This window comes from Oryx dammah, unplaced genomic scaffold (assembly GCF_014754425.2).
Source record: "Oryx dammah isolate SB20612 unplaced genomic scaffold, SCBI_Odam_1.1 HiC_scaffold_13, whole genome shotgun sequence".
Lineage (NCBI taxonomy): Eukaryota > Metazoa > Chordata > Mammalia > Artiodactyla > Bovidae > Oryx > Oryx dammah.
The window spans coordinates 19,580,889-19,652,977 of NW_024070197.1; the positions used below are offsets into that span (position 1 = coordinate 19,580,889).

Sequence of the window (72,089 nt, forward strand, 5' to 3'; positions counted from 1 at the left end):
TCCTAAAATTTAATTGAAGATTTTATGCCTATGTTCCTGAGAAATACTAATTTTTACATTTCTGTATTATGTTTTTATTTTAGGGTAATGCTGTCTTCATTGAATAAGTTAGGAAAAATCTCTTCCATTTTCAGAGTTTGTGTAACATTGGAAAAATATCTTAACTTTGTAATAGAATTCATGGTAAAACCCTACAGAAGTGAAATTTTCTTCATGGAAAAATGTTCATAGTCACTTGTTATCCCTACAGTGACTGTCCAATCCATAGTAGTGATGCCTCCACTTATACCTGATAGTGATAATTTCAGTTTTCTCCTTTTATTTCCTGGTCAGTCTTTCTAGAAGTTTGTCAGTTTTGTTAATCTTTTAAAAGTCCATTTTTTTGTGTGTTAATTTTTCCCTATTGTATATTTCTATTATCATTTCTTTAGTTCTGTCTACTTCAGATTTATTTTTCTATTGCTATACTCTTAAAATGGAAAAATTAATTCACTGCTTTACAATGTTTTAAAAAATTTTGTAGCCCTATTTAGTGTGAAAAAAGCCCAACACTTCCTGACAGACAAAACTGGGCCTGTTCTACTTAGCTATTGATGAGGCACATTCTCTGCATTTGTTATTTGAGATTTATAATTGAAAGCAAAGAAACATACTCCTGCCAATTTAAGTAGAAAGATAATTTATTGGAAACCTATCAGAATCCCTGGAAAGCTAGAGGACTGAATTCAGCAAATAGGAATGAGGGAGGCCAAGCAGCCAAAGCATGCTAAAAAACTACTTATTGGGTCTCTACTGTCCTTGCTTCTCTGGGGTAAGGTCTGGGGCAAGTCTAGGGCAGAGGTATCTGGTCATCAAATATAGGTCAAGTGCCTACATCCACACCAAAGCAGAGCCTGGACATGATGAATGACTAACACTCACTTTTTAAAAGAAAAGGATAGTACTGTGATGGTATTTTATTTGGACTAAACTGTGAAATCACTGATTGTTGAAATGAAAGTTTTCTGGTGGTAAAACACATAGGTTGCTCAGTGCCAGGAAAGAGGACCTAGATTTTGGCATTGTGTTCTCTTCCTACCTCACACTACAACTTATTTTCAACTTCTGAGAATTGTTAGTCGCTCAGTTGTATCTGACTCTTTGCGACCCCATAGACTGTAGCCTGCCAGGTTTCTCTGCCCATGGGATTCACAGGCAAAAATACTGGAGTGAGTTGCCATTCCCTTCTCCAGGGGATCTTCCCAACCTAGGGGTCAAACCCAGGTCTCCTGCAATGCAGGTAGATTCTTTACCGTCTGAGCCACAGGGAAACCCAGAAGAGGAAGGAATTTGGCTTAAAGCTGAAGACTTTTTGCATCTGCTTGGCTAAGGCTGAGGCAAGTCCTGTGATCCTCTTTGTCACAGCAAATAGGAGACTGTGTGCCTGGGGCCACCTTCCTTGTTCTGGAGAAGATGTCATCTCTGATCCCTTGCTTGGCAGGATAGACTGAGATTGCCTGCCTCCTCCTTCTTGAAGGGTGTTAGGAGTACACTGTGAGAAGCTAAAGATGGGGAAAGCTCTGGGAACTTACCTTAAACCAGGAACCAGGCCAGCCAAAATGGTGGTTGGTGATGGGAGGGAGGGGAAGGGGAAGGCACTGGGCCTGAATACACTTGGGGAGGTGGTGCTAGGCTTCAACCAGACAGTAAAAGGAAGCAGAGTTATACCTTTTCTGCTAAAACTGGTTTTAATGAAAGATGGCATGCCAAGAGGAAGACTCAGGATAGGTGAGCATGGCCCCTCTCTGAGCCATTCCTGGAAGCTTTGCTCATCAGTTTTTCTTCTTCATGACCCTATATCTATACTGATGGATAGCGTGGACCAAATTCTGCACCTGACTTGACTCTAAATAATTGAGTATTTGACTATCCCATATGTACTCAGGGGAAAGGATCTTGGTGGGTTTGTGATAAAGCAGGTATTTGTTCAGGTGGCTCTCATCATTTCACGTGGCCTCGATGTGATTGGCCTGGTCAACAATCATCACCTCATGGCAGGCCTTGGCAAGTCTGTAAACCTCTGGCATGGACTCCCCAAATAAGGCCCATATGTAATAAAAGCCCTCCTTATCTTCAGGAATATGGGCCTGTGATGGAGGCCGGCGTTCATATTCAAAGTATTTCTGAGTCAATCCATAGAAGCCAGGATGGAGGGTGCCAAACAAGGAGGAGAGGATCTCCATGCCTACATCATCACTAAACTTTATATCCACATTTGCACACACAAGGTAATCCACCTCCTAGTGGAAGCGCTGCTCAATAAAATTGCTGATCACCTCCATGCGGTGTATGGAAATCTTCTGCCAGCGGGCATACCTCTGGACCTTGAAGATGACCATCTGCCGTCCTTTCTGAAGGCGAATAAGAGGAACGTAGGCTGGCCGATCAGTGAAGATATAGTAGTTCACCCTGTGTCTCACCATAAAGTACATCTCTGCCATCTCCAGGAACAGCTTCAGGTGGAAAATGTTTTTGTTTTTTTTTTTTAACAACAAACACAGTTAATCCAATGGTGATGTTCTGAAGCCAGAACTGCTCGTTCAGGATATCACAGTTGAAAGTCCCATTCCAGATGATGGGAGCCAGCCAGGGGGTCATAAGTAGGACATCTTTCCTAGGTGGTACAAGCATATCTGGTGGGGGATACACCATCCTTGGTAATTTTACACTTTGCGGTGTGTGGTGTTCTTTAATAGTTATGCTTGCCTCAGTTGGGATGTTTTCCAGTTTCTGGTTTCTGGGTTTCAAGTAACAATAGCCAAGAAAGTGTATGATGAAAACTGTTAGAAGAAAGTTCTCTCAATGAAACATTGGCTAGTGTCCTAGCCAATATTTGTAGTACCTGAGCCATGCCTGCTCGGCAGAAGAATGTCACCTCTTGTCTTCTCCACAATACTGGGGCACTCATCCCTCCTGACCTTCTACCCTCAGTGTTCTCCCCAGGGCAGAGTGAGGCGGAATGACCCCCACTCTCTGCTCACTACTCCAGCAGCGCAGTCTCCCCGAGGCCTGACACCAGTGCAAAGAGGCACCTTGACCCAAGGGCATTTTTTGTGGTGCCCTGTGGAGAAAGATGGGATCCTGGCAGGACCTTTATAAACTCGGTTTCTGTCTGAGGTGCTGTCAGAGTAACCAGGCGGCAGGAATTAGTCTACAGACTGCTGGAACTTAATGACCTGTGTGTAGGAGAGAAGTCTGGGCATGCAAAGCAGACTCAGGGCACTGGCTCAAGGCAGTGCATTGAGTAGGTCAGGGACAGAGATTGTGATGAATATGAAGCAGAACAGTAGCCACCAGAGTGCCTGGCCAGGGTGTCAGGGCTTGTGCACTGGCTTACCATTGACACTTACTGTCCATGAGCTAAGCACTGGGTTTCCTAAAGTCTACTAAGTCAAGATCAGACTGTCTTCATGAACACATCCACATAGGCTAATATGGGCCAGCCTTTGGGAAGCCTGACTTGGGACCCATGATTCAGGTGGAGAGGAAAGAAGACCTATAGATCAAGGATTGTTTTCCTTTATCCCCTTTATAATGACTTAAAATCCATTGAGTATTTACTTCTTTTTTGATACCTACCTTCCAATAGTGTTAGGACTACTAAGCTTGATGTACATTATCTTGTTTAATCCTTTCAAGTCTAGAGGATAGATGCTACATTATCCTCATTGTACCAATGGAGAAATAGGCTCAGGGAGGTGGGTCTTGGTCCACAAATACAAAGCAGCTGTACTCCAAAATATCCTGCATTTTTACCCTCTGACTCATTTGTGCCTTCTCTGAGGTTTCCTTTATTGAGGTGGTTTTTGTTTGTTTTGTTTCTGTCGGGTTCTTTTGGTTTTCTTCCTTAGGGTTTACATGCAGCTGTCCCTCAGGCTAAGGCCTGAAGACAGTGAAGAGAGGCTAAGATAGTGCTCCGTGCTAACTCAGGGCTCTGCACATTGCCATTTCATACACCTCCTCCCTCTGATATTCTAGGCAGCTCCAAATATATACCTCCCAGAAAATGAAGCTTCAGACACAGACCCCTCTTACCACACTGTGGAACCAACCACAGGTTAAAAAAAATGGTCTCATGGCCAATGAGGAGTACCTGCCACCTGACCATGGAATGGGCTGGCGCTCCTATATTGTTCTGTGATACCTTGCTCCCACCTTCCTTCAGAAGTGGGTGGCTGGGACTTCCCTGGTTGTCTGGTGGTTAAGAATCCATCTTCCAGTGCAGAGGATATTGGTTCAGTCCCTGGTCCAGGAAGACTCCTCATGCCACGTGGCAACTGAGCCTGAGCTCCTCAACTACTGAAGCTCATGTGCCTAGAGCCTGTCCTCCACAACAGGAGATGATACCACAACAAGAAGCTTGTGTGCCCCAACTAGAGAATAGCTCCCACTTGATGCAACTAGAGAAAGTCCAGACTAAGCAAATGAAGACTCAGTGCAGCCAAAAATAAATAATTTTAAAAAATTAAAAAAGAGAAGTAGCTGGTTGGAGATGGGAGTTGTACGGGTGTTATGAAGTCTTCTCAGTAGAGTTCTGAGCATATTGGGAGGAAGAGTGTTCTGATTAGTGTCTTTTAATGGAGTCATCTATTTATGATATAGATTGTGACTTTTGCTTTGCTGTGCATAAAGATATAGCAGATTCCTGATGAGCACTCCTGACTGGAGGGCCCTCCCTAGGAAGTTTCAAAGAGGGTGCAGTGTGGCTTGTTTCTTTTATCCCTTGAGGCTTTGAAAGGTTGTTGTTGAACCACAAAAAGACACTGGGATTCCTGGGCTCCAAAGGAGAAGAATTCAATCCAGGGCCAGAGACGAGGCTTGATCGCTCAGAGCTTTTGTGTAATAAAGTTTTATTAAAGTACAAATGAGATAGAGAAAGCTTCTGACATAGACATCAGAAGCGGGCAGAAAGAATACCCCTCCTGCTAGTCTTTAGCTGGAAGTTATATAGCTGCTAGCAGTCTGCTAATTAAAGGAAGGAAATGTCTCAAAACTCAGAGAATGGCACCAGGTCCTTCACCCACAAGATACATTTTGAGATTATCTTGGTACCAGGTGAGTCATCCTGGGCCATAAAACAATTGATATGAATCTTGAAAAGCAGATTCCCATACAAATATATAGTTTCATTAACATAGATTAAGAGAACAATGTATGAGTATAACATACTGGTTTGTCAGGTCAGTTCTGAGCCTTTAGGCGAATCGACTTGAAGACAGAGTCTGGGGTAAATGCATATACATTAACATAGCTTAAGACGAACATTTCCAAAAGAAAAATGCATTGGTTAGCTCAAAGTTTAAGAATAGTTAAGTTCAGGTGGAACCAGGTGTCATGGCAACACACAATTTTAAGAGAAACCTCTTTTAAAATTTGTATAGAGAAAGGAAATTTTATATATATACACAAATAGAAATATATAAAAAGATAGAAATATATATATATATATACTACTAGTTTGTTTCCTCCTGCCGCTTAAAGAGAGAGATAAAAAAATGTCTGACTATTTCCTATTTCCTCCATTTGGAGACCCCTGGCGCCTTCCTGCCTATTACCCTCTCAGCTTCACCAGGTTTACTAACTTCCTTTCTGAAGAATAAAAGGTACTCAAGTGCTTTTGTGTTAATGGAGCCACACTTGCAGGCATCCCAAGGAAACCACTTGACTGAAAAGAAGTAGTCTTAGCCATGTCCACATATCTGACTGGAGGATTCCAGCAATAAAGCCTTGCAGTTCACTAGGAGAGAGCTTATTCCTTGAACTGGAGTTGCAGCATTCTGGAGAGGTATGAGGTACACTGGGGGTACAGTCTCCACCTGTGATTTTTGACAGGGACTGAATGCCCTCAGGATGCTGTTTCACCTCTGAACTAGGTGGTGGTCTTATGGCATTGGGAGGAAGACAACACAGCAGATTGAGTGTCTGCGCATTTCTGTAGACCATGATCTACAGTCACAAGCATTATCTACCATATTTCAGCCTCCTTGCAACCTTGAGAGATGAGAGTAAAACCTAGCATTATAGATAAGGAAACTGAGGTTCAGTGTGTTACAGTGTATGCTAAAGTCATACAGATGCTGGTCAGCAGAATCTGCTCCCACTGCCCATTGCTGGGGAGACAGGCTTGGCTAATTCACCATGTGCCTGTGTACATATTACAGTCACTTTCCTCTGAATTCCTCTGAATCCTATCTAAGGAATGGGAACAATGCCCCACCCCCTTACCCATTAAATATAATTATTTTAAATGAAAATGCCACTATCTGAAGTATTTAGGGACCTGATATTTTCCCTTTTCTTCTGTTGATTCTTGTTCATGGTGCCTTATTTAATTCTGTGTTTTGTGTTTTAAGTTTTTCTGAGCTCCTGCCATTGCAGAATTCCTTGGTAATTCTTGGAGATTTCTCTTGAGGCTGGATTGAGAGAGATTTCTTCCAGATTTTATACATATGCTTCTGTCAGGTGCTTCCAAAACCAGTGTCACCTTAAACTGAATTCTTAGCTTGAGGTTTGATTTTTTTTTTTGGGGGGGGGGTGGTTCCTCTCAGTTGATTTGTATTCAGATTCCAAGTTCATCTGAAGTCCTACTGATTGAATTTCAAGGAAAATGTTTTCCACTACACTTAATATTACTTATGAAACAAAAGATTGGGCACTTTTTTGTCTCTTATTTTCTTCATTTTATTCTTAGATTAAGGGTATTGCATGCTGGGGTTAGAATTTTATTAGATTTTTATGTTTTTGGATTTTCTACCTTGATGAGGCCCTAAGATGTCTGGTGCTGCCCATTCTCCATTAGTTAATGCAAAGTAAAATCAGTTTCCCTGAAGCTTGACAAATTCCTCCTTGGAAGAAGTTATCCTACCTCTGTGGGTTCATGCTTTCTTTAGATTTTGGCTTCCTTCCTGTACGTCTTATCTTTTTGCAAACTCAGTGATGTACTCAAAACATGGAGAATCTAAATTATTAGCTAAACTAACAGTTAAACTAAATTAATAGGTTTCAATGGGAACGACATTCAAGGTAACCAGATAATCATAGTGCTGAAATCCAAATTCAGTACTGAATACTCTGATGCTTTCACTGTAGATAAGCATAACTTTGTGACTAACACTAGTTTTCTTCCAAGAGTAATTTTATTTTTTATCTTACTGAGCTATTATAATATTGACTATAAACAGTGATGCCAGGAACTTATGTTGTTTCTGATTTCAAAAGGACTGCTAACGTTTTACCATCAAGTATGATGTCTGATATAGCTTTTAAATTAATTTATATTTTGTGGTAAAAAACATGTAATGTAAAATTTCCCATATTAACTACTTGTAAGTGTACTGTTTGGTAATGCTAAGTCTATTCAAACTATTGTGAAACAGATCTCTATAACTTTTTCATCATATAAAACCAAAATTCTATCCATTGAACGACAAATCCTGATTTCTCTCTCCTTCTGGTCCCCAGATAGCACCATTCTATATTCTGTTTCTATGAGTTTGACTATTGGGTTCATAAAGACTGGGAGAGATGACTGTTTTTTCATTGCCCAAATTTCAACAGAAGGTCACAAAGCATATAAAGAAAATACAGATCCTTGAATTACCTGACAAGGAATTTAAAATAACCACCTTAAAGTTGCTCAATGAATGAAAAGAGAACACAGAAAATTAAACGACATCAGAAAAATCATGCATGAAAAAACAAGAATATCAACAAAGAGAAACTCTAAAAAAGAACTATCAGTAATTCTGGAGCTGAAAAATACAATAACTACAATGAAAAATTCACTAGGGAATTTCAACTGCAAACTTGATAAAGCAGAAAAAAGAATTTGTGAACTTGAAACAAGTCATTTGAAATTATCAAGTCAGGGGAACAAAAAGAAAAAACACTGAAGAAAAGAATTGCCTAAGGGATTTAAAAGATACCATCAAGTGGAACAATACATTCATTATGGGAGTCCTAGAAGAAGAAAAGAGAAATAAAGGCACAGAGAGACTATCTGAAGAAATTGGCTAAAAACTTTCCAAATCTAGGGAAGAAAATAGACATATAAATTCAAGGAGCTCAACAAATTCTAAGTGGAATTAATTCCAAAATATATGCACCAACATACATTATAACAAAACTGTCACGCGAGTGTATGTTCCTCGATTCTTTGTCTCGTCACAACAAAGATTTGGAGTGATGGACATTAAAGCCCCCTCAGCATGTCACAGCTCTCCGGTCTTGGATAGACCGTGTTATAGCTCTCAGGTCTCCAATGGACCGTGTTATAGCTCTTAGACAAATCAGTGTTACAGCTCAGTGTTACAGCTCTATTTTATTTAGAAGATAGCAGGAAAATCCATCTTTCAGGCGTGAGGGCACGTCGATCTAAAGAGATGAGGAGAAGAGTGCCCCAGCGTGCGGGAGAGAGAGAGAGAGAGAGAGCTGACTTTGGCTCCTCTGTTTATATGTTTATCTCTCCCTGGGCCTGTCCTATGTAAATTGGGCCAGCCAGGAGTGTTGTTTGTTTTACCTGAGGTCCTCACTCTGGTCCTCGGACCTTCTTTTGTTTCATTTTCACGGGCTTTTCCCTTCCTTATCTGTAGCCACCACCATTTTGGACTCCTTTTCCCTGTTCTACCTACCTAACAAAAACTGTCAAAAATCATAGACAAAGAGAGAATCTTCAAAGCAGTATGAAAAAAAGTGACTTGTCATGTACATAGGTGCTCCCATAAGATTATCAGTGGATGATGAAAGAAATCAAAGATGACACAAATAGATGGAAAAATATACCATGTTCGTGGATTGGAAGAATCAACATAGTGAAATTAAGTATACTACCCAAATCAATCTATAGATTCAATGCAATCCCTATCAAAGCTACCGATGGTATTTTTCAAAGAACTAGAATAAATAACTTCACAATTTGTATGGAAATACAAAAAACCTCGAATAGCCAAAGCAATCTTGAGAAAGAAGAATGGAACTGGAGGAATCAACCTGCCTGACTTTGGACTATACTATAAATATAAGAAAGCCTTCCTCAGTGATCAATGCAAAGAAATAGAGGAAGGCAACAGAATGGGAAAGACTAGAGTTCTCTTCTAGAAAATTAGAGACACCAAGGGAACATTTCATGCAAAGATGGGCTTGATAAAGGACAGAAATGGTATGGACCGAACAGAAGCAGAAGATATTAAGAAGAGTTGGCAAGAATACACAGAAGAACTGTACAAAAAAGATCTTCACGACCCAGATAATCATGATGGTGTGATCACTCATCTAGAGTCAGACATCCTGGAATGTGAAGTCAAGTGGGCCTTAGAAAGCATCACTACAAACAAAGCTAGTGGAGGTGATGGAAGTCCAGTTGAGCTATTTCAAATCCTGAAAGATGATGCTGTGAAAGTGCTGCACTCAATATGCCAGCAAATTTGGAAAACTCAGCAGTGGCCACAGGACTGGAAAAGGGCAGTTTTCATTCCAATCCTGAAGAAAGGCAATGCCAAAGAATGCTCAAACTACCGCACAATTGCACTCATCTCACATGCTAGTAAAGTAATGCTCAAAATTCTCCGAGCCAGGCTTCAGCAATACATGAATTGTGAACTTCCAGATGTTCAAGCTGGTTTTAGAAAAGGCAGAGGAACCAGAGATCAAATTGCCAACTTCTGCTGGATCATGGAAAAAGCAAGAGAGTTCCAGAAAAACATCTATTTCTGCTTTATTAACAGTGCCAAAGCCTTTGACTGTGTGGATCACAATAAACTGGAAAATTCTGAGAGAGATGGGAATACCAGACCACCTGACCTGCCTCTTGAGAAACCTATATGCAGGTCAGGAAGTAACAGTTAGAACTGGACATGGAACAACAGACTGGTTCCAAATAGGAAAAGGAGTACGTCAAGGCTGTATATTATCACCGTGCTTATTTAACTTCTATGCAGAGTACATCATGAGAAACGCTGGGCTGGAAGAAGCACAAGCTGGAATCAAGATTGCCAGGAGAAATATCAATAACCTTGGATATGCAGATGACACCACTCTTATGGCAGAAAGCAAAGAGGAATTAAAAAGCCTCTTGATGAAAGTGAAAGAGGAGAGTGAAAAAGTTGGCTTAAAGCTCAACATTCAGAAAACGAAGATCATGGCAACTGAGCCCATCACTTCATGGGAAATAGGTGGGGAAACAGTGGAAACAGTGTCAGACTTTATTTTTTCGGGCTCCAAAATCACTGCAGATTGTGATTGCAGCCATGAAATTGAAAGACGCTTACTCCTTGGAAGGAAAGTTATGACCAACCTAGATAGCATATTCAAAAGCAGAGACATTACTTTGCCAACAAAGGTCCATCTAGTCAAGGCTATGGTTTTTCCAGTGGTCATGTATGGATGTGAGAGTTGGACTGTGAGGAAAGCTGAGCACTGAAGAATTGATGCTTTTGAACTGTGGTGTTGAAGAAGAGTCTTGAGAGTCCCATGGACTGCAAGGAGATTCAGCTAGTCCATTCTAAAGGAGATCGGTCCTGGGTGTTCTTTGGAAGGAATGATGCTGAAGCTGAAACTCCAGTACTTCGGCCACCTCATGTAAAGAGCTGACTCATTGGAAAAGACTCTGATGCTGGGAGGGATTGGGGGCAGGAGGAGAAGGGGACGACAGAGGATGAGATGGCTGGATGACATCACTGACTCAATGGACGTTAGTTTGAGTGAACTCTGGGAGTTGGCGATGGACAGGGAGGCCTGGTGTGCTGCAATTCATGGGGTCGCAAAGAGTTGGACACAACTGAGCGACTGAACTGAACTGAACACTATGGTACTGGCACAAAGACAGAAATATAGATCAATGGAACAAAATAGAAAGCCCAGAGATAAATTCTTGCACCTATGGACACCTTATCTTTGACAAAGGAGGCAAAAAAATACAGTGGAGAAAAGACAATATCTGTAACAAGTGGTGCTGGGAAAACTGATCAATCACCTATAAAAGAATGAAACTAGAATGCTTTCTAACACCATACACAAAAATAAACTCAAAATGGATTAAAGATCTAAATGTAAGACCAGAAAATATAAAATCTTAGAGGAAAACATAGGCAGAACACTCTCTGACATAAATTACAGCAAGATCCTCTATGACCCACCTCTCAGAGTAATGGAAATAAAAACAAAAATAAACACATGGGACCTAATTAAACTTAAAAGCTTTCTCACAACGAAGGAAACTATAAACAAGGTGAAAAGGCTGGCTTCAGAATGGGAGAAAATAATAGCTAATGAAACAACTGACAAAGAATTAAGCTCCAAAATTACAAGCAGCTCATGCAGCTAAACAGCAGAAAAATAAATAACTCAATCAAAAAGTGGGCCAAAGAACTAAACAGACATTTTTCCAAAGAAGACATACAGATGGATAATAAACACATGAAAAGATGCTCAACATCACTCATTATCAGAGAAATACAAATCAAAACCACAATGAGGTACCATCTCACACTGCTCAGAATGGCTGCTATCAAAAAGTCAACAAACAATAAATGCTGGAGAGGGTGCGGAGAAAAGCGAACCCTCTTACACTGTTGGTAGGAATGCAAAATAGTACAGCCACTATGGAGAACAGTGTGGAGATTCCTTAAAAAACTGGAAATAGAGACTCCATACAACCCAGCAATCCCACTGTTGGGCACACACACCAAGGAAACCAGAATTGAAAGAGACACGTGTACCCCAGTGTTCATTGCAGCACTGTTTACAATAGCTAGAACATGGAAGCAACCTAGATGTCCATCGGCAGACAAATGGATAAGGAAGTTGTGGTATATATACACAATAGACCATTACTTGGCTATAAAAAAGAACGCATTTGAGTCATTTCTAATGAGGTGGATGAAACTGGAACCTATTATACAGAGTGAAGTAAGTCAGAATGAGAAACACCAATACAGTATATTAATGCATATATATGGAATTTAGAAAGATGGTAATGATGACCCTATATGCAGGACAGCAAAAGAGACACAGATGTAAAGAACAGACTTTTGGACTCTGTGGGAGAAGGTGAGGGTGGGATGATTTGAGAGAATAGCATTGAAATATGTATATTACCTTATGTAAAATAGATGACCAGTGCAAGTTCGATGCGTGAAGCAGGGCACTCAAAGCCAGTGCACTGGGACAACCCAGAGGGATGGAATGGGGAGGGAGGTGTGGGGGGAGCAGTTCAGGATTGGGGGGACACATGTACACCCATGGATAATTCATGTTGATGTATGGCAAAAACCACCACAATATTTTAAAGAAATTAGCCTCCAATTAAAATAAATTAATTAATTTTAAAAAAAGATTATCAGTGAAATTCTCAGCAAAAATCCTTCAGATGAGAAGGAAGTGGGATGATATATTCAAAGTGCTGAATGAGAAAAAAAAAAAACTGCCAAACACAAAAGTTATATCTAGAAAAACTGTCCTTCAAAACTGAAGGAGAAACTTAGGTGTCATTGATAAACAAAAGCTGAGGGAGTCAATCACCCTGGACTTGAACTAAAGAAAAGTAAAGGGAATGTCTTTATATTGAAAAGAAAGTTGATGACACAGCAATAGAAAACCATACGAAAACATAAAGCTTTCCGATAAAGAAAAACTCAGACAAATATAGTCTTTTAGTATTACAATGACGTGTAAATAACTTTTAATTTTGGTACAGAATTTAAGGGACAAAAGCATAAAAACTATAAACTTATATTAATAAATATACACTATAAAATATATATTTGTGACCGCAATAACATAAAATGGGGGTGGAGAAGCAAAGGAGTGAAGTTTTTGTGTTCAACTGAGATTGTTATCATTTCAAAATAGATTGTTATAACTTTAAAATGCTTCATCTTATCCCTATGGTAGTGAAAAAGAGAATATCTACAAAAGATACTTGAAAGGAAACAAGAAGGGAATGAAAGCATGTCACTACAAAAAATAATTGATGAAATGCAAAAGAAGATAGTAAGAGAACACAGGGAAAAAATGGATGGAGATTAACAAAATGGTAATTAAATTCTCTGTGAGTAACTATGTAAATTGATCTAACACTCAAATCAGAAGATACAGATTGGCTGAATGAGTTTAAAAATAAAACAAGCAAGCCAACTATATGCTGCCTACAAGACTCTCTTTAGATCTAAGGAAGCATGTAAACTGAAAGTGAAATAATGGAAAAATATAATCTATACATATAACCAATAGAGAGCAGGGTGGTCACACTATACAACACAAAATAGGTATTAAGTAATAACAACATGGAGAACAGTGGAGAAATAACTCCAGAAAAAAATGAAGAGACAGAGCCAAAGCAAAAACAACACCCAGTTGTGGATGTGATTGGTGATGGAAGTAAAGTCTGAAGCTGTGAAGAACAATATTGCATAGGAACCTGGAATGTTAGGTTCATGAATCAAGGTGAATTGGAAGTGGTCAAGCAGGGGATGGCAAGAGTAAACATTGACATTTTAGGAGTCCCTGAGCTAAGACTGGGATGGATGAATTTAACTCAGATGACCATTGTATCTACTACTGTGGGCAAGAATCCCTTAGAAGAAATAGAGTATCCCTCATAGCCAACAAAAGAGTCCAAAATGCAGTACTTGTGTGCAAGCTCAAAAACAAAATGATCTCTGTTCGTTTCCAAGGCAAACCATTCACTATTACAGTAATCCAAGTCTGTGGTACTGTGACATACTGTGATATCACAGTATACGGTATACTATATCACAGTATATTGTATATATACTGTGATACTGCCCTGACCAGTAATACTGAAGAAGCTGAACGGTTCTATGAAGACCTACAAGACCTTCTAGAATTAACAGCCAAAAAGATGTCCTTTTCATTATAGGGGACTGGAATGCAAAAGTAGGAAGTCAAGAAATACTTGGAGTAACAGACAAATTTGGCCTTGGAGTACAGAATGATGCAGGGCAAAGGCTAATAGAGTTTTGCCAAGAGAACGCATTGGTCATAGCAAACACCCTCTTCCAACAACACAAAAGAAGACTCTCCACATGGACATCACCAGATAGTCAATACCGAAATCAGATTGATTATATTCTTTGCAGCCAAAGATAGAGAAGCTCTATACAGTCAGCAAAAGCAAGACTGGGAGCTGACTGTGGCTCAGATCAACTCCTTATTGCCAAATTCAGACTTAAATTGAAGAAAGTAGGGAAAACCACTAGACCATTCAGGTATGACCTAAATCAAATCCCTTACGATTATACAGTGGAAGTGACAAATAGATTCAAGGGATTAGATCTGATAGACAGAGTGCCTGAAGAACTATGGACGGAGGTTTGTGACATTGTATAGGAAGCAGTGATCAAGACCATTCCCAAGAAAAAGAAATGCAAAAAGGCAAAATAGTTGTCTGAGGAGGCCTTACAAATAGCTGAGAAAAGAAGAGAAGTTAAAGGCAAAGGAGAAAAGGAAAAATATACCCATTTGGATGCAGAATTCCAAAGAATAGCAAGGAGAGATAAGAAAGCCTTCCTCAGGGATCAATGCAAAGAAATAGAGGAAAACAATAGAATGGGAAAGACTAGAGATTTCTTCAAGAAAATTAGAGATATCAAGGGAACATTTCATGCAACGATGGGCACAATAAAGGATAGAAATGGTATGGGCCTAACAGAAGCAGAAGATATAAAGAAGAGATGGCAAGAATACTCAGAAGAACTATACAAAAAAGATCTTCATGACCCAGATAACCATGATGGTGTGATCACACACCTAGAGCCAGACATCCTGGAATGTGAAGTCAAGTGGGCCTTAGGAAGCATCACTACGAACAAAGCTAGTGGAGGTGATGGAATTCCAGTTGAGCTACTTCAAATCCTAAAAGATGATCTTGTGAAAGTGCTGCACTCAATATGCCAGCAAATTTGGAAAACTCAGCAGTGGCCACAGGACTGGAAAAGGTCAGTTTTCATTCCAATCCTGAAGAAAGGAATGTCAAAGAATGTTCAAACTACCATACCATTGCACTCATCTCATACGCTAGCAAATTAATGCTCAAAATTCTCTAAGCCAGGCTTCAACTGTACATGAACTGTGAACTTGCAGATGTTCAAGGTGGATTTAGAAAAGGCAGAGGAACCAGAGATCAAATTGCCAACATCCTCTGGATCATAGAAAAAGCAAGTGAGTTCCAGAAAAATATCTATTTCTGCTTTATTGACTGCCAAAGCCTTTAACCATGTGGATCACAACAAACTGGAACATTCTTAAAGAGGTGGGAATATCAGACCACGTTAGCTGCCTCCTGAGAAATCTGCATGCAGGTCAGGAAGCAACAGCTAGAACTCGACATGGAACAACAGATTGATTCCAAATCGGGAAAGGAGTACATCAAGGTTGTATATTGTCACCCTGCTTATTTAACTTATATGCAGAGAATATCATACGAAATGCTGGACTGGATGAAGCACAAGATGGAATCAACCTTGCCAGGAGAAATATCAATAACCTCAGATATGCAGATGACACCACCCTTATGGCCAGAAAGTGAAGAAGAACTAAAGAGCCTCTTGAGGTTGAAAGAGGACAGTGAAAAAGTTGGCTTAAAACTCAACATTCAGAAAACTAAGATCATGGCATCCAATCCCATCACTACATGGAAAATAGATGGGGAAACAACAGAAACAGTAACAGATAGTGGAGACAAAAAATAACATAAGGATTAGAAAGTCAACTTACTAGGAAGATATAGCAAATATAAATATGTATGTATCTAATATAAGAGCTCTCTAACGTGAGACAACAGACAGAAATGAAGAGAGAAATAGTAATGTAGTCATAGTGAAAGGGTTAGTTGCTCAGCTGTGTCTGACTGTTTGCAATTCTATGGGTTGTAGCCCACCAGGCTCCTCTATCCATGGAAATCTCCAGGCAAGAATATTGGAGTGGGTTGCCATTTCTTCCTTCAGGATATCTTCCTAACCCAGGGGTTGAACCTGCATCTCCTGAATCTCCTGCTTTGGCAGGAGGATTCTTTACCACTGAGGCAGCCAGGAAGCCCAAGTCAACAGCTAGGGACTGGGTGAAATAACTTACTTGGACCTCTGGATATTAGTCAAAGATCTATAGCAACAAAGTGAATGCCCTATCAAGAAAAAGTCACTCTCTGGGAATTCCCATTGCAGGGAGCACAGAGTTCGATTCCTGGCCAGTGTAGGAAGTTTTGTGCCATCTGCTTCTGACTCTTATACCGTCTCCTCCCCAGCACATCGCGATGCACTTTGAGGAAGTGATGGTCAGTTCCCAGTTCCCTTGTGCGATGCACAGAGAATAGAGTGGATCAAATAAGCAACATTCAAACCTATCTGGGAATTGCCTGACAGACTGTTTTCTGGGTCACCTAACTGAGACCTCATACAGTCAAAAATGGCATAGCTAATACCTCAGGCTAGAGGAAGCATAGGGAATCAGTGGGCATGGCTTGTGAAAACCACAGGGACTGCAGACCTGCAAACACTTAGGGCAAGAGATTATTAATTGATGGATACAATAGAGTAGATAAGACTCCAAGAAGAAGCAGGAGTGAGAATCTCAGGGAAATTAAGACATTGAGATGCAGCTACGTATATGGAGCAATCAGACAAAAAGCATACAGCCGAGCCCAGAGAGGGTGCAGGCTTTGAAAAGGTCTGAGAAAACCTTAAATTTTTATACCAGGCTGATTGGAGGTCTTACCCAATACCTGACAAACTGCCAACACAAATGGAGGTGACTATTTTTACAAATTACCATTTTTCAACAAAAGATCACAAGGCATATATAAAAAATGAGGAAACACAGCTTATTCAAAGGAACAATTTAAATCTCCAGAAACAGTCCCTAAAGAAATACAGGCATCAGACTAACTATAAAAAAGACTATAACAATCATTAAAAAAAAAAATAAAAGAGCTAAAGAAAGACACAAAAACTAATGATATTTTAAAAATGATATATACACACAATTGGAATACCAAGAAAGTATAAAAAAAGACCTAAACAAAGTCTTGAGTTAAAAAATAAAGGCATTGAAAAAATGCACAAATGGTTTAATAGTAGACTCCTTTCTACGGCGGAGAAGGCAATGGCAGCCCACTCCAGCACTCTTGCCTAGAAAATCCCATGGACAGAGGAGCCTGGTAGGCTGCAGTCCATGGGGTCGCGAAGAGTCAGACACCACTGAGCGAGTTCACTTTCACTTTTCACTTTCATGGATTGGAGAAGGAAATGGCAACCCACTCCAGTGTTCTTGCCTGGAGACTCCCAGGGACGGCGGATCCTGGTGGGCTGCCGTCTGTCTATGGGGTCGCACAGAGTCAGACACGGCTGAAGCGATTTAGCAGCAGCAGCAGCCTTTCTAAGGAAATACAGAATCAGCAAACTTGAAGATAGATAATTTGGAATGAATAAGTCTGAGTTATAAAAAGAAATAAAAAAATTTAAGAAGAAATTAAAAAAGAAAATTTAAGTGAACAGAGCCTAAAGGTCTTATGGGACTCTGTCAAGTGGAATCATGTACATGTTATGGAAGTCCTAGAAGGAAACAAGAAAAGGACAGAGGGCTCATTTGAAGAAATAATGGCTAAAAACTTACCAAATGTGATGGAAGTCCTAATCTACAAATTCAAACAGCTCAACATATTCCAAATAGGATAAACCCCAAGAGAATCACACTGTCATTATAATCAATTGTCCATATTATAATCAATCACACATTATAATTAAGTTGGTAAAAGACAAAGAATTTTGAAAGCAGCAAGACAAAAGAAATTTTTCTTGTACAAGGGATCATTAATAAAATTACAAGAGAATTTCTCAGGAGAAACCTATCCAGCAAGACTGTCCTTCAAAAATGAGAAATAAACACATTCCAAAATAAAGAGAAACTGAGAAAGTTCATTACCACTAGATCTGCTGTATGAGTAATGCTAAAGGGGGTCCTTAAAGTTGACATATAAGAATGTAAGACTACCTAGAAGACATAAAAAATATAAGGTTCTTCTATAATGATGAACAGACAAATATAAAAGCCAGTATTATTAAAGTATTAGGTTATAATGCCAGCTTTATTTATTTATGTATTGAAGTGTAATTCATTTATAAAGTTATATTAATTGCAGGTATACAAAAGAGTGATTCAATATTTTTATAGATCATGCTTTGTTTAAAGTTATGAAATATTAGTTTTATTTCTTGTCCTGTAACATAACTTCATTTTATCCTATGTATTTTATACCTAGTAGTGTGTACCTCTTAATTCCCCTTCCCCTATGTTGCCCCGCCCCACAAACCTCTCTAGACCAGTAACTGCTGTTTTGTTCTCTGTATCTATAACAGTTGCTTCTGTTATATTAAATACTATATTTAGTATTATATTAAAGTTGCTTTTGTTATATTCATTTGTTTTATTTTTTATATTCCACATATTAGCAAAAACAGTGTTTGGATTTCTCTAACTTACGTCACTAAGTATAATACTCTTAAGGTATATCCATGATGTTCCAAATGACAAAACTTTATTCTTCCTTATAGCTAAGTAATATTCAATCATGTGTGATTGTTATATCTTTCTTATCTATTCATCTGCTGATGGGCCTGGTTGTCCATATCTTGGCTATTGTAAATAACGTTATGAATATTGGGGTGCATATATCTTTTTGAATAACTATTTTTATTTTCTTAGAATATACTCAGGAGTGGAATTGCTGGATCGTATGATAGTTCTGTTTTTATTTTTTAAGGAATGTCCATACTGTTTTCCATAGTGGCTGTACCAATTTACGTTCTCACCAATTTTGTTTCCTTCATTGTACAAAAGCTTTTAAGTTTAATTAGGTCCCCTTTGTTTATTTTTGCTTTTCTTTCCCTTGCCTGAGGAAACAGATCTGAAAAAAAAATGTTACTAAGATTTACGTCAAAGAGTATACTGCCTATGTTGGCAGGTAAGTATTGGAGTCACATTCATTAAAACAGCTCCAAATAGTAACAGATGCTTCTTGTAGTTTACCAGGTTATACCTCTTTAGTCTATCAATTCAAGGAAAATATCCCCGTTAACCTTGGGTGATGGGATGGTTGTAGGAGAGTTAGATGCCCAGTATCCCTAAAAGATGATGCTGTTATTGTGCTGCACTCAATATGGCAGCAAATTTGGAAAACCTAGAAGTGGCCACAGGATGGGAAAAGGTCAGTTTTCACTCCATCACAAGGAAAGGAAATACCAAAGAACGTACAAACTAACAAACAATTGCACTCATTTCACATGCTAGCAATATTATGCTCAAAATCCTTCAGGTTAGGCTTCAGCAGTATGTGAACCAAGAACTTCCATATGTACAAACTAGGTTTAGAAAAGGCAGAGGTACCAGAGATCAAATTGCCAATGTCTGCTGGATCATAGAAAAAGCAAGAGAGTTCCAGAAAAACATCTACTTCTGTATTACCGAGTAGGCTAAAGTCTTTGACTGCGTGGATCACAATGAACTCTGGAAAATTCTTAGAGGTGAGAATACATACCACCTCACCTATCTCCTGAGAAACCTGTATGCAGGTAAAGAAGCAACAGTTAGAACCAGATCTGGGACAACAGACTGGTTCAAAATTGGGGAAAGACTACGACAAGGCTGTTTATTGTCATCGGACTTAGCAACTGAACAACAAAAATCTCCCTCATGGCAGACATTGCACCCAACCACTAGGTGGTAGTATAGCCACACCTCTTCTCATTTCTCTTGACTAAGACAAAAGCTCAGTAAAGTGTTTACATCAATTTGTTCACTGCCTGTTTAACACAGTGACTTGACCAAGCCCTTCCTTTCAAACTCCACCCTTACCGAATGCCCCAGTCACATGAACCAAACTCTCAGTGACAAATTAACATACGACACATCTCTATTAATAGATCCCATCCTTGATGTGTCATCCTCTGTGCATTTCTCTTACTTTAGGACTCTTCCTTGGTATGCAGAGCTAATATAAATCCTGCTCTTCTGCAAGATTCAAGCCCTGACCCATCAACCTACTCCCATGTGCCATTACCAACTAGGCTACCAAGACAAAAAGCATTACGGTTGGCAATGCAGCCACAACACAATTATTGGACCAATAACACATGATAGAACTTTTAATGTATTAATCCTGTAAACGAAAAGTATGAATAAATAGTATGGGCTATTTGAACCCAGGAATGCTTTTTAAGCATAGATATTTTGGACCAAGGACCATTTGGTATACAACAGAGAGGCTCATGGACACTTTCAACAGGTCCCACTTCTGAGTATATAGTCAAAGGAAATAAAAATAGGATCTCAAAGAACAATCTCTATTCATGTTGCAGCATTATTCACAGTAGACTCAAATGAAACAGCCTAAACTGCTCATTACTGTATGAATGGATAAAGAAGATGTGATACACACACACACACACACACACATAATGGGATGTTATTCAGCCATGAAAAAGGGTAGTAGAATAAAGAAACAGGTGTTTGGACAATGACAGTGGCCAGTGGTAATGGCTTGAACAAGATCCAGGTACTTGTGTTGAACAGGCTGGAGTCAGGGAGGCTACAGCCCAGGGCCTGACACATGGGCCAGTGGTGCCATGGAGACAGGAAAGCCTGGAGGGTCTCAGGCTAGTGCCCTAGCAGATCTGTTAAGTAGTCAGGACTTACTTAAGCGGTCAAAAGCTACACTGAGTCTCTCCCTGGTTCTATACCATTGGTGACTGCTCCATCCTCTCTACCTCTTCATTCTGTAATGTTCTTTAACCTCCAGGGTTCCCAGAGAAGTGCTATGATGCACAAACTCAGGGATTCCCTCTTCCACTGCCCTGGGATAAGCATATTTCCCAGACAGTCACCAAAGCCACAGATACAGGGCTGGACCCACAAGCACTTGAAGCCCATGCTCCTTATGACTAGAGTGTCATAACTAGACAGACATAGAGACACTACAGAGTGTCATTTCTTCATCAAAGCAGTTGTTCAGGTTTCTGGCATTCACGACATCACAGTGTTGTCTACAGGTCTGCCACTACATCAGCATTAGGACTAGGCATGATAATCAAGATTGTGCTAACATTCTTATGCACAGCTGGGCAAATGTCACAATCTGGATCACAAAGACAACGTGTCAGTCCCTTAAATGACATTTATTAAAATTCACTCATCTTTTCCTCCTAAAATGCTAAGAACAACTCTGAGAAGGTTTCAGAAACCATGGCTCCAGCCACCTACTTCTATGGGAAGGCAGAAACAAGGTATCACAGAGTAGCACGAGAACACCAGGCAGCTTCAGGGTGCAGACGGCAGATGATCCCTACCCACCACGGGACTTTTATACCCACTGTTAGTCTCAAAGCAGGCCGGTAGGAGTGTGTTTTAGAGGAGGCATATGCTTGGAGCAGCCTAGGACTGCAGAGCAAAGTACATGTGTTGGCAACACGATAAGCCTAGAGTCAAAAATGGCACTGGATCAGGTTCCCATACCCATCTTAAGGACTCTGCCTCAACTGCTATTGGAAGCATATGGGAGAGACCCAAAGGCACTTGACTGAGAAAAGAGCCCAGAAAAAGGAAACTGCAAAGAATACACAAATGAAGCCAAGGATCAGAACACAGAGCAGCTAAGAACCCAATCCTGGAGTCTGGCTACTTAGCTGGCTTCAGCACTTAGCAGCCGGTCATGCGATCATGACCGCATGGGCTAGTCACCCACCTCTCTGAACTTGTCTTACCATCTGGACCATAAGGATAATGTAGCATCTACCTCTCAGGATCACTGTAAGGAGTCAGCAATATAATGTACACAAACTTCAGCAGCATAATCCTAACTGTAACGCAAGACCTAGGATCTCCATAGTAAATGTTCAGTGTAATTTTAAATGATTATTATAGTGATTATTAGAGTAAATCAAAGCTGTATATTGTCACCCTGCTTATTTAACTTATATGCAGAGTACATCAGGCAAAATGCCAGGCTGGATGAATCACAGTTTGGAATCAAGATTGCTGGGAGAAGTATCAACAACCTCAGATATGTAGATGATACCACTCTAATGGCAGAAAGGGAAGAGGAACTTAAAGAGCCTCTAGATGAGGGTGAAAGTGCAGAGTTAAAAAGCTGGCTTAAGACTAAACATTCAAAAAACTAAGATCATGTTATCTGGCCCCATCATTTCATGGCAAATAGAAGGGGAAAAAAGTGGCAATGGTGACAGATTTTATTTTCTTAGCCTCCAAAATCACTGTGGATAGTGACTGTAGCCATTAAATTTAAAAGACACTTGCTCCTTGGAAGAAAAGCCATGACAAACCTAGACAGCATATTAAAAAGCAAAGACATCACTTTGCTGACAAAGGTCTATATAGTCAAAGCTCTGGTTTTTCCAGTAGTCATGTATGGATGTGAGAATTGGACTATAAAGAAGGCTGAGTGCCAAAGAATTGATGCTTTCTAATTGTGGTGCTGAAGAAGACTCTTGAGAGTCCCTTGGACTGCAAGGAGATTAGACCATTCAATCCTAAAGGAAATCAACTCTGAATATTCATTGGAAGGACTGATGCTGAAGCTGAAGCTCCAATACTTTGGCCACCTGATGCGAAGAGTGGACTTATTGGAAAAGACCCTGATGCTGAGAAAGATTGAAGGCAGGAGGAGAAGGAGGTGACAGAGGATGAGATGGTTGGATGACCTCACCAGCTCAATGGACATGAGTTTGGGCAGACTCTGAGAGATAGTGAAGGGCAGGGAAGCCTGATGTGCTTCAGTCCATGGGGTTGCAAAGAGTCAGACACGACTTACTGACAGAACAACAAAGAGTAATACAGGAAAACAATCCTTGATCTAAAGATCTTTTATCTGTTCCACTACAATTACCAAATGAGGCCTCCTGAATGATCGCCCACAACAGCCTGTATGCATGTGACCTTGAAGACAGTCTGTTCTCAACTTTATTGACTTTTCAGGAAATTAGTGCTTATGTAAATTTCTCACAGTCAGTAGGTGTCAAGAGAAGGCCAGAGCACAAGCCCTCTGAGGTCCTGGTCAGGTCCTCTGGTGGCTGCTGCCCTGCCCTGCTTTCATCACAATCTCCTTGACCTGCTCAGTGGCTGCCCTTGGGCTAATCTCCTGAGCCTGTTGCAGGAGCCCTGCCTTCTCTCCTACAAGCTGGCCTGGAAGTTCTAGTAGACAGTCGACTGAATCCTACCACCTGGTTACTCTGACATGATCTTATATCAAACTTGAACTTATCAAGATTCTGCCAGTCTAGAAGTCTTATTCAGTTTGGTGGTCCTAAACACCCAACTCCCAGGAGCCCCGGCAGGTAGAATCTCAAGAGGATCAGGCAACATAAGCACCTTGTGGTCCATGCATTCTGCCTTCCTGTGCCCAGGAGAGACTGCTGTGAGTGGAAGCGTGAGACGGGGCAGCTTCTCAGCAGCATCTAGGTGATCCTGGCTTTAACAGTCTGAAGTGAAGGCATGGCCCGGCTGGTCAAGACATTGTCAAAGAACCCAATATGTTACTTACTTCATCGAATGAACTTTCTTCTTTTAATAGCTTCTTGCCTTGGCCTTCTTTGGCTATTGTTACCCGAATCCAAGAAGCCAGACATTGGAAAGCATCCTAACCTGGGCAAGCAAGGTTCTTAGAAAAACCCATGGTGAACAAGGTGTAAGATTATCAAGCATGTTGAATCTCCAGCCAGATGTACTAACACCCCCTAGGAAAGATGTTCTTCCTGTGACCCCCTGGCTGGCTCCCATCATCTGGGACAGGACTTTCAACACTGACATCCTGAATGAACAGTTCCAGCTTCAGAATATCACCATTGGATTAACTGTGTTTGTTGTAAAAAAAATACATTTCCACCTGAAGCTGTTCCTGAAGATGGCAGAGATGTACTTCATGGTGGGACACAGGGGGAACTACTATATCTTCACTGACTGGCCAGACTATATTCTTTGCATTCCCCTTCAGAAAGGATGGCAGACTGTCATTCTCAAGGTCCAGAGCTGTCCCAACTGGCAGGAGATCTCTATGCACTGTATGGAGGGTATCAGAAATTTTACTGAGCAGCGCTTCTATGAGGAGGTGAATTACCTTGTATGTGCAAATGTGGACATGAAGTTTAGTGATCACGTGGGCATGGAGATCCTCTCCTCCTTGTTTGGCACCCTTCATTCTGACTTCTCAGAGAAGGCAATGGCACCCCACTCCAGTACTCTTGCCTGGAAAATCCCATGCTGGACTGGATGAAGCCCAAGCTGGAATCAAGATTGCCAGGAGAAATATCAAAAACCTCAGATATGCAGATGACACCACCCTTATGGCAGAAAGTGAAGAGGAATTAAAAAGCCTCTTGATGAAAGTGAAAGAGGAGAGTGAAAAAGTTGGCTTAAAGCTCAACATTCAGAAAACTAAGATCATGGCATCCAGTCCCATCACTTCATGGCAAGTAGATGGGGAAGCAATGGAAACAGTGACAGACTTCATATTTTGGGATTCCAAAATCACTGGAGATGGTGACTGCAGCCATGAAATTAGAAGATGCTTGCTCCTTGGAAGAAAAGTTATGAGCAACCTAGACAGCATATTAAAAAGCAGAGACATTACTTTGCCAACAAAGGTCCACCTAGTCAAAGCTATGGTTTTTCCAGTAGTCATGTATGGATGTGAGAGTTGGACTATAAAGAAAGCTGAGCACTGAAGAATTGATGCTTTTGAACTGTGGTGTTGGAGAAGACTCTTGAGAGTCCCTTGGACTGCAAGGAGATCAAGCCATTCAATCCTAAAGTAAATCAATCCTGAATGTTCATTGGAAGGACTGATGCTGAAGCTGAAACTCCAATATTTTGGCCACCTGATGCAAAGAACTGACTCATTTAAAAAGACCCTGGTGCTTGGAAACATTGAAGGCAGGAGGGGAAGGGGATGACAGAGGATGAGGTATTTGGATGGCATCACCGACTTGATGGACAAGAGTTTGAGCAGGCTCTGGGAGTTGGTAATGGACAGGGAAGCCTGGTGTGCAGCAGTCCATGGGGCTTCAAACAGATGGACACGATTGAGCAACTGAACTGAACTGAGACTAAAGCTTAGAGTTCAATTTTGTGAGCCTCAATTTATTTGGTCAATGACAAGAGAAAAAGAGCTCCAGATAATGTCAGGAAAACATTTTTAATTTAAGCACACCAGATTAAAACTTGTGGGATGCAGCCCAAGCAGTACTTAAGGGAATGTTGCTGATTTAACTGCTCATATGAAAAAGGAAGTGAGCTTGAAAAACAAGGATTTAATTTTCAATTCTAAGATTAGAGACAAGGAGAACAAATTAAATCCAAAATAGAAATAAATAATAAAGGAGTAGAAATAGAAAGTATACCTTAGAGAAAATTAACAAAGTGGATTTAAAAAAATATTAATAAAATTGATAAAACTCCAGCAAGTTGGATCAAGAAATAAAAAGGGAAAAAATCAAATGGCCAGTATGAGGAATAAAGAAGGGAGGTTCACTACAGTTTTGACAGATAATTAAAAGGATAACAAGTGACCTTAAACTCCTTTTGTTGATGAAAATTGCAGATCCAGATGAATTTTATCAAGCACGTAAGGATGATACTTTCAGTTCAGTTCAGTTCAGTTGCTCAGTCGTGTCTGACTCTTTGCGACCCCATGAATTGCAGCACGCCAGGCCTCCCTGTCCATCACCATTTCCCAGAGTTCACTCAAACTCACGTCCACTGAGTCGGTGATGCCATCCAGCCATCCCATCCCCTGTCGCCCTCTTTTCCTTCTGCCCCCAATCTCTCCCAGCATCAGAGTCTTTTCCAATGAGTCAACTCTTTGCATCAGGTGGCTAAAGTACTGGAGTTTCAGCTTTAGCATCAGATACTTTACCAGTGTTATATAAACTCTTTCAGAGAGTATAGGAGTAAACATTTTCTAACTCATTCTACAAGATAAACATGACACTAAAACCAAAGCCCAACAGTAAAGAAATTCAGTTTAATATCCCTCATGAACACAGACATTAAAAATCTTTAACAAAATTTTAGGAAATCGAATCCAACCAGAGAGCAAAGGTTGATCTAGGGATACCAGTGGGATTTGTCCCAGGTATGCAAGGTTGTTTTAACACGCAAAAACCAATCAAAGCAATTCATCATATTAAGAAAATAAAGAAGGAAAGTCATGTGATTATCTTAAAACTGTGGGCAAGGTAATTGACAAAATGTAAGGGCCTCTTTGGAGAAGGCAATGGCACCCGACTCCAGCACTCTTGCCTGGAAAATCCCATGGACGGAGGAGCCTGGTGGGCCGCAGTCCATGGGGTCGCTAAGAGTCTGACACGACTCAGTGACTTTACTTTCATTTTTCACTTTCATGCATTGGAGAAGGAAATGGCAGCCCACTCCAGTGTTCTTGCCTGGAGAATCCCAGGGACGGGGGAGCCTGGTGGGCTGCCGTCTACGGGGTCGCACAGAGTCGGACACGACTAAAGCGACTCAGCAGCAGCAGCAGCAGCAGCAAGGGCCTCTTCAGAAAAATCTTTCGACAAAATAAGAATTGGAGGAAATTTCCTTTAAGTGATAAAAGGCCTCTATTAATATAACAAACTTCATTTAATAGCACACTTTAAGACCAAGAAAATGATGTCTCTTTTTTCAATATTTTAGGTTGTCGCAAATGAAGACAGTAAGCAAAATAAAGGCATACAAAGAGGAGGAAATAGAACTATCTTTATTCATTGACAACATGATTGTGCAAATACAAAATCCTAAGGACTCTGCAAAGAATCTCCTAGAAGTAAAGAATAAATTTAGTAAGGTTTCCACATACAAGGTAAATATACAAAAATCAATTGTATTTCTGCCAATGAATGACTGAAAATTAAAATTTAAAAGATAAAATTTATGATACCTTATAAAATACTTAGGAGTAAATTAGCCAATATTGTATAATACCTATACACTGAAACTACAAAACAGTTGTTGGCAAATTTTTCTGTAAAGGGCCAGATAGTAAATATTACAGGCTTTACAGGTTACATCTTGTTGTATCTTCTTCTGTTTTTATTTTTAAATTTAGTAACTGTTAATACTATTCTCAGCTCACTGACATTACATATCCACATTTTACATCCACAAAAACAGACTGTGGGCAAAACATGGCTCCTGGGCTATCATTTGTCAACTCCTACTACAAAACGTTCTGAAAGAAAATTTAAAAGTCCTAAATATAAAGAAAATATGTACCAATCTGGTAGAGTGGAAAAATTAGTATTGGTAAGTTATCAATTCTGAAAATGATCCTTAACGTGAATCTATAGGATTATTACAAGAGACACTGTGTCCTTGAGTTATAAGACTTTTCACCCAAGGTGAGTCCTGCAATAAATCTGTCCTGCACCCAGGAGAAGACAGCTCACAGCTGCTTAGTTTGCCGCATGGCTCACTTAGCAGAGAGATGCCTGAGGGGTAATTCTGAGAATTTCTGCTCTCTGTCCTCTCTGGTCTCCCAGAAGATTCTGAAGATACCAGAGCCCACTGTGGCCTGTGAGTACCTTGAGTTGAACCACTTCAGACCTCCTCCTATGCAATGCATGTGCTCATCAGACGTGTGCCATGGTGCTGAGTCCCCTAAGGACTATAAAAATGGTCACCCACAATGCCTACATGAAGAGGAGGCACCACAGTCAAGTGGATAACGCATGAGCTCTGGAATCAGACTGAGTTCAAATCCTGGCTTCTCCACTAACATGCATGTGAGCTGCGGAAGGTTCTAAGGGTTAAATGCTGTTTGCAATTTGTAAAGTATACAAAAAGAATTGAAGAGAATTTGCCTGCCTGGAAAGTTATGCTGCAGGGTGCAGCGTCTATCTGGTCAGGTCAGGTCTGGGTGCCCCATCTCAGAAAACTCCCCAGCTCGGGATGCTAGGGACTTGCTCCTTTCCAAGGTGGCCACAGAGAAGGCATGCCTGCTCCTGGACTTGGAACAGTGATAGAGAGGTCCCCCGAGGAGGCACATCTGGTAGCCCTGAGCTACTAGCATGAAAAGTGGAGAGTGTGGAGTAAACTGTGGTGGGTGGTGGCCACCTGAAAGGAAGAGGCTGGGGACAGAAGCTGCTCATCTTTTTCTCTGCACCTTTGCACCCATTCTCTTGCAGCTATCCCAGGCCTCCTGGGCAATGACTGGAACAGAGCTGAACCCTGGTCCCCCAACCCCCCTTTCTTTTACCCTGACTCCTTCCTGCAAGCCAGCCCTGACCCTGGCAGGATCCAGGTTGCTCTGGCACTTTGGCCTCTGGCTTTGGCAGGCTCTGCTCGGCAGTGACCACGGGGAAAGGGCTGGGAGACTCATAGGCACTGGGTGCTGAGCCTCGGTGTGGAGGAGCCTGCACACCTGGGGTGACAATTGTGCAGGCTCTGAGAGTTCACAGTCCTGAATAGTCCTCCAGACCACAGGGCGCATGCGGTGCCAAATACTTGCAAAGTGCTGCCTTGAAGAGTTAAAACACTCCTCTGGGACTGGACAGCTGGGCTTCACCCTTTGCCCTCTCGTGGTTTTCCATCACTCCCCTTTGCTGGAGGGCCCTTTCTCTGTCAATGCATTCCAACACTATGTCACAAGCATTAGGCTGATCTGTGCACACTGTACCTTGGAGGAGCTGGTAGTGAGGAGAGCTCAAGTTGCGTACTACACTCTCAGGTTCAAGTGCTCTCCATGGGCAACTTCCTCAGCAAGTTTCACTCCTTCCTGTGCCAGCCCAGCTCGCCCTCCCCGTTCCCCCTTTTGGCAGGGATCTCTCTGGAGCACCTGTGCCCTTCCTCCACCCTGTTCCCAGCAGGTTCTACCCAGATCTAGGGCTGTTACCTCCTCAAGTTTTCTATCACCCTTAAGAGGTGTTATCCAGTCCAGTAGGCTTGGGGCTCCTCTCCAAGATCTTTCCCTTGGGATCCTGGTGGCGGTGGTTTAGTTGCCAAGTCATGTCCAACTCTTGTGACCCCGTGGACTCGAGCCTGCCAAACTCCTCTGTCCATGGGATTCTCCAGGCAGGACTACTGGAGTGGGTTGCCATTTCCTTCTCCAGGGGATCTTCCTGATCCAGGAATTGAACCTGGGTCTCCTGCTTTGCAAATTCTTTTTTAAAAACTTTTATTTATTGGGCTGTGTGGGGAGTCTTCTGTCTTCCCTGTGGCATGCAGGATCTTCAGTTGCAGCATGTGGGATCTAGTTCCCTGACCAGGGATTGAATCCAGGCCCCTGCTCTGGGACTCAGAGTCTTAGCCTCTGGACCAACAGGGAAGTCTCTGCAGACAGCTTCTTTACTGACTGAGCTGTGTCCTGGTAAGACTCTCCAAGTGACACTATTGTGTGCTTACAGCTCAAAGATGTGTAGCCACTCAAGACTAGTAAAGAGCCCTCCTCCAGGGCCAGAGGGACTGCCCTTGCTTTGCTCCCTGAGCAGGCTTGCCTGTATGAGGCCTGGGCCATCCAATGCATCCCTAGATCGTTGCCTAAAGGAGATCAGGTTGATGGCACTAGGAGCTCACGGAAAAGGGACAGCATAGGAGGATGATCAAACAGTGATCAAAAGGCAGAACTGTCACGGAGGAGCCACCACAACAGGGGGAATATCCTATCAGCATCTAGACCCCTTTGGGTGGTGGCAGCTTTGGGGTCACTGTGTTCATCCCAAACGCCAGTACCATGGCGGGGGCAGGAACTAGGCTTGGGAGAACACCCAGCTCTACAGTTCACATGGTATAGGCTTAGACCTGCTACCTGTCAGCCTACAGCACCTGCCACTGAGTTTAGAGCAACCAGGTTGTATGGAGTGAAAACTGTCCTGGGAGACCTTTCCTTCCTGCCTACAGTCAGAGCACCTGAGGCCCACTTTGCCCAGTGCACCTGTTCCTACTGAAGGAGACAGCAGCCCTGAGAACAAACTCACTCCTGAGGCATGGCTGCTCCTGCTAAAGTCTGGGTCACCTGGGTGCTGGGCTGCTGGAACACAGCAGATACAGTAGGAGGGGCCGGCATCATAACAGTGCTTGGGAGATGTCTCTGTTCCCACCCACAGTCAGACCACCTGGGACACACCTGACCAGAGGACATCCATGGTGCTGAAAGGTCCAAAACCACACCTGCGTCAGAGGCCCTTTTGTTCCCACCTACAGTCAGAGCACCTGGCCACTACCTGTTCAGAACACACATGTCCCAACAGGCAGGGACAGCACAATACCTATGATGGAAGATGATCAAATAAATGACCGAAAGGCAGGACTATCAGACGGTGGGGCACACCATCAGCATCTAAGCCCCTTTAGGTAGTGGTAGTTTGGGGGTCACTGTACCTGTCCCCAGACCCACTTCCATCTTTGAGGCACCTGGTTCTCTTCCTACAAATGGACAGAGCACTTGGGGCCCATTGAGCCAGTAAACACTTCCAGCCTTCTGTGAGACACCTAGGGGAGCCTGGCTGTTACTATCAGAGGGGCTGACACTAAACCTGTGGCTGGAGATACTGCTGTTCATGAATCCAGTCAGAGCACGAGGGGCTTTCCAGTCCAGAGTATAGGTGCTGCAGTGGGAGGAGACAGCATCATACCCGTGTTTAGACACACTTCTGGTTCCACCAATATTCAGAGCACCTAAGGAACTGATGGGCAGAGCATGTCTGTTACAGCCAGAAGGGACAATACCATACATTTTTAGGAAGATTCTTCTATTCTCGCCTTCAGTCAGAACACCTGGGGCCTAGCCAGCCAGGGTACCCACTTTTGACTTTGTAGGAGCTGACACCACTGAAAAAATATCCATAATTCAGGCACGCTTGTTCCTACCTAAATGTGCCTCTGAGGTGGGCAGAATCAACAGCGGCCTGCCTTTGAGGCTTCCTCGTCACCTGCCCAGGTCTTCACTGGAGATGCAAAGTGTTGAATCACCAACCTATTCATTTTCTTCTAGTGAAACAGCCAGGAACTCAACAACCAAGAGGCCAAAGCTTCCTCTGGAAAAGGCAGGAGACGACCACTGTCCACCATGAGCAAACCTCCCTCTGCTGGGAAGAGGCTCAGCACAGACTGTGCCAGTGATGACGGCAAACACATGAACAGCCGGCTCTTTTTCCTCCTACAGAAAGCTGGAGGCTCATTGCCTCCAGGTGCTTTTGTACAGGCCATAAGGTATGGATTCAGATGAGCCAGGTCGGAGGTCAATTCTGGCTTGACAAGTTCACTGGGGAGAGGAGAGAGAGATCTGTAAGTTTCAACTATGCTGCATTCCACTGTTAGCCTGGAAGATCCAAGCCCTGGGCCAGTTTTCGTCTAGTCTTGATACTGGTGAGACAACCCCTTCCCCTGCTGCCTACAGCTGTCCCCTTTTCCTTTGCCCATTTTGCTTCATGGTTCTTCCACTTTTCTTTCCAGATTAAATATGTAAAGCCTTCTTTTAAAACTTATTTTTTTAATAGGAGTATAATTGCTTTATAATGTTGTGTTAGTTTCCGTTGTGCAACTATGTGAATCAATTATAAGTGTATTCTTATCCTCTTCCTCTTGTGCCTCCCTCCCACCCATCCCCATCCCACCACTCTAGGTTATCACAGAGCACCGAGCTGAGTAAAGCCTTCTTCATATTAATTTATCCCATGTCTATGAGTCTTTGTTCTTTGACTAGTTCTGTGACTTGTATGAGTGGCAACAGGTGGAGCCTGAATTAACTTTTTCAAGTTTTCTGGGTCTCAGCAAATATAGTTACATTTATGACTTAATGTGTTGACTTCTGAAGTCCCAAGGGGAAGACAGGGTGACTCACCCTTGCTTCTTTCCTCTATGCTTTTCCCTAACATCTGGCCTGTTTGCCAGATCATCCCCACTGTGCAAAGCACATTTTACAATTCTAGTCTTTTTAAAACGTTTGAATATCTCGTTAGTATCTTTTTCTTTAAATTAGACTTAGGCCAGGCATTCTACCACATTCAGACTGCTCAGAGAGAATGGGCTTGGCATCTACCTTCTTGGGGCTGGAATGGAAGAAGGAATTCACGCCACTCTGTAATTACTGCACGAATTTGTCCCAAAGGTGCATGCATGAAGTTGTTTTTAGTCTCATACTGTTCTCTTTGTATTTTGTTGCTTGAAGAGAGCTGTGTCTAAGTTCGAGCATTTCAGCAAAGAGTCCCAGGTCCTAGCCTGTCTCAAGATCAGTCCTCTAAAGGAGAGGGCAAGCCTCCAGCAGGGCTATAAGAGCTAGGGATGGCATGACCTTTGGTGATGGGCTCAGAGAAGATATTTTCACTCTCTTATTCAGTGTCTTCTGGGCGCTGGGAATGGAGGCTTCTCTTAGGAGGTGCAGGACTCTACCAGAGAGAAATGGTCTCCAGTCTCCAAGGCCTTAGATGCTGATGGTACTATTCCTGCTTTGGGGCGGGGACGCTTCTCTCACCAAGCTTCTCTGTCATTTTTCATTCTCCTCCTTATACACCCCTTTCCCCCACCCATCCCTGGGCTCTCAGGTCAGTCTCATCTGGACAAGGTCTGGAAGGGTAACTGGATTGCAAAGACTTCACCTGCTCAGGTGGCAAAAAGGAGAGGATTTGCGCCTTTCTGGAAGGATCTTTATCCCTCCCATGTGACTGAACATGTGGATGGTGCAAGTAGACAGCGGCTGCTTCTTCTGAGCGTCTGGACCCGGAGGAAAGGGCCCCAGGGAGGAGCACTGAGGCTGTGGAATCGGACACGGCCTCCTAGGGGCGATGAAGCACCAAGAGGTGAAGCCCTGAAATTGCCATAGATGAATCTGCAAGCAGAGCCGAGGTGAGAGACAGGGACGCGGTGGGGGGTAGGAGGGTTGATCCAGGCCAGATGCGAAACGCCGGTGAGCAGTGAGGGGAGGCGGGGAGCGAGTCTGGCTAAAGAAGTTGCCCTGAAGAGCACTGTGGCTGCCGGCAAATCCTTGGAGTGGAATAAAGAACTGCGAGAGGTTTCCTAGCTTCAGACCCCTCCGCGGCGAGGCACGCGCCCAGTGCTTATGAGACACCACAGGAAAGCGTGACAGCGGCGCGCGAGCCGAGCGCACACGAGCCATGGGCTCGCAGAAAAGATGACAGAGGGCAAACGGCGAGGCCCAACGGCCCCAGAGGGACTCTCCGTCGCGTCAGAGTTCCAGTACGTGCTTGCAGGTCTCTGGCACTAGACGTACCCCGGCGCTATATGGGGACTGTTCAGGACTGTGGATGCTCCGACGCCAGCAGAACTGGGTCCATCCACCTACCGGGCCCGGGGTTCGCAGCCTCAGCGACTGGCCAGGCGCATCACTGCCTCTGGACCTTGCAGCTCTTTCCCTCCGGGTAGCTGGAGGGCAGTGTCAGCTCCGAGCTAGAGTCCTGGAGCCGCCCAGACCCTCCTGGAGTCGGGGACCAGGCTAACGGGGAGGGCTGGGTATGGGTGCCCGGATGGGGAGGGGGAAAGGTCCGCGTTGTCTCCCTTTGACTGATGAAAGCAGGGGGCAGGGGAGGCTGCCTCAGAGCAAGTGCTCAGGCGTTGAGAGACGCTGGATAGAGTAGCACCGGGCGAGAGCCACCCCCCCACCCGCCCCCAACCTCCTCATTGCAGTCAACCGCCACAGAAAACTCCAGTTTATGTCAACATCCCACACACCGCCCCCAAGCTTGCCCCCCACCCACATGCAGGTAGCTTGCGGCTCAGGACACCAACCTCTAGGAACCTCTGTATGTATACATATGTTAGTCACTCGGTCATGTCTGACTCTTTGCCACGCTATGGACCAGTAGCCAGCCAGGCTCCTCTCTGTCCATGGAATTCTCCAGGCCAGAATACTGGAGTGGGTAGCCATTTCCTTCTCTGAGGATCTTCCCCACCCAGGGATCGAACCTGAGTCTCCTGCATTGCAGGCGGATTCTTTACAGTCTTTCCCCACCAGGGAAGCCCTAGGAACCTCTGCAGTGCCCCTCCAAACCCTGAAGGTGAGCACCTATGTGGCCACCCTGGAAAAGTGCCTGCCTAGAGTAGTATCAGCTGGGCTGGGATGGTTTCTGAGGTAGGAACCAGGTACTCTGACCTGCCGGGATGCCGCACTCCACACCAGCCCTTCCGGGAAGGCAGGGTCTCTTATTTTTACAAGTTGGATAAAACTATTTAAATCCTAGAACTTTCTTCAGCTCGCATAGATGGCAGTAACCCTGGTAGGACTTCACATAAGCTGACTAATTCTATAGATCATAATACCAACCATCAGACTAGGGTGTCTCCTTGTCATGTACATGTCATGTATTACTTTTCACTTTTTAAAATACTTTTCTGAGACATTTAGTTTTGGTTGGACTGTGAGGCATGTGGGATCTTAATTCGCTGACCAGGGATTGAACCCGTACACCCTGCACTGGAAGGCAGAGTCGTAACTACTGGACTGCTGGGGATATCCCATATATTATTTTTTAAGTAGTCCTTTGGATCCTTAGCACTATGATTCACCTGTAACAAGCTCACGCACTACCCACTAGGAGGTCAAATTTGGTTCAACTTGGGAGTGAACCATTGGCTACACTGGGCCTCAGTCTTCTCAGATGATGTAGTGAGGGACTACCAATTGTCAGCGCCTCTCCATGGCAAATTATTTCTTCTGATTGACTCTTGCAGGAAATCACACAGCTGTCTGGGAGTTATCTTCTTCCAAGAGATTCACATTGGGTAGGTACAGGATCTACTTGTCTTAAAAACCCTTATGTCCCAAGGGCACCAATATTTCTTGCAATAATTCCATAGACTAGATTTCAGAGTCTTTGTCAAAATTGGCAACTTATCAATATTAACTTTTCCAGGGCACAAGGATGGTATATGTCTCCATATATTTAGGCCTTTTATCTTTCCTCTCAGCAACATTTTGTACTAGGGGCTCACACCAAGGCCACTGGGCCAATTCAACACATAGCCTGTTTTGATAAGAGCTAAGGATCGTGTCAAAATTTGAAAGAGTTTTAATACACACAGAGAGGAGATTATGTGACAGAGAACATGTGACCCATGAAGCCTATAATGTTTACTATCTGGCCTTTTAAGAAAAAGTTTGCAACCACTGTTTCATAGTTTTCTGTCTATAGCTCTTCCGTGGTTGTTGTTTCGCCACTCAGTCGTGTCCGACTCTTTGCGACCCCATGGACTGTAGCCCACCAGGCTCCTCTGTCCATGGGCCTCCAGGCCAGAATACTGGAGTGGGTTGCCATGCCCTTCTCCAGGGGATCTTCCCAACCCAGGGATGGAACCCCAGTCTCCTGCGTTGCAGGTGGATTCTTTATTGTCTGAGCCAGACATGTGTATGATCTTGTATACTGAGACCTTGCTAAAATCACCTCACTTCTGTAGTTTCTTTGTGGATTTCTTAGGATTTTCTACAAACCCAACAATTTTTTTTCTATGAATGAAGCTAGTTTCACTCATGCTTTAATCTCCATGCCTTTTATTTCTCTTTTTTACCTTCACATTTGCAGAGGCCAACAGCTGTCAGCATAGTACCATCAGGCATTTTTTTTTTTCTAATTAAAGACATGCAGCCGACTCTGTGAGTGATCTTCTCCCAGGGACTTGGACAGGAGACACATATCAGGTAGGTATGGGGTCTAGCGCAGGATCATTGCAGGCAGATTCTTTACCATCTGAGCCACCAGGGAACCCCGGATATATATAAATACATATAACTGATTCACATGGTTGTACAGCAGAAACCAACACAACCTGTAAAGCAATTATACTCCAATTTTTAAAAAAGAGCAAGAACACCTGAGCTGAGAACCAATAAACAAGAATAATTTATGTATAACATTATATCTGGGAAAGAAAGATAACAACCCATTGAAGCCAATGGGTAAGAGGAGAGGGGGACAGTTGTAGGTAGCAATGACTGTCCTGTCAGTTCCAAGACTAGAGGAAAACTGACCTAGAGCTTAAGTCTTCCAGGCTAACAGTTGAAACCATTGTTGCATAGTTGATACATACAGATCTGTCTCTTCTTTCTAGAGTGGAACTTCTCAAGCCAGTGTGCTGACTTGTAACCCATACACCTGGATCCACAAACCTTTGATACAGACTGAGATGTCTGGCCTCTAGCTGGTTCTTGGAGAACACAGAACAGGTTAAATTTGTTTGACATAACTAGAAGGACTGAACCCACTCCAGTGTTATTGCCTGGAGAATCCCAGGGATGGGGGAGCCTGGTGGGCTGCCGTCTATGGGGTCGCACAGAGTCGGACACGACTGAAGCAACTTAGCAGCAGCAGCAGAAGGACTGAGACTGTTCCCGGCAAAGCAAGATCCATTTATGGGGCACAGAGTTCACCTGCCATTCTAGAGGAAACTTTCACTTCCTAGTTGCTGAGATCCTAGTTCTTGCACAAGAAGAAATGGCTTTGTCCACCACACTTCTGTTCCCAGAGATCCCTGGGTAGGTGATTAAGATGCCCCATAGGCAAAGCGACTGCTTGCTGGATCCACCAAAGAGGCACATTTGATCTGGTCAGAAGTAGGTGAAAAAAATGCCTGAAATTGGTATCTTCTCAGTGATTTCGGTTCCTACAAAGTCAAAGGGGGTACCCTGGCTGGATAGACCCCTGGTGTTCTGACTGAGGGCAAGACTAGAGATGTCTTTCTGAAGGTGTATGATGTTGTCCCATCTGATTGCAACAGATATGCTCTGGTCAGGAGTATACCACCCTCTCCCCACCACATCCCCTACAGCTCTGAATGATGGTGGAACTGGAAGTATGTCCAAATGCAGGTATGGTGCTGTCTCCTTCCATTGCACCACCTATACCCTGGACTCATGCACCCCACATGCTCTGACTGTGTTCATGGACAGTGGTTTCTTCAGCTACAGATGTGGCGCCAGCCCCTCACATTGCAATGGATATTCCATGGCCATTGGCCCTGAGATATCTGACAGAAGGCATGAAGAGAAGTACCTCTGGGTATGTGTTTCTTCTCAGTGGTGCAGGCTTCTCCAGGAGGAACAGGTTTGCTCTGGCCCTATGGATCCCAAGCACTCTGACCAGACACAGCAAGAGAAGGCTGACTGCATCACAGTTACTGTCCTGGCCTCTTCCATTGCAACGCCTGTGTTCTGGACAAGTGGAACCCGGGTGTTCTCATTGTAGGGAAATGTAGGGCCTCCAAATACAGGCAAAGTGCTGACCCCACCCACTGCAACTGATGTACTTTGGCTGCATGGTTTCTGGGTGACTTGAACACAGGAAGGAAGCTGATACATGCTCCTTCTCAGTGATGCTATCTCCTCTAACAAGAACAGGTGTGCTTTGGCTGGGTGAGTCCCAGGGGGTCTGACTTTAGGCAAAAAGAAAAGTGTCTCCCAGGAAAGTTTTGCTTTCAGTAGTGCTGGCCTCTCTAATTGTAACAGAGGTGTTATAGGCTGGCAGAACCCTGGTGTTCAGGTCCTAAGCCTCCCCAAACAAGAGTGGTGGTGCTCAGCTCTGTCCTAAAGCTGACATGGAGCTTCAGACATGGAGCTGGGGCCTGGGGCAAACACACTGACCCCTGAGCTGTCATTATCCAAAAGAGCTGTATGTGCCATGAATAGATTTGAATCTGGAGTGGTGTTAACTAAAGGTGAGCTGTGCCTGGTGCTGGGCATCCTGCTGATGGCTTGGGGCAAGAAGTAGCAGGTGGGCAAATGGGGAAAAACACCAGATGTACCAGCAAAGGCTGGTTGGGTGTTGACAGTGATGCCACAGGTGGAACATAGGGATGCCATATATGCAAAAACTGAGTTAAGTCCCCATGGAGTACCTGGGCTGCAGTAGAGGTTAAGTTTTGAACTTGTACTGGGATTTCCATGTTTCCTAAAGGGGAAATGATATCAAAACTGTTCAGGGGGCAGTCTGTCAGGAGGAGCCTGGGAAGGGGGCATTGTAGCCATACCAATTTCATCAGAGTCAAAGGCGGGCTCGGATGCCCAGTTGGCTAACTCCTTGTCTGCTGGAAGAGCAACTGCAAAAGCAGTGATGGATAGGCTAGTAAAGCCAGAGCCAATGGGGAGAGGGACTCCCTGCTGTAGCCTGTCAGGGTCTTCAGATGTGAATGAGGTGACTCCTGAGCTAAAGGAAAGGTTCAAAGTTGGGGGCAGGGGTCCTGGCGGAAATGCAGGTGAACTGGTAGAGGCTAGAACCTGTTCCACACCGGGTTGGGCCTGGTCAAATGGGAGGGAGCTCGCACTGGATCCTGGGGGCAACCAGGAGATAAAAGCCTGGAAGAGGAGAGCGGTGCCCTTGTCGGTTACATCCAACCCAGAGCAGGCTGAGTCTGCAGAATGGCTGACTCCAGCGGAGGAAGTGAAGCAATGAGTGGCTGGCCAGTGGAAGTGAGGGAGGAACATGGTCAGCTGGGTGACAGCTAGTCTGGAACAGGAGTTGGCAAGGGGGAGGGCAGAACCATGCTAAGAACGTTACTCTTGGAAAGCACTGTTTGCTGTCTGATCCTGGGAGTGCAAGACTCAGTTTGGAGCTGCCTGCTAGATACTTTCCCTACCAAGGCAAACCATGCAACATTTGCCTTGATGCTGTGACACAGCATTGGAATGGGTAACTGAGTGGGGTCATGCCAGCAGAGGACGGGGAAAAGGTGCCAGAGGGCAAAGGGCAGGACCCAATGGCCCTTCCCTTGTCCCTTTGAGATTCCCATGCCTGGTTGCAGTTGTTTGGCACCAGATGCCCCCTGTGCTAAGTGGGAACTGCTCAGGACTGCTGATGCTTGATGCCAGTAGAACGGGGACCACCAGGGCACAGGGTCTTCAGCCTCCTCAGCACCTGACCTGGGACAGTAGTAGCTGCTGTAGTCACTGCCTCTAGGTCTGCTGGCCTTTTCTCTGTGAGTCACAGGAAGGCAGAGTCTGTGTAGAGCCAAGTGCTGGAGCAACCTGGATCTTGCCAAAGTGGGGCCTGGGTTACTCGAGGTCAGTGTAAGAGATACAGTGATGGACAAGATGGATGGGCTCTGTTTCCTGCGGATACTGCTGCACCCAGGTGGCCCAGGATGGCTGCAGCAGGACACGTGCTAAGATGGGGAAGGAGTGACCAAGCAGCATGGGGTGCAATTAATCCCAGTCTCTTCCTTTCAGGTGGCCACCACTAACCACACAGTTTACCTCCACACCCTCCCAGTCTCATGCTAGTAGCTCAGGGCTACCAAATACAACCCCTTCCTGGGACCTCTCTAGACCTCCATGGTCACCCTGGAAAGCCACAGATCCCTCGCATCCCCAGCCTGGGAGTTTTCTGAGCTGGGGCTATAGCATCCAGACCTGACCTGACCAGATGCCACACCCCACAATATCCTTTCCAGGTAGTCAGGTTCTCTTCAATTCTTTTTGTACAGTTTACAAATTAAAACAGCATTTAACCCTTAGACCTTTCCTCAGGTCACACGCATGGTAGCAGAGAAGCCAGGATTTGAACTCTGTCTGATTCCAGAGAGACGGTGGTGCCTCATCTTCATGTAGGCACTGTGAGTGACCATTTTTATAGTCTTTAGGGGACTCAGCACCATGGCACACCTCTAATGAGCACATGCAATGCACAGTAGGAGGTCTGAATTGGTTCAACTCATAAGACACCCACTGGCCACCTCTTCTCTGCTCTTCTCAGATGTAGGACAGAGATCAACAATTGTCAGCATAACCCCATCAGGCCTTATCTTCTGTTTGAGTCCTTTGGCCAACCACACAGCTATCTGTAAGTGATCTTCTCTCACATGCAAGGACAAGATGCACAGCAGTTTAAAAGTTTTATGTTTCAAGGCATACTGTCTTGAAATTTGTGATAATTCCACAGCCCTGCTTTGCTCTGGGACAAAGGACATCCTTCCAATTGCTACCTTCCTGAGAGATTTTTTTTTTTTTTTGCAAGGGATGTTAAACTTTGTCAGTCACTTTACACATATTTGAGATATTCACTTGGCTTTTCTCCTTTATTCTCTTAAGATGGTAAATTACACTGATTTTAAATATTAAACTAACCTTGCATTCTTGCTACAAATTTCATTTGGCCATAGTAGATCATCTTTTCATTTTTGGTTACATTTGATTTCCCAAAAATGTTAAAGATTTTTTATATCTATGTTCATAATGTACATTAATCTGTATTTTTTTTTACTATGTTGTAGTATTAGTCTAATGCTAACCTCATAGATTGAGTTAGGAAAAGCTGCCCCTTTCCCTATTTCCTGAGAGTTTATGTAACACTGGTAAAATATCTTCCTTATATATTTGATGAAATTCACCAGGAAAATTATCGGGACCTGTAAATTTCTTCCTGGAATAATCATTTGTTATGCTTTTAATCCTCTAGATCAGTAGCTATGCCCCCCCCTTTCTTCCTTGATGTTGGTAATTTGAATTTTCTTTTTATTTCTTGATCAATTTTAGTAAATTTTTATCAGTTTTATTAATCTTCAAAAAAATCCAGCTTTGCTTGTGAATTTTCTCTAGGTTTTCTTCTACTTTTATATTTGTTATTTCTTTATTTCTACTTTGGATTTAACTTGATTTTCTGTTTTTAAAATGGAAAACTAAATAATTGTTTTTAGATCTTATTTTTAATATAAATACTTAAAGCTTCAACATTCCCAGGACTTCTCTGGTGCTCCAATGGTTAAGACTCTGCATTTCCAACGCAGGGGGTGCAGGTTCCCTGTTTTGGGGAACTGAGATCCCACAGGCTGCGTGGGTGGCCAAAAAAAAAAAAAAAGCTGCAACATTCCTTTAAGCACTGCTTTAGCCACACTCCACAAATTTTGATATGCTGTTTTTAATTATCATTCATTTCTAATTTCCTAATTTTCCTTGTTATTTGTTTGATCCATTGGTTGTGTAAAAGCATGTTTTGCTTATAAAGGACTTTCTAGATATGTTAGCTTTTGGTTTCTACTTTCATTCCATTGTAGGTATTCTGTCTTTTGAAATTTGCTGACTTGTTTTTTCACCTCATGTGTGCCTACCTTTGTGAACATTCTATCTTTACTTGAAAAAGAATGTATGTTCAGGTAATGTTGATGAATTGTTTATATAAGTCATTAAGTCAAGATAAAATTTTTGTACTTTTTTTTGTCCACTTGATATAACTGTTCATGAGAAAGAAATGTTAGCATCTCCAATTATGGTTGTAATTTGTATATCATCTTTTGGTTTGGTCTGTTCTTGCCTTATTATATTTTGAAGTTCTGCTGCTGCTACTGCTGCTAAGTCACTTCAGTCGTGTCCGACTCTGTGCGACCCCATAGACGGCAGCCCACCAGGCTCCCCCATCCCTGGGATTCTCCAGGGAAGAGTACTGGAGTGGGGTGCCATTGTCTTCTCCAGAAGTTCTGCTATTAAGTTCATAAATATTTAAGATATTTATATCTTCCTTATAAAGATATAAACTTCTATAAAAATACATTTTGTAAACTGGAGAGTTTGTAAAATGCTATAAAAATACATTTTTATATGCATCAGAATTCATGGACAGAAACTTTCACAGCAGCATCATTATGGTTACTGGTAACTGAAAGCAATACAAAGGTGCATCAGCAGTAGAATGGATAGTTACTTGCTTGCTCAACAGCAGTGAAAATGGATGATACACAGATACACGGAATAACATGGACAAAGCTTACAAGCATTTATTTTGAAGAAGATATAGGGCCAAACAGAGCACATAATAAATGACTCCAGTCATACAATGATCAATAACAGCTACAACCAAATTCTATTTTGGGGACTCATAAACCATAGGAAAAACTATTCAAAAGTCAGATAATACTGACTTTTAAGATTAGGATATTGGATTCCTCTTGGTGTTGGGGGAGGACCCCTTGGTGACTTGGATGGACCCCTCAGGACAATGTGCATGCTCAGTTGCTTCGGTTGTGTCCAACTCTTTGTGACCCTGTGGACTGCAGCCCACCAGGCTCCTTTGTCTATGGGACTCTCCAGGCAAGAATATTGGAGTGGGTTGCCATGTCCTCCTCCAAGGGATCTTCCTGACCTGGGGATCAAACCCACAACTCCTGCTTCTTCTGCATTGCAGGCAGATTCTTTACCCACTGAATCACCTGGGAAGCCCACTCAGGACAATGGGTACTGCTGATGTTCTTTTGTATTGCCTTTAGTGCTAGTTAGTTACATAGGTATCAACTTCAGAAAGAGTCATTAAAATCTATTTTAAAATTTCCTATGTGCATGTCACATTTCCCTAGATTATGGGTGAAACTGTGTTTCTCCAAAATTCATATGTTGAAGCTCTAACCCTTAGTGTCTCAGAATGTGACTGTGTTTGGAGATAGGGCTTTTAAAGAGATAATTAAGGTAAAATGAGGTCAAATGGGTGGGCCCTAATCCAATATGACTGGTGTCCTTATAAGAAGAGGAGATTGGGACACAGACAGCATGGACTGAAGGACAACCATGTGAGAATACAGCAAGCCAAGGAGAGAGGCCAATCTGCCAATAGCTTACTATTGGACTTCCAGGCTCCAAAACTGTGAGAAAATAAATTTGTGTTGGTTAAACCACCCAATCTGTGGTACTTATCATAGCAGCTCTAGCAAACTAATGCACAGACAGTAAGTCCCCTACATATGAACCTTCAAGTTGCAAACTTTCAAAGATGCAAATGTGCATGCCAGCCCCTTATGCCAACTGTTGTACTGAACCTACTGTACTTCTCAAGGTACTGTAAGATTAAAAATGTTTCCTTTATTTTTTGTGCTTGTTTATTTTTTATGTACATATTTGTGTGAAAAGTATTATAAAACCTATTACAGTATAGTACTATCTAGCCGATTGTGTTAGTTAGGTACGTAGGCTAACTTTGTTGGATTTATGAACAAATTAGACATGAATGAGCTCTTGGAACAGAACTCATTCATATGTAGGAGACTTTCTTTAAGGGAAAAATTGGTATGAATATAAACGTGGTTCTCACCTTAAGTGCAACCACTCTATGAAAACAAAAGATGTAAATTTTAATGCAGCTTAAAAAATACCTGACTTAATGCAATGAAAACAGGAAGAAAAAGAATTGTGTAAATGAAATATTGATTAAAAAACAAAAGGTTGTATAAGGTCTGGTGAGAACAGTTGCTGGGGGCTGAGTGCTGAATGGAGGTTGTAGAGGCCTACAGTGTGCAATTCATTTGAATCCTGACCAGCCAGAGGGGAAAGACCTCCTCTCTGAACACCCTGAGCATTCCGTGGAGACCCCAGAGAGACCACCCTTTAGAAGTAACACTGTGCCTTAGCATGCATGCCCTTTCTCCAGAGGGCCAGCAGCTGACAGTTGCTGGTAGAAGGGTTCTGAGTGACTAGCCGCAGGCACATCGGACCCACAGAAGACTTTAAGGTTCTTTTCAACTTTCCCTATCAGTTCTTGTGGATAACCTGCTAGTAGGGGTACCGACAGGCCCCTGAGAGGGCGTTGAGCCCTCTCAAGGGTGCCGTCCCAGGATAGGGTGCCATCCTATGTCCCTGGCTCCTCTGGGCACCAGGCCTAACTCGCCCAGTGCTGGTCTCAATAGCTGAGCTCCCAGCACTACCTCAATAGCTGCGTCCTGAGACTAAATCTTGACCTTTGGCTCCAGAGGTTAAGGGTTAAGTCTCCACATCTCCGGTCACAGGCCAAATGCTCCAGGCTAGCTCCTAGACCGAATCCCAACCTTGACCAGCGGCTGCCAGGAGGCAACCGAGGAGCGGCCAGCCAGCCAGAGACAGCCATCCCACCTCGTGACTTTTCCAACAGGTTCTAGCAGTGAATTTCGCTCTAAGATTCCGGAGAAAAGCAGAAAAGTATTAGAAAGGGACTTCCGGCGCCCAGGCCCCAGCAGGGTCAGGTCAGAGCAGCGGAATGGGGACCCGTGACTGCCTGGCCAGTCCCTGCCAGTAGAGGGCGCCTCCGAACGCGTATCGAGCGGCCCCTTCGCCCTCACACCTGTCCGCCTAACCTCGGAAAACCTGGCCAGGACCGCAGGGCGCAGCCGCAGTGAGGTGATGAGACGTCACTGCCAGGCTCCTGGACGTGGATATGGGGACCACAATAGAACACGAAACCAGTAGGCCAGACCGGGATGCATCTGAGCACTGAGACCCGAAAGGCGTCCCCACTGGCCTCTCCCACTCTCTCAAACCGCGTTCTCCACCCCTTGGAGGTCGGAGAACACCCGCTATTCACAGGACATCTTGTTTCATGGCTTTGGCAGAGCGGTCCAGCGGATTTAAGCCACCGTCGCAAAACCCCAACCACGGCTGACCCCACCGCTTCTGGGCAGCCATGGTGCATACTGGCAATGACACGAAGCAGCTTTTAAAAGGAGGAGGCGGCTTGAGGCGCACAAGGTGTTCGTAAGGAGATTTGGGGAGTTAAATAGAGGTAGCTTTAGGTTGACCAAGATAAATGGAGAAACGCGAACTGCAAAACAGCATTCAAAGTATAACTTTATTTTTACTAAGAAAAACAATGTGTATAGAATATATCTGAACGTACATACACACGCATAGAGCAAGATTTACATGTGAAGACTCAGTTCTAAGAGGATAATAGAAGCTTGCAAACATTGCTCCAGAAGCTAAAATTATCAGACTTTTCACTTCGTGTTTTAGAAATGTGTATAGGGTTGACATTTTATATGTTAAAGTATTAGGAAAAATAACATTCACAAACGCATTTTACAATCTCAGTTCAAAAGTCCTGTGCCTTTAGAAGTGATTCCTGTTAGTAGCAAAAAACAAACAAAATCCGCATGATTCCCATTCATAGGAATCACAGCAGAAGGATACAATGTTGTTAAACTTGCATGAAATTACCTAAAGCCTCTTTAAGGCAGATTTTTGGACTTTAACCCTAGAATGTCTGATTCAGTAGGTCTAGGTTCAAACAACTGAGAGTTTGCACTTCCTTAAGTATTCTCATGTGGGACTTCCCTGGTGGCTCACTGGTAAAGAATCTGCCTGCCAGTGCAGGAGACACAAGTTTGATCCCTGGTCTGGGAAGATCCAACAAGTCTCAGAGCAAGTAAGCGCCTCTGCCACAACTACTGAGCTTGTGCTCTAGAGCCAGGGAATCACAACTACTGAAGCCTGAGTGTCCTAGTGCCTGTTTGAAGCAACAAAAGAAGCCACCTCAATGAGAAGCCTGTGTACTTCAATATGGAGTAGCCCCCACTCTCCACAACTAAAGGAAAAACTCAAGAAGCAGTGAAGATCCAGCACAGCCCCAAATTATTAAATAAATAAAATAATAATTTAAAAAATCCTTTAAAAAACGTGTTATCATGTGATGGTTTTGCTGCTGGTTCACAGATCAAACTCAGAGAAGTGGTGTTCTAGGAAAGGCAATGCTGTCTCATGCCCCAGACAACAGGGCTGGAGGTTTGCAGACTCCACAGGGCAGATCCCAGAGTTCTCACTGACATCCCTGGAGGTCTCAGCAGTGAGCAAAACAAAGAAATGTCCCTCTGGACGTCCTAGTCCCTCCACTGCTAAGGAATCCAGTGAGGAAGCCCCAGGATGCGGGTGACCACAAACCTCCACCAGGCTCCACCTACTGAAGTCCCCAAATCATTAGTTTCTTCTGCCTGGAACTGCCTGAAACAATAAACCCAACATGACTCATTCCTCACCTCCTTCAAGTGTTTACTCAGTTATCTTCTTACTAAGGAGATCTCCCTTACTGCACAAATCTGCATAAAAACAAAACCCTAAGTTGTTAAAAACCAAAAAAAAAAAAAAAAAAATCTGCGTTGGTGTCAAAGGTCCTATTCCTAAAAACCAGCAGGTGGAGCAGGTGGGAGAGGGGTGTGGCCAGGCTGGTGGCTTCAGTCCTGCTCCTCCTTGTGGGAATATTACAGACTTACCTCCCTACTTCTCAGCACATAAACACTTCTCTCCGTTCTGCCTACTACATTCTACTTATATAATTTAGTATTTCTTCTCTGTCTTTTTAAAAAAAAAATTATGTATTTGTTTAGCTGTGTCTTAGTTGCAGCATGTACAATCTTCTTAGCAGAGCTCAGGTTTCTCTAGTTGTGGCACATGGGTAGCAGAGTGTGTGGGCCTGAGGCATGTGGGATCTTAGTTCCCCAACCAGGAATCAAACCCATGTCCACCACGTTGGAAAGTGGATTCTTAACCTCACCCAGGGAAGTCCTCAAGTACTTCTTTCCTGTTGTCTGTCTGTCTTCCTTGAATATAATATAAGCTCCGTTGAAGGCAAGAGTTTTTGTCTCAATTGTTTCATGATGTCTCCCATGCACCTACAATACGTCTTCAGTGAACATTTGTTAGATCAGTGAATAAACATAACACTACAGATCTTTGTTCACTTTCACTATTCTTTTTACAATATTTTCAAGAATGAAAAAGAATCACTTTTGGAAATACCATCCTCAGTGGGGCTACTTCTTTGAAGGGCCTCCAAACATCCCTCTTGCATTTGACTTGATCTGGCTTTTTTTTCCCTTTAGTTCCTGACAGAACATACTGAAATGCACAAAACTGATTAACACTTTAGGCTACATGCATTTGAAGAGCAACAAGTTAAGTTTATTAGCTCCCAGCTACGTGTGGAAGCACTCTGAGTCTCAGTAACACCACGGAATGATCGTTTGGATTTGCCGTCTTTGGAGCATCGGAAAAAACGCTTAGCCTCTAAGAGCACGCTGACCTTGATGAACTGTGAAATAATCTTTATCAACACTTTCGTGATCGACTGCAGACAACACTGCTCACAAATCCATGTGCCTTTTTTTTGAGAGAAAGCAAAACGCCTTTCCCACGGCCTGGAATGGCTGGGACATGCGCTCTTTGCTGCGTGCGGAGAGGTGACTATATTACCCAGAGTGCTCTGCGCTGAAGAGCGGCAGTGCTGACCCAATGAAGGCGCGGGAGAGGGGTGAGCCATGTTTGGCAAAAGATAGGGGCGGGACTTCCGGTCTTTCTTTGTGGCGGTCGTTTGGCTGGCTTGGGGCAGGTTTATTAGCTCCGTAGCTCCTGATCGCTGAGTCGGGTCTGAGGCAACCAGAGACTGAAAGGTCGAGAGAAACTGTTGTCCTCGCTGCACAGAGGTGAATCTGAGGCTTGGAGTGGGGGCCACCTGAGAGGACCTCACATTAGGGCCGGGCTGGAAGGGGTGATGTTGGAGTTCCCACACTGGTCACCTGTCATAACCGTCCCTGTTCACCACAGGCTCAGAGCACAGAGGCCTCACTGATGGACCTGGCATGAGTTGGTGCTGAGGTCTTCAGGCCCTCACTTGAACCACTCACACTTTTGAATCCTAAAGCCCCACATATGGGGAGCACAGATTACCACAGCCTAGGTCAGAGGGTCCAGCACCTGCAGGGGTGTGAGAAGGGAGGGCCCATTTCCGAAAGTCAGTGTGATGAGATGTGGGAGTGTTACAAGCAGAGAGATCGCGTGTGCAAAAACCTGGAGGAGCTTCTGGTCCAGGACTTTTGGGGAAACTTGGGCTTCATGTCCTGTGGAGGAGGTGTACCTGGGTTCTTATGGTGCTTGGAACCATGGACGGTTGTGAACAGAGAAGGAACACAGTCTGAGTTAGAGTTTTTAAAGTTTTCCCCCAACTGGAAAAGGGGTGATGAGGACAGTGAGTCACCTGAAGGTTGAGCCCTTCTCCAAAGTCACACAGCTGGTAAGAGGTATTACTGAAGACTAGCATACAGAAGTTAACAATAAGGCTTCCCTGGTGGCTCAGTGGTAAACAATCCACCTGCCAATGCAGGAGACCACAGGTTCAGTCCCTGATCCAGGAAGTTACCACATGCCTCAGAGCAACTAAGCCCATTTGCTGCAACTTTTTGAGCCTGTGCTTTGGAGCCCCTGTTCTGCAACAAGAGAAGCCACCACAATGAGAAGCCCTTGCTCTGCCATGAAGGGTAGCCCCTGCTCTCTGCAACTAGAGAAAAGCCCACACAGCAGGAAGACCCAGCACAGCCAAAAATAAATAAAATTTTTAAAAAGAGAAGTTAACAGTAAGCCCAGGTCACTTGGCCCCAGAACTAGGCAAGGGTACAATGGTGGTTTGAGCCCATGGAGCCCTTCCATGGTGACTTGCTTCTCATAGCCTCCCTCTTCCCACAGGTTCCATGGACACAGAAGTGCTTAAGGACCCTAGCGAGGTGAGTGGGATCTCACTAGTCCCAACTTCCTCACACAAAACACACAGGTTCTCTGAGATTGTGTTGCTCTAGGATGCAGACTGTCACTCTGCTAGCCCTTTGGCCTGGGGACTCTTGAGAAACCCCAAGCCCTAGGTCATTGTTTATGTGAAATAGTTCCTATGTCTGGCAGCCAAGGGAATGAGGTAGGGCAGGTTATTCCAGGCACAAGTAGCAGTAGGTCCAAATGCTTGAAGGTAAAGTTGAACTGGGAGTGTTCAGAGAACCACATTTTTCTTTCCTCTGGTGATCAGGAAAGAAACATTCAGACCTGAAATGGCAGCCTGAGAAGTTGAATGTTTTCCTGGAGAGGATAGAAGCAGTGGTATAGGAACAAGGAGGTTATGTGACTCAGGTCTTAGAAGGCTCTGTCAGACTGCAGAGGAGTGAGGGAGGAGGCAGGAAGACCAGGGATGATGTTACTATAGTAGTCCAGATGAGTATTGGTGGTAACTGGACAGTCTGGTGGCCATGAAAGTAGGAGAAGTGGTTGGATTCTGGATCTGTGTTTTTTTTTTTTTTTTTTTTTTATATATGAGTGAGTGAGTAAGAGGGATGTGTTAGTCATTCATTTGTGTTTGACTCTTCGACCCCATGGACCATATAGGCACCCCACCCCACCCCCCAGGCTCCTCTGTCCATAGAATTCTTCAGGGAAGAATACTGAAGTCAGTAGCCATTCCCTTCTCCAGGGCATCTTCCTGACCCAGAGATTTAAGCCAGGTCTCCGGCATGGCAGGCAGATTCTTTACTCTCTGAGCCACCAGGGAAGCCCCTTTAATGTATGACTGACTGGATGTTCTAATGTCAAAGATGAGAGAGAAAAAGGTAGGAGTTGGGGATTACTCTGAGGTTTTGGAAGGAAGAAAAGAAAGCTGGAAGTAATTTTCAATGGGAATATCAGGAGTTTTTTTGTTTTATTTTTTGGTGGGAGGCAAGCCATGTTAAGAATCTGAGATGTTTCAGAAAATACTGCTTGAAGGCATTAAATTGGCAGTTGGACTTAAATATCTGAAACTCTGGTGAATGATTCAAGGTGGAGACATCAAAATGGTGGTGGTTACTCTGTGTATCCAAGATGAGGTGGAGATGTGGGTCACATTTAGGAGGAGGTTATGGTGGTAATGCTATTAGCAGGCCAGGAAAGGGAAGGTGGTGCCCCAAGACTGGGTCTCTTGTTTGAGTACCTGGTTAGGGGTAACATGCAATCACAAGCATTGTTGAGGGAGAGAACTGGCCATGAAAGGGGGCTTGGGAAGAGGATGGTCTGGCAGGTGGTCAAGGCTCCCAAGGGAAGAGTAGACACTGAAACGATGTAGAAGCCTAGATATAACTGAGGAAACATGACGCTAAGGCTGAGGCTGATTCATATGCTCAGGTCTATGGACTTACTAGGATTTGGGGTGACCCTGGAGTGTTTCAGTCAGGCTGGTGGATTTGGTCAGGGGAAAATGTGGTTGTTTCATCGAGTCACTAAGCTGTAGGAAGAGAGCCATGAGGTTGGGCTTTGAATGAGTGTTAGGTTGAGAGAAGAGGGTTGTGACTAACAAGGGGACAGTAAGGGCCCCACGGAAGTGGAAGAGGACCACTGGGATCTGAATGCATGTGGCTCTGAATGGCTGAGGGTGACACAAGCAATAAGCCAGAAGTGAGGATGGGATAGCAGGATTCAAGGCTGCCCCTGGCAGTGGGAGCCAGTGAGGGTCTGGAGTAGTGCTGAATCCTGTTTGCATTTGCATAATCTTGACACCATGAGGTAAGTAACATGGGGAAGCCAGGCAGAGGTTTACAGCATGTGACAGAGAGGTGGTGGTGGTGGCAGTAGGGTCTGGAGATAGAAGAGAGGTACAGTCTAAAGTATGATATGCACATGAAGAAGAAGTATGAAGTGATATCACCAGTGTCCTGGTAATAGGGACTGAAGGATGAAAGGTGGGCCCAAGTTTGGTTGTGGTTGGGAGGCACCATCCTGGAGACTTCCCAGGAATTGCCTGGCAGGACAGGTGGCGCCCTCCATGGCAGACCTGGATCTTAATGGCATCCTTGCGCCCACCTGCCTAATGTTGCTGAGGGCTAGACACAGTAACTAATGGGACCACTAGGAGGGAACAGACACAAATGGCACCAGGGTCTGATACCTCATCTGAGTTGTGGAGCTGGGGAGAAGTATGAGCGTGGAATACATATGGGGGGATATGGATTGGGGATCTTTGACGGAGAGGCTGTTCATGATTTCCTCTCTCCTCATCATGGCAGGGCAGCATAACCTTTGAGGATGTGGCAGTGTACTTTTCCTGGGAGGAATGGGCTCTCCTTGATAAGGCCCAGAAACTCCTATACTGCGATGCGATGCTGGAGAACTTGGCACTTATGGCCTCTCTAGGTAAGACCCTCATTCCTGCCCCACTATATTTTCCTTTTCCCCATGGACAGATCAAATCTTTCTCACATCAGGACCTCAGGCATTGCTTCCTTCCCCAGTTCCCTGGGTAGGTGCTCTGGTTGCTAGGGACTGAGCTGTCTGCAGTGTCCTGTCTTTTTCTCACTCAGTTCCAGTACCTGCTAGCCCAAAGCCTTTCAGGGAAGGAGTCAGAAGTCTGTCAGTTAGCCTTTGGATCCCACCTTGCTTTCCCTTTCTCTGGCCAGGTGTCACCTCTGCCCTAGGTTCTACTCCATTCCTCTAGCTTATGTATCCTCGTTTCTGCCTATGCTAGGAATTGTAGTCACTGATATACTGATATGGTCACTACTTACGTGGCCCATAGGCTATTCTTGCAAGATCCTCCCCTGAGGTTGATTTTGGTAATGTTGAATTTTCTTTCCTATGTCTGTCGCTCTGAGTTGCTCTAGGCCAGTGCTGGCCACTCAGCTGTCCAGTCTTTTCCTTAGAGCTTGTATCATCCAGGCACTATATTTACATGGGGGGGTCAGGGGAGACCTATGGATGCTTCTCAGGGTGGGCATGACTCCAGCTCCACAAAATGGGCTAAGAGGGCCCCTGGCACTATTGAGTGGCAAGTGAGGGGGTGTGATCTCAGGACTGTGTGTTCAGTTCATACCATGATTCTGTTCTGTTTCCTCTACATTTTGGTGCCAGTACCAGTGGCCACACTTTATTTCTACCTTTCCTCCTCCATTCTTGACACTTTGCTAACTTGTCGTTTCTACACTGACTCTCTGTCAGGATGAATCCTAACTCTCACAATGGATTCCACCCATTCTTTTCCACTCCTTTTTCTCACAGTGTTCTTCATCACTGCCCCACACATATTGTGTTGTTAGATGTGCACATATCTCTAAATAGTCTTTGAACAAGAACTACTCTGATGCTATTGGATTTTCTTGGGCCCAGACACATCCTTCTGCATAGCTCTCCTGTGTCATCAGCAGAGAAGTGCTAGAAACCATTCAGAGTAAGTTGTAGACCTGCATCTCCTCTTTATGCTGTACCCCACCCTTTCTCCTGCACTTGGTTCTTCACTGTGTCCTTTATGTCCCCCATGCTGTGACCTTTAGAGGACCATTGCTGCACAGCAGCTGCTTCCTCTGAATCTAACTCCCTCCTCCTGACAACAATCCTCTGGACTCATGTGCACTCATTCATTAGTGTGTCAGATGCACTTTTGTAATGGAGGTTGCTCCTTCCCACCAGAGTCAGTTGTCCTTCAGCTGTATTTCTTTGTTTCCAGGTTATTGGCATGCAGGGGAAGACGAGGAGGCACCTTCTGGGCAGAGTGTTTCTGTAGAAGTAATGTCACAGGTCAGGACTCCCAAAGCAGGTCCCTTTCCCTACGAAGCCCATTCCTGTGAGATATGTGTCTCTATCTTAAAAGACATTTTGCACTTGGCTGAGGAAAGGGGCATACATCCCAAGCAAAAGCCGTTTACTTATGGGGCATGTGGGAAACCATTCTTTTAATATAAACTTTCACCAGAAGCAGCACAGTAGAGAAAAATTTTCAGAAGCAATGTGGCAGGGCCTTATTTGTGAATAGCTACAAACTCCCTATACCAAAACATTCCTTTACCTGAAACAAAGTTGGGAAGTGCTTCCTGGTCAGTTCAAGCTTCCTGTGGCACCAGTCCACTTACAACAGAAGAAGCCATGCAGCAGCACTGAGTGTGGGGTGACCATTCATAGTAGGAAAATTCATTAAAAGTGTGACGGATGCAGGGAAGCCTTCAACCACAAATACCAGAGACTCCACAAAAAGGAAAAAGTACTTAAACTTTCCACAAATGTGGTAAAATCTTCAGCTGGAAATACAGACCTGTTCTCACCAGTGAATTTACACTGAAGAAAGACCTTATTAATGCAGTGAATATGGGAAATTCTTTATCTAGCTTTCTTGAACATCAGAGATTTCATCCTGGAGAAAGACCTTCTGAATGCAATGGGTATAGGAGAGCCTCTAGGAAAGCTTCAACCTCTTTAAATATTGGATAGTTGACATTAGAGGAAGGTCTTATGAGTGTAAAGAATGTGGGGAATTCTTTAGCTGAAGTACCCACCTTATTTAGCACTGGAGACTGCACACTAGAAAAAAGCCTCATGAAGTAGAGAAACTTTCAGTTCAAGGTCTGCTCTGATTTATCACTGAAAGCTTTCCTGAAGAGAAAACTTTAGGCCAAAAGGTCTATCCTTATTTAGCAAGAGAAAATCCACAGTGGGGAAAGGTGTTACAAGTGCCATGAATGTGGGAAAGTCTTCACTCAAAGGTCTTCTCTGATTCAGCACCAAATATTCAATCATATAGACCTTATGAGTACAGTGAATTAAGAAAGTCTTCATCCAAAGATCTAACCTCATTCAACACCAGGAAAGTCCACACTACAGAGAGACCTTATGAGTGTAGTGAACATCGGAAAGCCTTCAGGTGATAGTTTAACCTCATTGAAAAAGCAGGAAATTCACACAGAGAGTCACCATAGACATACAGGGATGCTGCAGTCTACTTGCTCAATATAACAACACTAGAGGAGAGCCTTCGTGATGAAGACATCTGCCTAATGTTGAACCTTTTATATACAAACGTCCACAGTGAGGAGATTCTCCATAAGTTACAAATTTGTGGCAAGCTTTCTTGTGCTTTCTGGCCTATCCAAGGCTCTTGCCAGATATATCATTGCATGTTTCTGTTGTAGAAGCCATCTTACCTTTACACCTGGCAGGTCCCCACAGTGGCTAGTTTCAAGATGCCAAAATGATGTCACTGAATGTGGAATAAGAAGAGATGCACAGTAGCTCATTATTGTATTTTTTTCACCATAACTGATAGAATTTTCATAAGTAAACCCAAGAACATACATAATAGTAAAATGACTAGGAAAGACAAGTTTTGAGTATTTAGTACCTTTGGTTTTTTAATAGCTTTATTGAGGTATGATTCACTTAAAATAAACTGCACTAAGAGTGTATAATTTGATGTTTTTGATATATGCTTACACTCCTGAAACCAAAATATTTCCTCCTACTCTTTTTAATCCATCTTATTAACATAAAATTATTATTGCAAGGACATAATTTTCCTTTTGTAATAGATATTTTTCATATATATATATATACACACACACACACATACACACATGTTCATATAACTGGAGAGAACTGTTATGAAGCTCCATGAACTATTCCTCAATCTTCCATTATTTATCATTTCATGGACATTCTTTTTTTAGATTAATTAATTTTAATTGGAGGCGAGTTACTTTATAATATTGTGGTGTTTTTTTGCCACATATTGACATGAACCAGCCACAGGTGTACCTGTGTACCTGCCCCGTCCTGAACCCACCCCACCCCCACCCCCGTGACCTCTCTCTCAATCCCATCCCTCTGGGTTGTTGCAGTGCACTGGCTTTGAGTGCCCTGTTTCATGCATCAAACTTGGACTGGTCATCTGTCTCGCATATGGTAATATACATATTTCAATGCTGTTCTCCCAAATCATCCCACCCTCACCATCTCCCACAGAGTCCAAAAGTCTGTTCTTGACATCTGTGTCTCTTTTGCTGTCTTGCATATAGGGTCATCATTACCATCTTTCTAAATTACATATATATGCATTAATATACTATATTGGTGTTTCTCTTTCTGACTTACTTCACTGTGTATAATAGGCTCTGGTTTCATCTACCTCATTAGAACTGACTCAAATGTGTTCTTTTTTATAGCTGAGTAATATTCCACTGTATATTTGTACCACAACTTTCTTATCCATTCATCTGCCAATGGACATCTAGGTTGCTTCCATGTACTAGCTATTGTAAACAGTGCTGCAATGGACATTGGGGTACACGGGTCTCTTTCAATTCTGGTTTCCTCAGTGTGTATGCCCACCAGTGGGATTGCTGGGTCATATGGCAGTTCTGTTTTCAGTTTTTTAAGGAATCTCCACACTGTTCTCCATGGTGGCTGTACTAGTTTGCATTCCCATCAACACTGTAAGAGGGTTCCCTTTTCTCCACACCCTTTCCAGTATTTATTGTTTGTAGACTTTTTGATGGCAGTCATTCTGACCAGCGTGAGATGGTACCTCACTGTGGTTTTGATATGCATTTCTCTGATAATGAGTGATATTGAGCATCTTTCATGTATTTGCTAGTTCATGGCCAATCTTGATTCATCTATACCCTCTATACCCATGCTTATTACTGAGTTATTGATAAGCATACACATAATGTCATTTAATCGTAATCTCTTCAAGATGCATTTCTAGAGACTTCCCTGGTGGTACAGTGATTAAGAATCCACATTCCAGTGCAGGGGACGCAGGTTTGATCCCTGGTTGGGGAGCTAATATTCCACATGCTTCAGGGAAACTAAGCCAGCACACCACAACTAGAGAGTTCATACACCACAACTAGAGAAGCTAGCATGCCACAACTACTGAGCCCTTTCACTCTAGACCTGTGCTCCACAATAAGAGAAGCCATGTACCACAAAAAGAGAAAGCCCACACACCAAAACAGCCTATGCGCCACAACAAAGACCTAACACAGTCAAAAAAAAAGAGATTTCTAAAATGTAAGGGTGATATAACACAAAATAAAATATTTTAAAATCTTATATGTTATCAGTTCTCAGTTTTCTCAGTTGTTTTCAAAATATGTTTGTTTTTAAGGTGATGAAGTGTAATCAATATCTAAAACATACCCATATTACTTTTAATAGGTATGTTTCATAAGTATCTTAACAAATAGGTACCACTTACCTCCTTTTATTCTGATTTATTTGTTGAATTTGCTGGGTCAATAGTCTATTAGAATTGATCTCATTCTAGATTTGGTTTTTTGCACCTTTTTGATTTAACATACTTAACCTTCTCCTACCTTTCCTATAAACTAAATATTGAAGAGATGGATAATTGGGGTCTGCTCCTGGCTGACAGATGTGTAATAGTAACAGTTGGAGATACAACCTAGACAGCATATTAAAAAGCAGAGACATTACTTTGCTAACAAAAGTCCATCTAGTCAAGGCTATGGTTTTTCCAGTAGTCATGTATGGATGTGAGAGTTGGACTATAAAGAAAGCTGAGTGCTGAAGAATTGATGCTTTTGAACTGTGGTGTTGGAGAAGACTCTTGAGAGTCCTTTGGACTGCAAGGAGATCCAACCAGTCCATCCTAAAGGAAATCAGTCCTGAATATTCATTGAAAGGACTGATGTTGAAGCTGAAACTCCAATCAACTTTGGCTACCTGATGTGAAGAGCTGACTCATTGGAAAAGACCCTGATGCTGCGAAAGATTAAAGGCGGGAGGATAAGGGGATGACAGAGAATGAGATGGTTGGATGGCATCACCGACTCAATGGACACGAGTTTGAGTAAACTCCAGGAGTTGGTGATGGACAGGGAGGCCTGGTGTGCTGCAGTCCATGGGGTCTCAAAGAGTCGGACACGACTGAGCGACTGAATTGAACTGAACTGAACTGGAGATACAAGAATAGGACAGGTGTGATGTTCACACACCTGGAAACGTGGTATGACAATGTCTTTTGCTAGCACACTGAAGCACAGTCTAGAAACACAAATATTTCAGGTACTAAATGTGCCAGATGCTTAGTGATACTGCAGCAAAGCCAAAAGTCATACACATATATTCGGGGGTCATGCGTGATGGGCTTGTGATATACCTGAGTATAAGCTTGGAATCCTTGGGACACTGTATGACAGGTGCTGGATGTTAACACTCTTCAAAACAGACAGGACCCAGACACAATTACCATACTGGTAGAGGAAAGATGTGTGACAGACATGAGACACATTCAACTGACATGTAAAATGTACCAGTGATCTATGAGACAGGATGGAAGTACTGACACATGACAGCAAGTATGATGACACAGATACTCCATGGAGACTGTAGAGACAGGCATATGATAGGAGTGCCACATGCTGTGATCACAGAGTTCCCATAGATTGATGAGACAGGAACCCCCTAGCTTGGAGAGAACAAAACTTCCTCCATCCCTGAAGATTTGATGATGCACTGATGGGAGTTATAACAGGGAACCAGGACTTCCCTGGTGGTACAGTGGATAAGAATCCAGCTGCCAATGCAGGGACATGGGTTTGATCCCTGGTCCAGGAAAATTCCACATGCCTCAGGGAAACTAAGCCCATGCACCACACCTACTGAGCCCAGGTGCTGCAACTACTGAAACCCTTACACCTAGAGGCTGTCCACCACAGCGAGAGAAGTCACTGCAATGAGGAGCCTGTGCACCACAACAAAGAGTAACCCCTACTCACTGCAACTAGAGAAAGCTTGCAAGCAGCAACGAAGACCTAGTCCAGCAAAAAATTTTAAAAAAGAAAGAAGGAACCATGGTACAAATCATGGCACAACCTAGAGACTCACCCATAGTTGATGACTGAATGTGAGCATAATAGGACACATGGTGGGAAAAGAAAAGCTTGAACCGGGTAGCAGAAGCCTTTACTTTGAAATGCCATCTGAGAAGGCCTGGAAGTAGCAATCTGATCAGGACAATAGAGCAGGGCTGTCACAGGTTTTCCTGGAGAGGTCAGTCTACATTCAGCCAGCTTGGGAATCACTGGTCAAAGGTGGTTCTAGGATAGAGGCAAGGAATGATTTTACAGATTAAAAGTCATTGTTGGGCGTTTTGCATCCTACCCAGAAGGATAAGTGTGAGCACTAAGGGGTAAAGTCACGTACAACACAGTACATGAAGGAACCAACACATGTCAGGGCCACATCAAAAATTCTCAGTCCTTCAGAGTCTCTCCCAACATCCACAGTGTTAACAGTGATAATGAGAAGTGACTGCTGGGTATTGAGACCTGTGGGGTAAGGTTCCCTGAACTAGCACTTGGGGGATGATCAATAGGACTTTAGAAATGAATCTGCATGTGGGAGTGAGAGCAAAGAATGCATTTGGGTGACATCAGTGGCCCTGTTCGGAATGCTCTGGAGGTGGTGACACCATTCATGGAAATAGTTTTCAAGTGAGGGTAGAAAGTTTTCAGAAAGACTAATAGAAGAGGGTCTAGAGAGCCTTAGCTGGAGATGTTGCAATATGACTAGTTAATGGTCTGAGGCTCAGCAGATAATCTGAATAGGAGAGGAATCTGGGAGTCCCCGTCTCGATGGGAAGCAAACAGGTCCTGGGGAAGAGAAGCAAATGTGTTTATAGCTCAAGGGCCCTCCTGGGACTCTGGGTTTCCCGCCTCCTCTCCATCATGCTCTTCCCTCCATTCTAACCCAGTTGGACCCAAGCCTGGTGGGCAGTGGGCATGCAATTGGCTGCATGGCCGGCTGACACCTGAGTGTCACCCTTGTATCCTAGGTAAGGGGCGGCCTCATCTAATCCCTGAGATTAGGTCCATTTTTGCACCATAGCTGCAACCACATTCTCTGTCCTCCATGCCCCTGGCCCCTTGTGTTCCCCATATTTCTCCCAGTCCCCTGTCCTCTGTGCTGCCTTAGCCCCCTCATTTTGCTGGACCCCCTCATTCCCACGGTACCAGAGAGAGAAATGGGCCTCCTCAGAATCCTCGGACTACACAGTCTTCCGGGGATGAGCTGCAGAGAAAGAGCACAAGCAGTAGTCTGGAAAACGCAGTGTAGATTCTGGCTATGCCCCATTCCTGGCCTGTGATCTTGCAAAGCTCCCCTCTTTGTACTTGGCCTCCATTTCCTCAGGTCTAAATGGGAATATTAACTCTTCCCCTGGGGTGAGGAGACCAGAGAGGTCATGAGTGTGACGTGTGTTGTGTGTTTCCCCATGGCAGGTGTCAGCCCACCTCAGATGCCTTTTCTGTGAGGGATGTGATGACAGCTCTACTCCTTTGCTCATGTCCTTAGAAATATGCTTAGGGGTGGCTGAACTAAATATGAGAACAACAGATAATTGAAATGCTTTACATGCTTATTTTGAGGAGTCATGGAATTTACACACACAGACCATGGGCCAGAGAGACCTGGCTTCAAGTATTGCCTCTGCTAATCAGACTAAGGACACAGTATAACTTGCTAAGGTTGTGATATGGAAAAGATGCTGGGTGTTTATCCCAGAACCGTGGAGTATTGATAAAAGTAGCACAGACAACATATAAATACAGATGGGTAATATAATCAGAGAGATGGAAATGCTGAAAATCAAAAGGAAATGCCCCAAAGCAAAAACATTGCAACAGATGAAGAATGCCTTTGATGGGTTCATCAGTAGGCTGGGCATGGCTGAAGAAAGAATCAATGAGCTTGAAGATATGTCAATAGAAATTTCCCAAATGGACCTGCAAAAAGAGTAAAGAATGAAAATGCAGAGTGAAACATCCAAGAGCTATGAAACAATTATCAAAGATGTAAATGACACCTAATGGAAATACCAGATGGAGAAGAGAGAGGAGCAGAAGAAAGACTTCAAGTAAAGGACTGAGAATTTTCCAAAATTAATGATGTACCCTAAACCACAGATCCAGGAAGCTCAGAAAACCTGTAGCAAGATAAATACTAAACACTCTACACTTAGGCATGTCACATTTGAACTGTAGAAAATCCATTTTAAAAAGAATAGGGTAAGAATTACACTGGAAACTGTGCATATAAGAAATGACTGGAGTGAAATGTTGAAGAAAGAAAAAACACATTAATAACTTTGTTCAAAATAATTTTTTAAATGTATTTATTGGGTATTTATAACACATGGGTAAGTGGGAAAATGTTAGCAGTGTCATAAGGTAGATAGAGGATTTGAGAATACTCTGTTACAAGGTACCTGCACTACCCATGAACGAATATAGTGTAATTTAAGAATGGATTTAGATTAGAAGGAAATATATATTGTAAACTCTGAGGAAATCACCACAATTTTTTTAAAGAAATATCATCAATATGTTAAGAGAGGAGAGAAAATAGAATGATATAAATGCTCAGTTAAAATCAGAGAAGAAAGAAGAAATAAAAAAGAAAGGACAAACAAAACAGTTATAAACATGTTTTTAATCCAACTATATCAATAATTAAATGTGAATGTCCTAAATACACCAACTATAGACTCAGAAACTGAAGAGTGGATAAAAAAAATAAGATCCAGTTGTATACTACTTATAAAAAACACACTTTAAATATAAAGACCCTGATAGATAAAAAGTTAAGGGATAAAGATATACCATGCTATCACTAATCAAAAGAAAGCAGGAATTGCTATATTGAATCAGACTTCAGAACTAGGGAATTTTCTTTAGAGGGGTATTACATAATGATAATGGAGTCAAATCTCTAAGAAGATATAAATAATCCTTCCTCTGGATTTTACTAGCAACAGAGGTTCAAACTATGTGAGGTAAGGAACATTTAAACTCAACTATAAGAAAACAACACAGTTGAAAAATGGGCTAAAGATCTGAACAAAGAAGAGCAAACAAGCATATAAAAAGATGCACATCATATGTCATTAGGGAATTGCAAACTAAAATATTAATAAGGTACCCACACACATCTTTTAGACTGAATACATGGTTTAAACCTGATAATACCAAAGTTTGGCAAGTACACAGAGCAACAGGGACTCTCATTCATTGCTACTGGGAATGCAAAGTGGTATAGCCAATTTTATGGGTTCCCCAACTCATATGTTGAAGCCCCAACTCCCAGTGTGACTGTATTTGGAGATAGGGCCTTTAAGGAGCTAAATAATTAAAGTTAAGCAAGGACAGAAGAGTAGAGCACCATTCCCATAGGACTGGTGTCCACATTATAAGAGGAAGAGATACCACATCTATCTCTCTCTCCCTCCTGTGCTCACACAGAGGAAGGCCATGTGAGCACAGGGTAAGAAGGTGGCCATCTGAAGCCAGGAAGAGAGTGCTTACAGAAACTGAATTTTCTGACATCTTGACCTTGAATTTCTAGCCCCCAGGGCTGTGAGAAAATAAATGTTTGTTCTTTAAGCCACTCAGTCTGTGGTATTTTGATATGGTAGCCCAAGGAGACTAATGCAGCCACTTTGCAAGACAGTTTGGCAATTTCTTAAAATGTTGAAATAGTCTTGCCTTACAATCCAGCAGTCATGCTGCTATGTATTCACTGTACTGAGTTGAAAACTTATGTCCACACAAAAACTTGCACATGAATGTTTATTGTAGCTTTAGTCGTAATTTCCCCAAGCCAAAAGCAAATAAGATGTCATTCTGTATGTGACTGAACTAAAATAACAAGAATAATGCACACATGCAAAACGAACAAACAAAACTGCAGTACATACAATGGAATTTGGTGTTTTTTCAAAAAAAATGAATTATCAAGGCACAGCAGACATGGAGGTTTTTGTCTGTTTTTTTCACTTAGCATAATAATACCATTCACGTTGTTGCAAATGACAGGATCAGATTCTTTTTATGGCTGAGTAGTATTCCATTATATTCTTTATCCACTCACCCATTGATGAACATTTAGGTTGTTTTCATGGCTTGGCTATTGTCCATAATGTTACCATGAACATATGGGTGCATTTATCTTTTCAAATTAGTGTGTTTGTTTTTTTCAGATAAATACCCAAAAGTGGAACAGCTGGGTTATATGGTACCTCTGTTTTTAAGGGGAATCCACATACTGTTGAGAGGATTAACAGTCAGGTAGGAAGGCCAGAGGTCCCCAAGCGGCATGAGGAAATAAACTTCAAGTGGCTGATTTTTTTTTCTTCTCTCTACAAAATTAAAGGAGGCTTCTTTTAATTCTGTGTTGTCATGATGACACGTGGTTGTGCCTGAACTTAACATTGAGGGGCTACTGGCTCAACAAACCAATGTGTTTTTCTTATGGAAATGTTTTTCTTAAGCTATGTTAATGAAATTATATATTTGCTTTGGAATCTGCCTTTCTTCAGATGGTTCTGCCTAAGACTAAACTTTTTCGCAAACCTTGAGCTGATAATGGTTTGGCAAACCAGTACATCTTTCTCACGGAAATGTTTTCTTAAGTTATGTTAATGAAACTATGTATTTGCTTGGCAATCTATCTTTCTTCAAGACTCACGTCAGTTGTTTTATGGCTGGAGATGACTCCGCTTGTGCCATTCTGTCTCAAAATGCATGTTGTGGGAGAGGGGCCTGGTGCAACTCTCTCAGTCTTGAGGCATTTCTTTTATCTGATTAGCAACTTGCTAACAGGTATATAATGTCTTGCTAAAAACTAGCAAAGGGGTATCTTTTCTGCCCCCTTCAGATGTCTGTGTCAGAAGCTTTCTCTATCTCTTTTATACTTTAAAAAACTTTGCTACACAAAAGCTCCGAGTGATCAAGCCTTGTCTCTGGCCTGGGGTCAAAATCCTCTCCTCTGGAGGTCACAAATCCCAACATAGCTCACAGCTCAAGGCTGCAACCTTTTCTGTTTTCCATAGTGGCTACGTAGTGGCCCACTAACAGTGTACAAGGGTTTCCCTTTCTCACATCCTCTTTAACATTTGTTATTTCTTGTCTTTTCAATAATAGCCATTCTAACAGTGTAAGATGATGTCTCATGCTTTTGATTTACATTTTCCTTATAATTAGTGATGTACATCTTTTCATGTGCCTGTTGGCCATCTGTTTGTTCTTTTCATTTTTATTTTATTTATTTTTATTATTTTATTTTATTTTTATTTTACTTTACAATACGGTATTGGTTTTGCCATACATCAACATGAATCCACCACGGGTGTACATGAGTTCCCAATCCTGAACCCCCTTCCCCCTCCCTCCCCATACCATCTCTCTGGGTCATCCCAGTGCACCAGCCCCAAGCATCCTGTATCCTGCATTGAACCTAGACTGGCGATTTACTTCTTACATGATATTATACATGTTTCAATGCCATTCTCCCAAATCATCCCACCCTCTCCCTCTCCCACAGAGTCCAAAAGTCTGTGTTTGTTCTTTTTTAGAAGAATATTCAGATCCTCTGCCCATGTTTTAATTTTTTTTTTCCTGTTACTGATGTGTATGAATTCTTCACATATTTTGGATGTTAACCCTTTATCAGATCACTGTATGATTTCACTTGTATGTGGACTCTAAAAACAAACAAATGAACAAAATAAAAGTCAAATGCAGAAATAAAATTAGTAGTTAGCACAGGGGAATGGGAATGTGGAATGGGCAAAATGGACGAAGAGAGTCAGCTGTATGGTCATGGATGGCAACTGGACTTGTGGTGGTGATCCCTTTGCAGTTTGTACAGATATTGAATTATAATGCTATACACCTGAAGCTTATTATTATTATTTTCTAAAGAACCACCTGGAGGGCTTGTTAACACAGAGATTGCTGAGCTCCATAACCAGAGTTTCTGCTTCAGTAGGCCTGGGGTGGGAACCAAGAAATTACATTTCAAACAAGTTCCTGTGTTATGCTGATGCTTTTGGCTCAGGACCATACTGAGCATGGCTTCTGTAGGCCAAGCTATTTGCATATTTTCTGCACAGATTGTAGTGTTGAGTGAATATGATGCACTAATAATGCAACACCAGGACAAAACAAAACAAAATTCAGCTTGTTTTGCTACACTTTCATTCTAAATAACATGTACTCTCTCTTATGATGACAAGATTTGTGTTCTTTCCCTGAGAGAGATTTAAGAGGCATAACAATTAAATATAATTTTTGGACTTGTTTGGATGATGAACTGAACAAATTGACAATATATTCCCATCCTTGATATAATCAGGAAATTTTAAGTATGGATTGAGTATTTATTAGGAATCTTTTTTATTTTTTAGGTATAATAATGGTATTGTGGTTGTATTTTTAAAATGTTCTTACTTATAGAGATGCATATGATTTTCCTTAAACTGCTCCAACCAGGGAAAAAATGGAGGTGACAGATGAAATAAGGGTAGCAAAAATTAGGATAAATGTTGAAACTGAGTGATGTGTACATGGGGACTCATTAAATTCTGTTCTTTTTGTAAAATTTCGACCCCATGGACTGCAGCCCATCAGGTTCCTCCATCCATGGAATTTTCCAAGAAGCAATACTGGAGTGGGTTGCCATTTCCTTCTCCAGAAAATCTTCTGGACCCAGGGATTGAACCTGGGTCTCCAGGGAAGCCCATGTAATATATTCGTATATTCAGGTTGCTAAGTAGAAGAAGCTGTTCTGAAAAGACAACTTTATGATTCTAATTCTGTGACATTTGGTAAATGACAGAACTATAGATACAGTAAGGTCAGTGATTGCTGGGAGTTGAGGGGAAGGTGGGAGGGATGAATATATAAAGCACAGGGGATTTTTATAGCTATAAATCTATTCTCTGTGATACTGTCATATATTTGTCAAAACCCGTAGAACTGTACAGCACAAAGAGTAAACCTTAACGTGTGCAAACTAAAATAACAATTTAGCAGATTGAGGGATCTCAGAAAATAATACAGAGTGCAATCGGAAAATCTAACTATGTTATGAATTATGACACAACCTCATGGGAGGAAATGGGGGAAAGGTGCTGACCTAAGTAAGTGTGGAAATGAGTGAGATTATAAGAGTAAAGACAAAATGAACTGCAAATACTCACTTTAGATGATAAAGTTGTTCCCACAGGAGTACAGGTTAACATTTCCAATACTGCTATATATATATGTACTGGAATTGAGCTATTAAGTAAATGGGTGCTGAATGGTAGGAGCCAGGAGTGTCACTGTTTAAGCAGGAATTTACAGATGAACAAAGGAAGGAGATTAGAATGATCCATGATCTGTGTGGTAGTGGATTACAGTGGAGATGTCAGTAAGAACTCATGTTTAATTTAATATAGATACAGATGGTGTATACAGATACAGATTAGTATATACACATATTTCTTTGCTTTGTTGGCTGAAAGCGCCTAAGCAATGACATCCCAGTAACAGTTAGAACACCTAGTAGCCAGATCTTGATTCTAATACAATTCTCTAATAAAATGAATCAAGGCTTCTTGGATAAATGGCTGAATCTAGGACTGGGGCAAGATGCATGGAGCTCCTAGTAATGCCAGAAAGTAAGAAAGTACTCCAAAAACCTCCATAATTATGGGAGCATATCAAAGAGATGCAGGAAACCAACTGAAAGAGCTCCCATTAGCCAGAGAGGGAACAATCTGAGCAATTATATATATATATATATATATATATATAATTTTATCAAATTTTCCTTTATTTCTTTGCATTGTTCACTTAAGAAGGCTTTCTTATCTCTCCTTGCTGTTCTCAGGAACTCTGCATTCAGTTGGGTATATCTTTCTCTTTCTCCTTTGCCTTTCTTAATGACCTGGATAACCACAATGGTGTGGTCACTCATCTAGAACCAGACATCCTGGAGTGTGAAGTCAAGGGGGCCTTAGGAAGCATCACTAATAACAAAGCTAGTGGAGGTGATGGAATTCCAGCTGAGCTATTTCAAATCCTAAAAGATAATGCTGTTAAAGTGCTGCACTCAATATGTCAGCAAACTTGGAAAACTCAGCAGTGGCCCCAGGACTGGAAGAAGTCAGTTGTCATTCCAATCCCAAAGAAGGGAAATACCAAAGAATGTTCAGACTACTGTACACTTGTGCTCATCTCACATGCTGGCAAGGTAATGCTCAAAATCCTTCAAGCTAGGCTTCAGAAGTACATGAACCAAGAACTTCCAGATGTACAATCTGGATTTAGAAAAGGAAGAGGAACCAGAGATCGAATTGCCAACATCTGTTGGGTCTTAGAAAAAGCAAGAGAATTCCAGAAAAACATCTAATTCTGCTTTATTCAGTTTGTTGTGACAGTGTACATCACAATAAACTGTGGAAAATTCTTAAAGAGATAGGAATACCAGACCACCTTACCTGCCGCCTGAGAAACCTGTATGCAGGTCAAGAAGCAAAAGTTAGAACCGGACATGGAACAATGTACTGGTTCAAAATTGGGAAGGGAGTATGTCAAGGCTGCATATTGTCACTGTGCTTACTAACATATATGCAGAATACATCATGTGGAATGCTGGGCTGGATGAATCACAGGCTAAAATCAAGATTGATAGGAAAAATATCAACAACCTCAGATATGCAGATGATACTACTCTAATGGCAGAAAGCAAAGAGGAACTAAAGAGCCTCTTGATGAGGGTGTAAGAGGAGAGTGAAAAATCTGGCTTAAAACTCAACATTCAAAAACCTAAAATTATGGCATCTGGTCCCACACTTCATGGCAAATAGATGGAGGAAAAGTGGAAACAGTGACAGACTTTATTTTCTTGGGCTCCAAAATCACTGTGGACCGTGACTGCAGCCATTAAATTAAAAGACACTTGCTCCTTGGAAGAAAAGCTATGACAAACCTAGACAGTGTATATAAAAAGCAGAGGCATCACCTTGCTGACAAAGGCCCATAGAGTCAAAGCTATTGTTTTTCCAGTAGTCATATACAGATTTGAGAATTGGACTGTAGAGAAGGCTGAGTGCCAAAGAATTGATGCTTTCAAACTGCGGTGTTGGAGAAAACTGTTAAGAGTCCCTTGGACTGCAAGGAGATCAAACCAGTCAATTCTAAAGGAAATCAACCCTGAATATTCATTGGAAGGACTGATGCTGAAGCTCCAGTACTTTGACCACCTGATCTGAAGAGCCCATTCATTGGAAAAGACCCCAATGCTGGGAAAGATTGAGAGCAGGAGGAGCAGGGGGTGACAGAGTATGAGATGGTTGGATGGTATAACTGCCTTAATGGACATAAGTTGAGCAAACTCCAGGAGATAGTGAAGGACAGAGAAGCCTGGCATGCTGCAATCCATGGGGTTCCTAAGAGTTGGACATGATTTAGCGGCTAAACAACAATGAACAACAATATACAATTATACCTCAAAGTACAAAGGTATATGAATACATATTTATATAAATAGATTATTGAATAAGTTAATAAATGGGGAATAAAAGACAAATCTTCAGTGCTGAAGAATTTCAAAAATCTTGGTAGGTATTCCACACTAAAGGAGAGGGAATATAACTTCCATAGAGAGTACAGTATGGACAGTAGGGAAAACAGAAACTACAGTGGAGAACCCTGTCAAACACTACTTCAGCCAAGTAATCAGTCAAGTTCAACAGGCAGTCATAAATCATGTTGGCAGTTTGCATCCTTCTGTGATTTTCACCGTCCATCCATAAGGCCATGAGAATAATCCCACAATCATGAGGAAAACAATCAAGTTCCAGTAGAGAGGCATCGTACAACATACCTGACCAATACTCCTCAAAACTCTCAAGATCATCTAAAACAAGAATAGTTTCTGAGAAATTGTCACAACCAAGAGGAGCCTGAGATACTAATGCAGTGTGGTATCTTGGATGGGGTTCTAGAACAGAAAAATGACATTAGATAAATACTAAGATAGAATGAACTATGGACTTTAGTTAATAATAATATATCAACATTGGTTCATTAATTGTAACAAATGTTCCAACTAATGTAAGATGTTAATAATAGGGAAAACTGGGGAGGGAGGTGGTAAATATGGGAATTTTCTATTATCTGCTGACTCTTTCTGTAAGTCTGATATGGTTCTAAGAAATATAATTATTACTAATTACAAAAAAAAAAAAAAAAAGAAGAAAGAAACTTCCATACTCTTCAACACACACACAGACACACATATATTGAGTCCTTACATAAGCCATTCACTCCAGTGTTTACATTTACAATATTTTTTCTTTAATTCTCACAAAACCTTGTGAAGTGGGAACTATTACTATATTTATGGGTAAGTTGAGGCTCAAAGAAATGAAGTGCTTTCCCCAAGATCATGTATCTGGCAAACTTTTGTTTCTAGAGGCTGGACTGAAAACCTAGGAATCCGGGTCCAGACCTGGGACTTTAGGTACTTTAACAGAGCACGTGAAGCTGTCAGCATGGTGCTGACACACAGTGTGGACCAGTGAGGCTCAGCTGCTGCCACGGTTATTGCTGGAATTTTTATCCTATTTTCCCATGCTCTGACATGCCAGAGCATTTGCTGTCTGCCCCTTATAGTCCTATGGACTTGCCTGAAACTTGTGTCGTTCTCCAACATCTTCCCCTGATGGACGGCTTTTCTCTCTGACACATCTGCATTATGTCCAAAGGCGGCTTCTGCCTCCACGTTGAATACAGTGCAGAGCTTGGCTCACTAGTGTGCTTGGTGTTTAAGGCCCTGAGTCTCTCTGCAACTTTAGCGGTGACTAAGAAATAGGTTCTAATCTCATCCCAAAGTTTCAAAGTCAATGTGGCTGTCTCTGTTTGACTTTCCAGATATTGACGATCTTCAAGTATTTGGCCATGACCTTCACTTGGGAGGAGTGGGGACAGTTGGATCTGGCACAGAGGACTCTGTATTGGGAGGTAATGCTGGAGACTTGCGGACTCCAGGTTTCACTGGGTAAGGTTCACCTCCCTCCTGTGTTTGGAATCCACAGCCTCTTTCTTCATTTTACCCTCACTTCAGTCCTGACTGGTAGACAAGGCCTCTGAAGTCCACCCTCCATCCTTCCCACCCATAACTCCTGCTGCATTCCTGTTCTACTTCCTCTTTCCTGGTCTCCTTGTGTCTAGCCAGACACCACAAAGGGCCAAAAATCAGGAAGCAAAATCAAGAACTAAACCAAGCCCATCCTCACTCCAATACCTAGCCCAGGCTGGCCCCACTCTGAGGCCCTTATTCCAGATTCTCACTAGAACAAAACTGAATGGTCAAGCTTTGTTGGGTTAGGTGTCCCCATAACCCAGTAAGCAGGGGCTGGAGATGAGGGGCTGTTCCCAAAGAGTCCAGAAGTCAGGCAAGCCATGCCTGCACATAACATTGAGTAGAGTTCCATGTGCTATACAATAGGTCCTTGTTGGTTATCCATTTTGAATATAGCAGATGGTACATGACTTTCCCAAACTCCCTTACTATCCCTTCCCCATGGCAACCATAAGTTCATTTTCTAAGACTGTGAGTCTCTTTCTGTTTTGTAAGTAAGTTCATTTGTATCATTTCTTTTTATTTATTTATTTATTTATTTTTGCATGCATAAGAAATTTATTTTAAATTATCCTTTGGTTCTTTTTTTTTTTTAAATTTTTTATTTTACTTTACAGTTCTGTATTGGTTTTGCCATACATTGACATGAATCCACCACGGGTGTACATGCGTTCCCAAACTTGAACCCCCCTCCCACCCACCTCCCCACAACATCTCTCTGGGTTATCCCCGCGTACCAGCCCCAAGCGTGCCATATCCTGCATCGGACATAGACTGGCAATTCAATTCTTACATGATATTATACATGTTTCAATACCATTCTCCCAAGTCATCTCACCCTCTCCCTCTCCCACTGAGTCCAAAAGTCTGTTATACACATCTGTGTCTTTTTTGCTGTCCTGCATACAGGGTCATCATTGCCATCTTTCTAAATTCCATATATATGTGTTAGTATACTGTATTGGTGTTTTTCTTTCTGGCTTACTTCACTCTGTATAATTGGCTCCAGTTTCATCCATCTCATCAGAACTGATTCAAATGTATTCTTTTTAACGGCCGAGTAATACTCCATTGTGTATATGTACCACAGCTTTCTTATCCATTCATCTACTGATGGACATCTAGGTTGTTTCCATGTCCTGGCTATTATAAACAATGCTGCGATGAACATTGGGGTACATGTGTCTCTTTCAGTTCTGGTTTCCTCAGTGTGTATGCCCAGCAGTGGGATTGCTGGGTCATAAGGTAGTTCTATTTGCAATTTTTTAAGGAATCTCCACACTGTTCTCCATAGTGGCTGTACTAGTTTGCATTCCCACCAACAGTGTAGGAGGGTTCCCTTCTCTCCACACCCTCTCCAGCATTTATTGCTTGCAGATTTTTGGATCGCAGACATTCTGACTGGTGTGAAGTGGTACCTCATTGTGATTTTGATTTGCATTTCTCTAATAATGAGTGATGTTGAGCATCTTTTCATGTGTTTGTTAGCCATCCGTATGTCTTCTTTGGAGAAATGTCTATTTAGTTCTTTGGCCCATTTTTGGATTGGGTCATTTATTTTTCTGGAATTGAGCTGCAGGAGTTGCTTGTAGATTTTTGAGATTAGTTGTTTGTCAGTTGCTTCATTTGCTATTATTTTCTCCCATTCAGAAGGCTGTCTTTTCACTTTGCTTATATTTTCCTTTGTTGTGCAGAAGCTTTTAATTTTAATTAGGTCCCATTTGTTTATTTTTGCTTTTATTTCCAGAATTCTGGGAGGTGGATCATAGAGGATCCTGCTGTGGTTTATGTCGGGGAGTGTTTTGCCTATGTTCTCCTCTAGGAGTTTTATAGTTTCTGGTCTTACATTTAGATCTTTAATCCATTTTGAGTTTATCTTTGTGTGCGGTGTTAGAAAGTGATCTAATTTCATTCTTTTACAAGTGGTTGACCAGTTTTCCCAGCACCACTTGTTAAAGAGATTGTCTTTACTCCATTGTATATTCTTGCCTCCTTTGTCAAAGATAAGGAGTCCATATGTGTGTGGATTTATCTCTGGGCTTTCTATTTTGTTCCATTGATCTATATTTCTGTCTTTGTGCCAATACCATACTGTCTTGATGACTGTGGCTTTGTAGTAGAGCCTGAAGTCAGGCAGGTTGATTCCTCCAGTTCCATTCTTCTTTCTCAAGATTGCTTTGGCTATTCGTGGTTTTTTGTATTTCCATACAAATCTTGAAATTATTTGTTCTAGTTCTGTGAAAAATATCGCTGGAAGCTTGATAGGGATTGCATTGAATTTGTAAATTGCTTTGGGTAGTATACTCATTTTCACTATATTGATTCTTCCGATCCATGAGCATGGTATATTTCTCCATCTATTAGTGTCCTCTTTGATTTCTTTCATCAGTGTTTTATAGTTTTCTATATATAGGTCTTTTGTTTCTTTAGGTAGATATATTCCTAAGTATTTTATTCTTTTTGTTGCAATGGTGAATGGAATTGTTTCCTTAATTTCTTTTTCTACTTTCTCATTATTAGTGTATAGGAATGCAAGGGATTTCTGTGTGTTGATTTTATATCCTGCAACTTTACTATATTCATTAATTAGCTCTAGTAATTTTCTGGTAGAGTCTTTAGGGTTTTCTATGTAGAGGATCATGTCATCTGCAAACAGTGAGAGTTTTACTTCTTCTTTTCCAATTTGGATTCCTTTTATTTCTTTTTCTGCTCTGATTGCTGTGGCTAAAACTTCCAGAACTATGTTGAATAGTAGTGGTGAAAGTGGGCACCCTTGTCTTGTTCCTGACTTTAGGGGAAATGCTTTCAATTTTTCACCATTGAGGATAATGTTTGCTGTGGGTTTGTCATATATAGCTTTTATTATATTGAGGTATGTTCCTTCTATTCCTGCTTTCTGGAGAGTTTTTATCATAAATGGATGTTGAATTTTGTCAAAGGCCTTCTCTGCATCTATTGAGATAATCATATGGCTTTTATTTTTCAATTTGTTAATGTGGTGAATTACATTGATTGATTTGCAGATGTTGAAGAATCCTTGCATCCCTGGGATAAAGCCCACTTGGTCATGGTGTACAATCTTTTTAATGTGTTGTTGGATTCTGATTGCTAGAATTTTGTTGAGGATTTTTGCATCTATGTTCATCAGTGATATTGGCCTGTAGTTTTCTTTTTTTGTAGTATCTTTGTCAGGTTTTGGTACTAGGGTGATGGTGGCCTCATAGAATGAGTTTGGAAGTTTCCCTTCTTCTGCAATTTTCTGGAAGAGTTTGAGTAGGATAGGTGTTAACTCTTCTCAAAATTTTTGGTAGAATTCAGCTGTGAAGCCGTCTGGACCTGGGCTTTTGTTTGCTGGAAAATTTCTGATTACAGTTTCAATTTCCGTGCTTGTGATGGGTCTGTTAAGATTATCTATTTCTTTCTGGTTCAGTTTTGGAAAATTCTACTTTTCTAAGAATTTGTCCATTTCTTCCAGGTTGTCCATTTTATTGGCATATAATTGCTGATAGTAGTCTCTGATGATCCTTTGTATTTCTGTGTTGTCTGTTGTGATCTCTCCATTTTCATTTCTAATTTTATTGATTTGATTTTTCTCTCTTTGCTTCTTGATGAGTCTGGCTAATGGTCTGTCAATTTTATTTATCCTTTCAAAGAACCAGCTTTTGGCTTTGTTGATTTTTGCTATGGTCTCTTTTGTTTCTTTTGCATTGATTTCTGCCCTAATTTTTAAGATTTCTTTCCTTCTGCTCACTCTGGGGTTCTCCAATTCTTCCTTTTCTAGTTGCTTTAGGTGTAGAGTTAGGTTATTTATTTGACTTTTTTCTTGTTT

The 72,089-nt window shown here is 42.5% G+C and overlaps 1 pseudogene; it reads right to left on the reverse strand.

Moving 5' to 3' along the window:
- Positions 1 to 1,811: 1,811 nt before the first annotated feature.
- LOC120873304 lies at positions 1,812 to 47,296 on the reverse strand (annotated as a pseudogene).
- Between the last annotated feature and the right edge of the window lie 24,793 nt (positions 47,297 to 72,089).